Consider the following 72,089-nt stretch of genomic DNA (forward strand, 5'->3'; position numbering starts at 1 on the left):
CCCCCCACGTGTTTTCCATGACTTTTGTCCTCATTGCTTCAAGCTTCTAAAATCCTCCATGCCCAGCTCCTCTTTTCTTTTCTGCCTTCCAGGAAGACAGAAATCATAGGTCACTTTCTGTTTCACTTTGGGGTTCCTTACCCCTGAGCCACCGATCACACATCAAAGATGACATCTTCGTCTCTTGCTGACCTTGTTTTTGTTTTTATGAGTCCTTCCTGTCATATAAGCTGGCCTCCATCCGTTATAGCAGAGGCTGGCCTTGAATTCCTGGTCTTCCTGTCTCCCTCTCCCAAGGCTGGAATTACAGGCATGTGCACCCCTCAGCCTCCAGTGTAGGAGCATGTGCGTATGAGCATGCATGTACCATGTTGAACAGGTGGAGATCAGAGGATGGTTTTGGGAACTCGGTTCTCCTGCTGTGAGGGTTCCTGGGGTTAGAGTCAGGTTGTCAGCTTCGCCTTTAACCACTGATCCATTTTGCTGTGGTGTGTGTGTGTGTGTGTGTGTGTGTGTGTGTGTGTGTGTGTGTGTATACTTCGCCTTTAACCACTGATCCATTTTGCTGTGGTGTGTGTGTGTGTGTGTGTGTGTGTGTGTGTGTGTGTGTGTGTCACACACACACACACACACACACACACACACGTAAGACTTTCAGTAGTTAAGAGCATTGACCGTTCATCCAGAGGACCTGCATTCAATTCCCAGTACCCACATGGCAGCTCACAACTGCCTGTAACTCCAGTTCCAGGGGATCCAATTTCCTAACATAGACATACATGTAGGGCAAAAATAATAATAAATTGTTAGGGGGAGAGAGAGAGAGAGAGACAGAGAGAGACAGAGACAGAGACAGAGAGAGACAGAGAGATCCCAGAGCCTTGAGCATGCTACCAAGCACCCTACCTCTGTACTTTTTCCAGCCCTCCCTTGTCTTGGATCTGTGTGCTTACGTTGTCAAGGCTGTTAGCCCTTGGATGCCTGGGGAAAAGTAATAAGCAACAGGCCTCATAGATCCTAGAGACCACCAGGCATGGTGGCTCTCTACTTGATCCCTAATACTCAGGAGGCAGAAGCAGGTGGATCTCTATGACTTGGAGGGTTCTGGTCTACATAGGGAGTTCCAGGGCAGCCAATAGTGAGACTCTGTCTCAAAACAAAATGAAACAAAACCAACAAAAAGCCAGAAAGGATCCTAGAGTCTACTATTACTGTTTAGTAATGGAAGGGGCAGGTTGGAGGCCCGTTTATCCATACTGTCTGGCCACAAGTGTTGGGGATTTGATATTTTTCTAGGACTTGGCAATATTTACACAGAGATAATGAGATATCTGGGGGAACAGGACTCATGTGAAATGCAAAATTCCTTTATGTTTTGCACTCATTTTGCACGCATAGCATAAAGGCAATTTATTGAAACTTTTTTTTTTCTCTGTGTAGTCCTGGCTGTCCTGGAACTCTCTCTGTAGACCAGGCTGGCCTGGAACTCAGAGATATGCCTGCCTCTGCCTCTGAGTGCTCAGCTTAGAGGTATGCACCACCACTGCTTAACTCACGTTTGTTTCTAATTTCTGCATTCATGAGAACCAGAGATGCGGCTCAGTTGTAGAACCCTTGGCACCTAGCATGGGGGAAGCCCTGGGTTGGGTCCCTAGCACTTGAAAAACTAGATATAATATTGCACATCTGTAATCCAAGCATTCAGGAGGTAGAGACCAGTTCAGAAGTTCAAAAGTCAAGCTTAGTTACGTTTTGAGTTATGAGTCCAGCCTGGTCTACACAGGACTTTGGCTCACAAAACCAAACCAAAACAAAACAAAAACACAAAGGAGAAAAGAAAAAAAAAAAAAAAACCATGTTCTTGAAACAGTGAATCTCCAGAAAATAAAATGACTGCTATCTCATTCACTCAAGCAGACACTCTGTCATAATGAGGAATTTAAATGCTATAAAAAAAATCAATTTTTTCCTACCTTTGTTTAACAGTAGAAAGCATGGCATGGCAGCCCTGTGCTCAGAGGAGGAGGGTGGCCTCCCCAGAACATGGGTCAGCACCGACACCACGGCTTTCAGTCCCCAAAGCTGGGTTCTTGTTTTTCCCAGCAGTAGGGATTGGAGCCAGGGTCTTGCGCAGGCTGGACAAGTGTTGTACCGCTGAGCACTGTGAAGCTGTTTCAACTGAGGGTTACATCAGGAAGGTTCCTTTCTTTTCTTCCTTTCTGCATTAGCATGGGATCCAGACCCTTCCATCTTAGCCAAGTGCTCTCCCACTGAGGTATTTTCCCGGCTCATTTTCTTCCTTCTCTCCATCCCTTCCCTTCTCCTTCCTCCCTCCTTTCTCCTCCTTCTGTCTTTTTCTTTCTGAATCATGGTTTCATTTACCCCAGGCTGATCTCAAACCCCAGTTTGTGGCCTTCTAAAGATGACTACAATCTGATTTCTGATCCTGTGTGGATGACAGCTGTGTACCATCGTGCCAGGGTTATGAGGTACTGGGGATCAAACCCAGGGCTTTGTGCACAAGAGGCAAATCACTCTGCCCACGGAGCGATAGCCTCAGCACCCTACCCCTTTTCAATGCTTTAATTTGTTTTTGTTGTTTGATCTTTTGAGACAGGGTCTCATAGAGCTCAGGGTAGCCTTGAACTCACTACGTAGCCAAAGCGGACCTCAAACTCTAGTCTCCTGCAGGTCTTGCAAAGAGCTCCAGGGATGAGCTTTTTGGTGACATCGCTACCTTTGAGTCACCCATTATCCTTTAAGCAACCGATTTCCCCTGCTCTGGAAGCATTACTCACTATTTTATGAGGTAGATTGGGGCAGAATCATTTCTCTTTTCTATCACCAGTACCCTTTCTGGATTGAACAGAGGTTTGCTGGCTTCCCTCCAGGAAATGCCACACGTCCCATCCACATTATCACAATCACAGGGATTTCATTCTTTTTCATGGGTGAATAGTATTCCATTCAAAAGTACCACATCTTATTTATCCATTGGGAGACATTTAGGTTGGTTTCATTGACTACTGTGAACAGCATGGGAATAAACAAGGTGAAGAAAATTATTTTTTATTTCCTATGTCTATACAACCAGTGGAAAGATTGTGGGATGCTTTTGTTAATTTTTGGCTTTTAAAAATGTTTCTGGGGCTATCGGGAGGCACTGTAGTCATGTGTGCATACCCACATGCACACACACACACACACACACACACACACACACACACACACACACACATCCATAATTAAAAATAATTTTTGGTTGGGCGGTCTTTCGAGATAGGACTTCTCTGTGTATCCCTGGCTGTCATGGAATTCCCTCTGTAGACCAGGCTGGCCTCAAGCTAAGACATTCTCCAGCCTCTCCCTCCTGAGAGTTGGGATTAAAGTTGTGCACCACCACCACCTGGCTAACTGAAAATAAATCTTAAAAAAATAATTTTTTCCCCAGGGGTGTTAAAGATGCTGCTTAGTTGGTAGGGTGACTGTCTAGAATTCAGGAGGCCCTGGGTTTCAATCAGGTTCCGACAGATAGTGGTTAACTAACTATAATCCTAACATAGGGATGCAGAGGCAGGAGCACCAGAATTTCAAGGTCATCTTTTGCAGCACAGAGACTTTGTGAAAACTCTGGGCTACATGAGATCCTGTCTTAAAAAATATTAGTATTGGGGCTGGAGAGATGGCTCAGTGGTTAAGAGCACTGGCTGTTCTTCCAGAGGACCCGGGTTCAATTCCTAGCACCCACATGGCAGCTCACAACTGTCTGTAACTCCAGTTCCAGGGAATCTGACACCTTCGTACGAATGCACATAAAGTAAATTTAAATTATTTTAAAAAATAATTAAAAAAATATTAATCAGGTGTATTTTCTTAAATTTCTGCAGCTAGTCTCCTGAATCTCTAGCCCCCTTCACTTCCGGTTCATGGTGACAGGCATTTCATAAACTGTGTCTCACTGAGTGCTGCACAGTGCTGCTGGAGAGAGTCCCTCCATCAATGGGGTAGAAATTTTTGGTTTATCATGTGTTTTCCTAGTTTTTACTTTCAATATAGAACTTTTTTTTTTTTTTTTTTTTTTTTTTTTTTGGTTTTTCGAGACAGGGTTTCTCTGTGTAGCTTTGCGCCTGTCCTGGAACTCACTTGGTAGCCCAGGCTGGCCTCGAACTCACAGAGATCCGCCTGGCTCTGCCTCCCGAGTGCTGGGATTAAAGGCGTGCGCCACCACCGCCCGGCTTCAATATAGAACTTTTGACTGCGTTAGTCACGTATGATGGACATTACACCGCCATGCTCTTCTGTGAGACGTTCCTCATACCGCTGCCCAGTTCCTCCAACCATCTGTCTCTCTCTGCCCGCAGGTCTTAGCCCCATGAAGGGTGCATTGAGGAGGGCTTACTTAGGCTACGGGCATCTCATTACCCTTTATGGACATGCTTGCTGGGAAGGAATGTCAGAAGGGGACCAGGAGGTCCTTTATCTCTCGAGGACTTTGAATAAACTGTGTTGTGTGCTGTGTGCTTACAGGTGGAATTGTCTACTTTGACATCATGTTCAAATCTCAGATTCCGGTGTGAATGAGATTTCATATTTTGAGATTAGTGAGGTTCAACTTGCATAAGTAATGGAGGGAGGGGCTGCTGTGTAGATATTTTTTTAACATCTCCAGAGTCAAGGAATGCTTTCTGGGAGAAGTACAAACAGGCATTAGGGAATCGGAAAAGGAAGGATTCTTAGGTAGTGCGGACAAGATACAAAATGTGTGCACCACAGCCTAAGTTAGTGCTAACAGTGATTACAGCAACCACTTATGTGGCTTCCCCCACTGTAACGGGACTTTTCAAGTGTACAGCCATGGTAATATGTAACATATGATTATTTAGTCACTTTCGAGTTACTAATTTAGGTTGGGCGGCGGCGGCGGCGGCAGCAGGAGAATACAGATTCCAAACCCATCTGGGCTACACAGTGAGATGCGGTCTCACCTTCCAGGCTCAATTTTGTTTCTTTTTCTTAATTATTTTGGTTTCTTTGTTTTCTTTGAAGCCAAGGCTGACCTCTGGGCATGGTGGTCCAACCCTTTAATCCCACCCATTCACAGATAGAGGCAGAAGCAGGTAGATCTCTGTGAGTTCAAGGCCAGCCTGTTCTACTTACCTAATTTTAGGTCAGCCTGGGCTGCATAGTGAGACTTCCTCTCCCCTGTCTCAAAAATAAACAATAATAATAATAAAAAAAGAAACAACCCTAAACGACGATGCCAAATTTTGATGTTACAAACTTTCCTGCTTGTCATACACACCCCTCCATGACAGTGATAGGTAATTTGTGAATTATAAAAATAGATCTATAGCATAAGAGAAAGGATTTCAACCCTGAGCTGGCCCCCAAATTAGGAGTCTGTTGATGAGAGAAGTTCATTCCCTTATGATATACAAATATATATTTTCTTTCTTTGTGGTTAAAAACATTTGTCGCGGTAACAGAAACTCTGAGCCCTTTGGGTTTTGGCTAATTGTCGATACCCCCATAGAAAGGGTTCCCCAGCTGTGAAATGCCACTGCTAGTCTGATTTTTGTGCTGTTTGTCAATTAAACAGAACAAAATAAAACCAAAAAGAAACCCAGGTTCATTTTCTGAATTCGTTTTGACAGAAAGTCTGTGATTTTTAACGCCTTGGCTGTTTTTCAGGGCCTCGTGTATATTCAGATGGGCCGAAACTCACTACTGAGTTGAGGGTGACTTTGAATTTCTGATCTCCATACCTTTACTACCCAGTGCTGGGATTACAGACATGCACCCACTACTCCTGGTTTATGTAGTGCTGGGGATCTGACCCAGGCTTCCTGCGTGCTAGGTAAGCATCCCACCAACTGAGGCGGCTTCTCCCAGGTCTCCTGCCCTCAGAACGGAATGACAGGCAAGCCTCACTTAGCTTCTTGAACTGACTTCTTTGTTTTGAGACCCGGGACTCAACTATGAAGCTGTAGCTGGCCTGGAACTTACTGTCGGCTGGAACTTAAGGCTGGCTTCGAACTCAAAGACCTGCCTGGCTCTGTCTTCAGAGAACTGGGAGGTTCAAAGTGTATACTACTATGCCTGGTCCTTGAACTGATTTTAAAGTTCTCAGGTGGCGGGGAGGCCCTGCTAGTGTTTGGGAAAGCAGGAAAGCCTGTGGGAAGAGCCACGGATTGGGAGATTTCTCAGTTCAAATTTTAGTATGTTGGTAGCTTCGTTATTTTTGTTTTGTAGAAGAGCCTGTACTCCGAATCCCTAGGAGTTCAAACTGGAGATAGGCACAAAGGGGCAGGCCGCATCTCGTTCTCTCCATTCCCAATCCAAACTGGAAGAACCTTAACTAAAAGGGAAAGGACAGAGCAGGTGAGGGACAGGGGTGGGTTAGGAGTGACGCAGACCTCACAATGTGAGTTCAAAGACTGCCTCTGGTTCTTCTGGAATGGTAAAATAGGCCTCACTGCCCCCGTGAAAACCCTGCTATTCCATCTGTTTTTCTGGAAGTCCTGACGACTCAAGAAAGAAAGGCATTGTTTTTGATTCACTTTATTTTCAAAGAAAATCAATACTTTTTATAAGTTGGTGCTTCTTAACAATATTCTCTTTAGAGGGCTGGTTCCATATGTGCGGCTACTTAAGTATTGTGTATTAGTAAAAATAAATAATGTACAGGTCATTCTTTCAAGCCAAATCAAGCTTTAGATTTCATTTAAGCAAACAACCTGTTCAGTAACCAATCACCCTTTTCTTCCACACCGGCTAGCTTCATTTTTTTTTTTTTTTTAAGGTGGTGTGTATTGCAGTTGATGACCAGCTAAGCTCCAGATATTTACTTCCATCTGTTAAAAGTTCAACTTCTGCCTCTTACTTGTTTTCTCCTTCTACCTGCCTGGACTTCATCTTTTTTTTCTCTCCCCTCTCCTCCTTTGGGTTAACCCTGTTTGGGGCCTAATAGTTTTAACAGCATCATGCTTTCCTTCTTTCCGGACTGTTTCCAAACGTCTCTGCAAGGAGAGTTTCAAGAAAATTTGGGTGTCTGTGCTTAATACTCTCAACAAGCTTCAAGTTTTATCTTCTGTTTTCGTTAACAGCAGCACAGCTCTTATAGTTCTGTCATTATTTGAACTCGCAAAAATTAAAAAAAAATTGGTTGTGTGTACACTTCTACAATACGTAGGCACATTTTTTTAAAATTTCAAAGCCCTGTTATCCTTTCTTTTTTCTTTTGAGTCTATGTCATATCTGTCCTGAAACAGCAGCCACAAAGGCCTTGCTTACTAACCTGCTTCACGGTTAAACTTGCACAGTTAAACCCCACCCCCAGGCGGGGACGCAGTGGGTTCCGGGGTGTCCGCAAGCTCCTTGGGGTTCACGGACCAGATAGCGCTTGGGTGGGAGCCGGGCGAACCCTCCATCCCTGCACCCACCGGAGCCGCACACTCCGCCACCGCACGCTCCTCCCACCGAAGCGGGAGCCAGAACCAGATGTAAACATGGAGTACACACGGGGACGCGGGTTGGGGCTGCGGAGACCGAACCCCGGTCCTGGGCTCAGGTCACAGCGCTTTAGAGAGTGCGTCAAGGGACCTGGACCGGCAGCGAGCTCCGAGGGGACCAGCCTAAGGCCGGAGGGTCCCGGCGAGCCAAAGCCGGGGGCGGAGCTAGCGCGGAGGGGCGGGGCTGGTGCGGGGGCGGAGCTTTCACACGCACCTCCCCCGGCCGCTTCCCCCGCCCCCCCAGGCTCCTGCGTCTCAGGCTGCCACTCGAGGGGGGTTTATTTGTTTACAAGCAGATGACGTCAGCTCCTCCCTCGCTCCCCGGCCTCCGGCCCCGCCCCCTGGCGGCCCTTCTTCCCGCCCCCTCCGGCTCCGAGCCTGCCGACGTCACAATGGTGCGATGTCCGGATTGGCTGTCGTCGGCCGTCACGCTCCGGCTACGCCACTTCCTGTCGGCGGCGCTATAAAATGAGCTGCACGGCGGCGGCGGCTCTTCGCCCCTCGGAGCTGGAAATGCAACTCTCGGGATCCTCGGAGGCTACCGAGCTGGAGGCGGAGGCGGCTGGGGAGGTGCGAGCGATGTGACCAGGCCGCCATCCATCGCTCGTCCCCCATCTCTCTTTCTCTCTCTCTCTCTCCCGCCGCCTCCTCCTGGCTTGAAAATAACTTTTTTTTTACTCTAAAAGAAAGAAAGGAAAAAAAAAAATCCCCTCGAACCATAGCCGTCCGCGCCTCGCGCCCTCGCTTCCTTCTCGGCCGTCGGGTCTAGGCGGGAGCCCGGGGTGGCCGCTCCGCCGAGCCCCGGGCCGCCCCGGGCCACCCCCAACCACCCCATCCCCTCGTCCGCCGCCCCCATGCATCCCTTCTACACCCGGGCCGCCACCATGATAGGCGAGATCGCCGCCGCGGTGTCCTTCATCTCCAAGTTCCTCCGCACCAAGGGGCTCACGAGCGAGCGGCAGCTGCAGACCTTCAGCCAGAGCCTGCAGGAACTGCTGGCAGGTGAGCGGGGCGCGGGGCTCCGCCGCGGGGCCGACCCTAACGGGCGCGTCCCGGTCGGGGCCGGGGCCGGGGCCGGGGCCGGGGGGGGGGGGAGTGCGAGCCCCGACACGCACAACAAAGGGATCCGGAGCGGGGCGACGCGGAACTGCGCCCCGACGGCTCTGCCGCCCGCTTGCGGGGGGGATACAAAAGAGCCGGGGGGTCGGTCGGTCGGTCGGTCCAGCGTCCCGTCGCTGCGACCGTTGCGGGGGGACAAGACCCTCCGGGTGGCTCGTCGGCTCCTGGTCGTCCCCCCCGCCCCCCCCGCACCGACGTGCTCGGGTCCCCGCACCTCCTGGGCTGCTTGCCCCATTCATCATCGGCTTGGTCACCGGTACAATGAGCACCCCGGTCCAGATCGTGGTTTAAGGTTTCTTGTTGGTTTTTTTTTTGTTTGTTTTTTCCCTTCGAGGTTCACAGGCCACCACCGTGGCGTTGTCTTGCACACCCCCCCCCCCCACACACACACACCCCACCTCCCTGCAATGCCATAAAAGTCCATTGTGTGCGACCCTGGTGGGGTGGGGAAAGTAAACAGGTTCCTGCCCGGGTCGCCTGTGCCATAGGGCGAGCTGGGCAGCCCGGGGTTGCTCACAGGATTCCTGTTTTGGCGGCTCCACTGGTCCTAAGTCCCGGGACAGTGTTCGCCACACTGCTCTTTTCTCCATCCTGTCTCCAGATCCCAAAATGCAATCCTGGACATGTGTAAAAGTTGGTGGTTTTCCGTTTTCGGAGGCTAGCAGGAGGAGGGAAGTGTTGTGTACGTAACTACCGACCTGAGCATTGTTTCTCTCCTCTCTCCCTGCACAGAACATTACAAACATCACTGGTTCCCAGAAAAGCCGTGCAAGGGATCAGGTTACCGCTGCATCCGCATCAACCATAAGATGGACCCTCTGATTGGACAGGCAGCCCAGCGGATTGGACTGAGCAGTCAAGAGTTGTTCAGGCTTCTCCCAAGCGAACTCACACTCTGGGTGGACCCCTACGAAGTGTCCTACCGGATTGGAGAGGACGGCTCCATCTGTGTGCTGTACGAGGCCTCGCCAGCAGGAGGCAGCACTCCGAACACCAGCGGGAACGTGCAAATGGTAGACAGCAGGATCAGCTGTAAGGAGGAACTTCTCTTGGGCAGAACAAGCCCTTCCAAAAACTACAATATGATGACTGTATCAGGTTAAGACACAGTCTATGGATGGATCATCTTATAATGGATGGATAAATTTGATTTTTTGCTTTGGGTGGGCTCCTCTTGGGGATGGATTATGGAATTTAAACCATGTCACAGCTGTGAAGATCTGGCACAAGATAGAGTGGTAATAATTCTTTTTTTTTTTTTTTTTTTAAGTGACAGTGCCATAGTTTGGACAGTACCTTTCAGTGATTTAAATAGCCTGTGAGTCCAAGTAAAAGGATCACTTTATTTGCTAGGGAGCGAAGTCACAGGGTGGTTTCAGTTTCTCCCAGACCTTATACCCAGTTTGTCCCATCAGTCCCTGTAAGGAAAAAATCTGTATTTCGAAGAACCCTCCTCCTCTGCAGTCAGTCTTGCAGGGGAATTTGCACTATTACACTTGAAAGTTATCCGTAACTTTTTTTTGGCAGCTCACTAGGGAAGTTCAATGTTGTAAGCATGGTAGTACTGGAACTCTTACATGGAGACTTTTTCCTAGCACTTAAATGTATAAATGTACATAAAGACAAACTAGTACGCATGACCCGGGGAAAATGGTCAGACCTTGTATTGTGTTTTTGGCTTTGAAAAGTAGCAAGTGACCAGAATCTGCCGTGGCAACAGGCTTTTAAAAGACCCTTTGAAAAAAAAAAAAAAAGACACTGTCTCAACTGTGGTTGTTAGCACCAGCCAGCTCTCTGTACATTTGCTAGCTTGTAGTTTTCTAAGACGGACTAAACTTCTTATTTTTAGAAAGTGGAGGTCTGGTTTGTAACTTTCCTTGTACTTACTTGGGTAAAAGTCTTTTCCACAAACCACCATCTATTTTGTGAACCTTGTTAGACATCTTTTCTTCGGTAAATTATGAACTGGTGTAAATTTGTACAGTTCATGTATATTGATTGTGGCAAAGTTGTACAGATTTCTATATTTTGGATGAGAAATTTTTCTTCTCTCTATAATAAATTGTTTCTTATCTTGGCATTTTAAACACTCTCTTGTCATGATTATAGAGGTCCAGCTAAAAGGCATTTTTCTCAGAGGTCTTAACGTTTGTAAGCTACGTGAGTGGCGCTTGCACACTGGTCACGCAGAAAAACACACTGGGTGAGGGATATGAAGGTGACGTGTGTCCCATCAGGTGTCAGAAGGAACAGGAGTGAGGCTGTGAGGCTTTTATTTTTTTCAACACAAGTGAAAAACATGGACACGTGCAGGAGCTTAATGATCTCCTGAGAGGAGGGTGAGACAAAGGTGCCCTCTTCCAAAAGTGACGCTGCCCAAAGGATCCCGAGCCTCTGCTTCTGGGGAAGCGAAGATGGAAATGGTCCTCCCTGGCCCACCTTTGACAATTATTGGGCCCCGTGGATTCGGTCCATTAGGAAATGCTGGGGCAGGTGACCTATAGTCTTAAAGGACAGGCTAAGTCGCAGCACAGAGATCTGTTGCTTAATGCTTTCATCACCTGCAAGATTTCAGACAAACCCCTAAGCTGGAATTCAACGACAGGTATGTAGATGGACTTCTCTCCAGTGGAGAGAAGCACTGGGTTCTGGAGGCCCTGTGTTTTCATAGCAAGGGAAATGGAGGGGTGCAGTACAGGTTGGTAACCATACCTGAGGGACAGAGATCGGCTGCTGCTAATTTGGGGGTTGTGGAGGATTTAAAAAAAAATTTATGGTAGAAATTGAAAGCAGAAATTTGAGTTCTGCTTTACAGTTAAATGAACTGGGGTGGGGGAGGGACCGTAATACCTGTGAACATGTTAACATGGGGAATAAATTAATGCAATTTAAATTGCTTAAAGTGAGTCATGCTCTTAAGTCAGTAGTTCCAAACAAATTTGAAGGTTTTGTTTTTTATAATCATAAGATTACATTTTTCTGATATTCTTATCAATGATCCAGAAATACACCACTAAACATGCCAGGTATTTAAGAATACAAATGATATTCATACACTTGAAAGCAGGGCATTTGTGAGAATGGATTTTGTTTCTGAGATGGTCTTGTGTGTAGCCCAGGCTGGCCTCCAATCTAGGTCTTCCTGCTTCAGCCTGCAAGAATGCAGGGATCACAGATGTATGCCACCCCCCCTCCCCCCACTCCATACTAGGAGTTCAGATTCTTTGTGTTTCTACAAAATAATGGGTCTCATTATGACATTTTCTTCATACATATATTTCATCTAGTGCTTTTTCTAAAAGGCCCCTCGTTATCAACTTGGATTTGAACACTATACGACATTGTAGTTTAAAGTGGGTCTCATCCTGCTGCTGCTGCTGCTGGCCAGTATGTCTGTCATTTGGTAACTCCTCGGGAACTGCTTAACTGGTAAGGCTTTGAACCCGGCCGGACTCTTCAGACCTAAGGCAAACAGGACGACCCTGCAGACAGTTCAGGTCTATCCTGAGGACCTAAAATGTCTTCATCCTAAATGAAATACGGAGAACTGTTTTTGATGTTGCTATCAGACTTCTTGCTACTTGAAAAATTAGAAGACACGAACAAACTGCGTTTTAGAAGTCAGGTGGGGTCTGGCCCTGTGAGGCATGCAAATCTCAGACCCAGCATCCAGCTGCTTCCTGTGGCTCTGCCCTTCCATTCCCCAGACAATTGAGCAGAGCCCGTGTCTGCCACACAGTAGCTGCTTGATAGTTCCTGCTCACCGCTTCTGGCCAGTGTTTGGCTTTAGCTGTTTTGACAAAAAACACTTAAGTGTCTGTTCTGTTTGTATTTGCGGGTCATTTATACCAGGTTTTTTTAAATTTTTTTTTTTCCTTTTAAGAGTGGTATAGTTTAAAAGGTTTTACACTGCCTGAATTTTTAAAAGGTCATTCATTGGAGATCCTCTTAAGAAAAGATGACTGTTAAAATGAATTCATAGTTTAGGTTTACATTAAGTTTGCACAATGTTATTTTACACGTTTTAAGCCTTTTCTCCCAAAATTGAAGTTCTGTCTTGCTTTGTGATCCTACAAGCCTTGACATGTTAGATGTTTTGTTTTGAGACAGGGTGTCTTGTAGCTCAAGGCTGGCCTTGAACTTGCTAGGTAGCCAAGGAAGACCTGGAATTCCTGACCCTCCAGTCTCTACCAGAGATGACAATTACGCATCTTGAAGCCTGGTTTGACGTGGATCACAGGCAAAGCTGTCCTAGGATGTGACTGTCCCTTATGTCATGTTTACCTTGGAGATATTTCTGTAATTACAGGCTGGAAAGGCCACTGGAAAGTGGCTTTTCGTTGGAATTGCATAGGAGGATTCTTTATGTCACTGTAACTCACACTTGGCAGGTCACTTTGTTTTTTGAGAGAAGGCCCCACTCTGTATCCTTTACTGGCCTGGAGCTCAATATGTAGACCAGGCTGGCCTGGAACTCAGAGATCTGTCTGCCTCTGCCTCCCAAATGAAGGGCATGTGCCACCACACCTGGTTATTAATTTTGGTTTTGTGTGGGCGTTGAGTATTATGGGATTGAGCTTCAGATCCCAAGGAAGGAAACAGTGGTCCTGATGTCCATGTTTAATGATTAAAGGTTTCCGGTTCTGCCTCAACTTTAGAACTAAATACCCGAGCTGCTACACTCTCCCCTGTGGTGCGTTAACATTTTTGAGACTTCTTCCTCTTTACAAATTTAACAACCTGCATTTTGCATGTGAAAGTTCAAAGAAACTTCCTCGGTGCCTTTCGATTTCAGGTGATGTTGTTTTTTGTAAGCTTAGTGGATTGAACTGGCCAATAGTTTAGGAAGCATCCGCACCTGAAACTGCAAAGATTTAATTACCTGACTGCATGCAGAGCCCAGATGCATCTGTCTTCCCAGTGAAAGCTTTCCATGTGGACTCTGTCAATTTACCCCATTTATTTTTGTGTTTGAAACGTAACCGGATTCAAAAATCTCTTAGAATAAAACGGCTTGTTACACATTCAACTGAGCTGCGTCACAGGCTTGCAGCTAGGATTTGAGACTTGGGTAAGCCAGAGACATCCACGTTAGTAGTAATTTCTGGTTGTATCTTTAGTTTATACTTAGGTGAAAAATATTGCTAAGGTGTTGCATTTTGTTTTTGAGGGGATCCTAAGTAAGTCTGTCTGTTAGCAGTGAGGGCTGATACCATTTTTTTTTCAAACCATTTGTGGAATAATAACGCCAGTGTTTTGACGGCAGTTTTAGCTTGGCTTACTAACTTACTTTATTGCTAAGGTTGTGAAACAGGAATTAAATTTTTTTTAAAAAAAAAGATAAATTGCTTTTTTTTTTAATGCTTCCAGTCAATCTTCTTAGATAATTTTAAGGAACGTTAGGAAGTTCGATTTCTGATATCCATGAGCCTTTGTGCTACCTGTTACAGTTACCCAAGTGTTCATTTGGGAACTTGTGTGGTCATGGGGAATACTGATGTCAAAGAGTGGTTTGAATCACCTACGGGACATGTAAAAGTTGAGTGACATTTCCTTGCCGTGGCCAGAGGTGTGTCTTGAGGTGTGCACAACAATCTTAGCAGTCTGGCAGTCTGTAGGGAGTACAATTCACGAAGCAGAGGCAAAATCTGCACTGTTTAAATGTGTAGTTTAAAGTCACATTACAAGTCATGGGCCTTTATGGACGCCAACCCTGAGAAAGCAGACCATATATCTTTTGTTCTTTGGTATTTTGAAAAAGTACTTTTTAAAAGCTCTTTATGAAAAACTAGTTAACAATTAACATCATCTCTTATGCCCTTAGATAGTTAAGGGCTATTTGTGACCCTATTCTTGGTAGTACAGGGATGATTAATTATAGATCAGACTTACAATGTCAGAATAAGGACCATCAAGCAGGAAGGAACAGTTGAGTGAGCCGGGTTCCTGTCTTTGGAGACCAGCCTCAAATTGACATTGACAGAAGACACTCACTGGGGCTTTGTCTTTAGTGAGTCTTTAGATGGCTGCCTCCTAACTTAGGTCATTCTTGAGAATATTTTTGTAATTTTCATGTGGGGGGCTGGGTGTGGTAGTATACACCCAGTCACAGCACTGGGAGGCAGAGGCAGGCGGGTCTCTGAATTGAGGCCAGCCTGCTTTACATAGCCAGTTCTAGGTCAACAAGGACTGTACAGTGAGACCTTGTTTCAAAACCACAGAAACCAAACCTGTGTCAAAATCTCCGTTAGCAAACATAAACTGAACATTTTAGTGATGGGTCTGTCATCAGCATATTCTTCAGATCATTTTTCTAGATTCTTAGCAAAAGCAGATAAGTGTTCACTTTCCCACGAACAACTTTGTATGCTGACGTTTGTCCCTTTAAGTGGCAAGTCATTCAGTGAGCTGTTGGAACAATACGATGGGAGTCACCTCACATAATTTTAGCTTATTTGCATACGTCATTGTTGATATATTAAAAAAAAAAAATCAGTCATTGTTCAGTCAACAGATACCCAGAATGGTTACTGCCAATTCAAAGTCTATCCGTCTATTCAATGTATCGCAAAGACTGTCAGGGTAAGAAACATTGGTAGGAAAACTGACATAATGACATCATAGAGCGGTCACACGAGGACCAGAAGAAGTCTGTGTACCTTTTCCCCTTTGATCTAAGCCATGCCTACATTTTTGAACAGAAAAATGATGAGCAAATGGACTAATTGAGAAGATTCCATAAATGGACATAAGGCTCAATTGGTTGGACATGACAGTTACACCATGAACTGGATGGGATTTATTTTATGGTTCTCATTCACGGCAATTTTGTGCCCTTAGGTCAACAAACTAAATGAATTTGTACTCCTATAGACTATGACCAATGCACACACTGTTGTTTGCTCTGTCACCAACTGGGTCAGACTGATGGGTAGGCCAGTAATTTTTATTTTTCATTTTCTGGGTAGAAAACCAAGAGAACTTAATTAGCCCCATTGCCCAAAAAGCTAGTAAACAGCCAGTATGTAATTTGAAATCAGACCTTTCTGACCCCGGATATTGTCTGGTATGGCTGACTTGTCCTGTTGCACATGGGTAGACTGTGTGATAGAACTTCTCATGGCTGGTTGGCCATCTCTGGTCATTCTTCAGGAGCTAAAACTGTTGACAACCAGGCCTCTCCTTCTTGGACAGTTGGCATTTGGTGGAAAGGATACCAGTGTTGGGTACCCATGAGTAGTTGGTACCAGCCTCTGGCTTGGAGCTGTCTCTTAACCTCTCCAAGTCATTCTATATACAAAAATGAGGATGCCTGTTGTCCAGGCCAAATAAACAAGAGAAACCCATGGAGCAGGATGCTGTAAGTACAATGTTTGAAGTTTGAGTTCTTTATCATGGATGCCAATTAAATATAGCAAGTTCGGTTTTCCCATCAAATGGTCCATTATAACATGATTGTGCTTAGAGTTTCTCAAAGCCCACTTAGACAGGACCTGAAAGAAATGGACTTGTGTTTTCAAAGTAATAGAAGGAAGAAAATGAGTTGCTCCCCTTTTTGGAAGACTGGACCTCCATCCAGATAGCCCAGGCCTTGATCTTCATTTCACAGACTTTTCTAAGCTAGATTTTTATCGAGGCTCAGAGCTAATTTTTCAGTTAAAAAGGTGAGACGCTTTCAGATCCTCTGGCTAAATTGGATGCATGTTAAGTGGAGAGATGGAGTCCTTCTACCCAGCATGTGTAACAGTGTAATCCCTGTGGAAGCAGTTTGCATCCATGCTTGGTCCTCAATGGTCCTCGCCATGTGGAGGGAGGAAGGAGGAAGTTGATGGTTTCCAGGCTTTGCAATCCTTCCAGACATTCGTGTTCGACTGCATTTTTTTTTTTTTTTTTTTTTTTTTTTTTTTTTTTACAGACAGAACAGTGGCTCTCAATCGCTGAAAGCAGCCTTTTTGCTAATTGAACTGCTTGGGGTTGGGTGTCTTCTCATGTAACCAAGTGCAATGTTGGCCTGAGTCACCGCTGGTGTCACCGATTTCTCCTGGTCAGTCATGAATGAGTCACTGACTGTGGGCTCTTCTGGACTCAACTCCAGTGCCTCCTGCTCAGTGAAGAGAGCCTCACTGAGGACTCGTATGTCAGGTCTGTGTGTCAGCACCACACATGTGCAGGCATTGAGTAGATAGCTCAGCCAAGTTTGTGTTGATTTATTTTGCAATAATGTAGGGGAAAAGGCCTCACTCCCCACCTGCCTAAATAAAGCCTTTTACTTAGTAGGCCGGTAAGCAGCCAGTGAGTTAATAGCTTTTTACTTTTATTTCTTAGATTTTGTGACGGGGTCTTACTGCTGCCCTAACTGCCCTTGAATTCACCTTAGCCCAGGCAGGCCTCGAACTCAGATCTTCCTCAGCCTCCTGAACATCTGGGGTTATAGGTTTTGTCATCAGGCCTGAGAAGGGTTTTTGTTTGTTTGTTTGATCATTTTGTTTGGTTTTTTGAGACGGGATCTCACTGTGTAGCTCTGGTTTGCCTGGAACTCACTGTGTAGACCAGGCTTGCCTCTGCCTCCCGAGTGCTGGGATAAAGGCACCAACCACACTTGGCTGTGGGGCCCGTTTTAAGAGAGCACTAAGAGATTAAGAGGCTCCTTCCTTTGCCCTTTCAGAATGTTGCCTCTGCCTTTAAGGGGAAACAAAATTATTTAAGTTGTACCTTCTTGTTTTTAATCGTTAAATTTCCTACTTATTTGTGTTGTGTATTGGTGTGTTTGTGGCACACATGTAGAGGTCAGAGGACAGCTTTGGGGAGTCCTTTCTCTCTCCACCATGTGGGTTCCAGGGTCTTCAGGCGTGGTGGCAGGAGCCTTTACCTCCAGAGCCAGCTCACCGGGTTGTGTTGCTTCTTAAAGCCCCTGTATGGCTCCAGGGTTATGAATCGGCTGTATCCTATGGTGGGTAAGACAGAGGTACAGACTATGGGTTTGGAAGTAAATAGAAAAAAGTTAGCTGGCCAGTGTTATTAGATGTTGTCCTTTGAAATAGCAGTTGTGGTTAAAGAATTAAGGATGGGCCACTTAATATAAAACAAGATGCATATCACGTTTCTCCTAACCCCCAGATTCTTGGTTTTTCCCCCATTACTCTGTAAGTTTGTGAATTCTAAGTCTTCTGGATATTTTCAGATTTGTAAGATATAACTGGCATATTATTCTCCTATGACTTGGACCTTTTGCATTCATTGAAAATATATTGAGTCCCTAAGTGCCGAGTATTATACTAAACACTAGGGATATTCAAATAGTCACTCTCCCTGCTTTCAGACCAAGGATGGCCAGGCTTGGTAGTGCACACCTTTAATCCTAGCACTCTGGAGGCAGAGGCAGGTGGATGGATCTGTGTGAGTTCAAGGTCTATGAAGCAAGTTCCAGGACAACCAGAGCTGTATAACAGAAGAGACCCTGTCTCAACCAAACAAAAAGTCAGGACCAAGAAAGCTATGCCAAGAGGGAGCTAGGTCGGGAGCAGAGGAGGAGGAGGGAGAAGAGAGATGTCTGCCGAATCGCAGAATCTGTACCTGAGCTGCCACATGCTGAGGGAAAACCGTCCAGGGGACACAGTCACCTGTGTCGACACGACCGTCCCAGAAAGCTTTCCTGGAGGTTGGACGCTGGAACCACAGTCTGAAAGCTATAGGTGCTTCTGGGGAAGAAAGCAAGCAATAGGAACCAGCAGAACCTGATGGAAGATGCTGGCAAATAGGGAAGATAAGTGAAGAAAAATTGAAGGAGCCAGGCCCATTGTGGGGCTGGCATGGCTGGAGCAATCATATCATTTGACTGATACATTTATTAACCAAACCAGGACTCTCAGGAGTCAAAGAGGGCTGTTAGTAATTAAAGACTACACGCATTGGCCAGGGCCTATGGCCACTCTCCTTTTGTAGGCTGTAGGCCGTGTCCACAGTATTAACTTTTAAGAGCTGATAATCAACATCATGTTGCCTTCCTGAGAACGTGTCAAGGGCATACCACACCTTAGCAGGTCCGGAATGGACCCAGAAATAATTCCAAGGGGGGCTTTCTGGGGACAGTGAAGGGGTCTGATTTGTCCTGGGGCAGGTCATGACTATCAAACATTTTTAAGGTTTATCGGGAGAAAAGATGGTTCTTAGCTTTAACTGCTAGATCGATCAGTTGTTTTAAAATCACCGTCCTGCCTTGGGAAACAGCATAACCTGGGTGCCTGATGCTGACAGATGGTTGTGATCCACCACGTTGGGTTCTGGGAACCGAACCTGGGTCCTATGTGAGAGCAACTGATAACTTCCAACTCCTAAGGCATCTCTCTCTCTAGCTCCAATCAAGGTGGTTAATTTTAAGTAGGCGCTTTTTGGTTTGTTTGTTTTCGAGAAAGGGTCTCATGGACCCCTCTGTATAGCTGAGGATGGCCTTGAACTTCAGCACTGATCTTCTGCCTCGTGATTTCCCAGTGCTAGGATTTCAGGCATGCGCCACTGTGCTAGGATACAACCCAGCACTTCCTGCATTCCAGGCAAGCACTCAACCTTTGAAATAACCATACTCTAAAATCCTATTTCTTAGTGCTAAGTATCTAACTTTTTAAGGTATGGGATACTTTTCTTTGAAGTGAGAAATCTATATAGATACATGTATAGAACTCAGAGAGTTTTGCACACTCACATAATCCACACCCTTATCAAAAGAGTGAGCATCTCTACCCTTCTTCCCTCTGGGAGACTTACAACATGACTGTGGAGTCAAGCCTCAAACTGGAAAGGAGCCGTTTACTGCTTGTCAAACTTTATTTTTTTTTTGCTTCTGAAACATGTGGCAATTCCCCCCACCCCCCCCCACCCCAAACACAAACTAAATCTCTGCCAGAAGAAACTCTGGCCTTTCAACTAGTCATGATTTAGTGGCCACGCATGTGGCGGCCCCTCCCAGGTTCGCTGTGTCTCAGACCTCTAGAGGAGTCCTAGGCTCTGACTCACGACCCCCTTCTCTGACTCACGGGCTTACTAACGATTGCTTATTTATTAGTCGGCTGAAACCTAAGTGTCTTGGTCAACCCCCAAAGACTGTGATGTTGCCACATTTTCATAGTGCTTCTACACACACACACACACACACACACACACACCCCTCTTTTGTCGGGCTATTTTTAGTTTTCCTTTTGTAGACACCATTTCGTGAAGCCCAGGCTGGCCTCACTGTGGAGTGGAGGAGACCTTAAACTTGGGTTGGACCACCACACCAAGTTTATGCGGTGCTGGCCTTTGAGCGCACCAGGCAGGATCCCTACCAGCTGAGCTCTCTCCAAAGCCTCCTCACTGCTCCCCCACACACACTTGTGAGCTTCTGCTTGCTACATCCATGATGAGGCGGTGGTGTCAGGCCTGTGCATGTGTGTAGTAGCTATGTCCTTGCTTGGAGGATTTCCCCTCGTGTCAAAATTCTCACCACCGGTTGCTAGAGCCCTCAGAATACCGACTCAAGTCACCGCCTTGAACGGTTGTGAAACTGACTCAGTGCCCGGCTTGTGTGGTGACACGGGTCCTTGAAGATCCGTGACACAGATACAGACTTGCCCTGAAAGCACTTGGTAAGAGTGGGATCTACTGAGGGGCCCCCTGGAAAGGCCACGGCTCCCCGGTGATGGGAAAGCTACCATGCTGCTCAGTTGGAGCCCACTCCAGATCTTGATTGACTTTTTCCTAACAGGGTGGACACTGTTGGCCTGCCACAGCATGGGTGGCCTGTGACGTTGGGGAGTTCATTACAGACACGTTTTTCTCAATGCAATAATACGAATATTTTCAGTACTGGTGCCCGCCCCACCCCCACACCTCCTGCAGCTCCATTTTTAGAAAGAACGGCAGGTCAGTTCAGATGGGGGCGGGGGATGGTTCAAGTTGGGTTTCACTAGTGAGAGAGAGCCCAGCCAATAATCTGATCCCGGGGCTGGAGTGAATGAAGTCTTGGTAGACATGAGTACTTGCAAGAAGGCCTGGGTTCAGTTCCTGACACCCGCAGTGTAGCTAACAACCACCTAAAACACCAGTTCCAAGGCATTTAACCTCTGAGGACACCAGGGACACGTGTGATGCCTATACATGCGTGCAGGCAAAACATTCATATACAAGCCGGGCGGTGGTGGCGCAGCCCTTTAATCCCAGCACTCGGGAGGCAGAGGCAGGCGGATCTCTGTGAGTTCGAGGTCAGCCTGGGCTACAGATTGAGTTCCAGGACAGGCACCAAAACTATACGGAGAAACCCTGTCTCGAAAATGAAAACAAAATCATATACATAAAAATTAAAACAACAACAGCACCTGGTTCCATCTGGAGAATCCCCAGCTCTGGCTACATGCTGGTAGATTTAACCCTTAGTATTTATTCCTTTTGCCTTTTCTCTTTCTGTTTTGTTTTCTAAGATTTATTTTTATCATTTTTAATTATGGGTGTGGGCCTGGGTACATGAGTGCCTGTGCTAGAGGATTTTGGATCCCTTGGAGTTAGAGTGAGAGATGTGAACCTCCTGATGTGGGTGCTTGGAATCAAACTCAGTTTCTCTGTAAGAGCAGCAAATGCTTTTAACCACTAAGCATCTCTCCGGACCATGGTCTTGGTTTGGGTGTTTTTTTTCCCCTCTCTTTGAGACTAAGCTCAAGCTGGCCTCAGAATCACTATACAGCTGAGGCTGACCTTGAACTAACGATCCGGCCTCCATCTCCCTAGTTCTGAGGTTCTCTGTGTGTACCACTAACCCCAGCTTGTGTGGAGCCCTGCAGACTGAGTGAACCCTAGTCAAGCATTCCACCAACTGACTTTCATTCCTAGTCCTTGTTTTTTAAAAATAAATTTCACATATTCAGCACAGGAAGTGGTGGTGTGATTTTTAAAAACATGCTTATTGTGTGTGCGTGTATGTGTTTGTGCCCATGCGAGCGTGTTTGACCCCGAATGTGTGCGTCTGTCAGTGGTAACCTGCAGGAATCAGTTCTCTCTTTCCATGCCATGTGGGGTCTGGGATGTGAACTCAGGCTATCAGTCTTGGTGGCAGATCCCTTAGTCTCTGAGCCCTCTCGACAACCCTGTGTGCTGTTTGTTTCCTTCTGGCCTACCTCGAGTCTCTCACTCTACACATTCCGGGTGCAGAGCCTTCCTGCTCTGTGGCTGCCAGGAATGTGCTGATGCACGTCTGCCTTCCCTCCATGACTCCTTACGGGCGGGCAAGACAAGGTAGTTGGTCATTCAAGTCGCTTGTCCAGAATCGTCATTTAACCCCACCCCCACCCCCAGGCAGTCACCAGCTAACCCTGATCACCTGAAGCATCGCTTTGCTCTCCCCACCCCTCCCTGTGTCACAATCAGGGCCTGGCTAGAGCCCAGGATGGCCTTGAACTAGCGACACTCCTGCTTGAGCTCCCTTAGTGCTGAGATTACAGGTGTGAACCACCACGCCTGTCTACAATCGTGTGATTCTTTAAAAAAAAAAAATGTGTGTGCTCTGTGTGTGTGCAATGTATGTGAAATGTATGTGTGTGCAATATATGTGTGTATGTGTAATGTATATGTGTATGTTTGCGTGTAGTGTGTGTGTGTGTGTGTGTGTGTGTGTGTGTGTGTGTGTGTGTGATGTGTGTGGGGGAGCATGGATGTGCCTCAGTGCGCATGTGCAGGTCAGAGGACAACTTAGCGGAAGAGAGTCCCCTTTGACCTTCCGAGGCGTGGTCCCCCTTGTAGACTAGCCCCGGAGTTTCCCCCAGTTCTCCTGTCCCCGCTTGGGAGTGCTTTGTAGAGTGGATCCAACTATGTAAGTCCGGTTCTGGGAATCGAACCTAGGTCATTGGGCTTGTACAGCAAGCTATGCTTCCAGAGGCTGAGCCGTCTCTCCTGCACAGGTGCTGCATTGCTGGTGTCTGATTACTTATTCGATAGGAAGACGTTAACGTCAAGGGACTTACTAGTCTTCTAATGACGCCAAAATTAGATTAAAAGATGGTACATTTTAAAATGCCTATCAAGGGCCCAGCATTTCTTCTTTTTAAAAAAATCTTATTTATTTTTAGTCCTTTGAAGATAAGAAAACAAAGCAAAACAAAAACCCCTCTGCTTTCAGAGAGGAAAGTGAAGCAGCAAGGAAAACAGATGTGGTATCAGGAAGTGAGGGGGCTGAGGAACGAGGCTGATGTATTAGTTCTGGGACAATGACATATGAAGTTGTACAGCACCGTGTGTGGTCCACACGTTAAAAGGACAGAGGGAATTGTTGTTGGGGCAGGTTGCTATTTTAAGTAAATTGGTCAGGGGTGGCCTCCCTGAGGGTCACATTTGAGCAGACTGCTTGGAGACCAAAGGAGCAGCTCTGGAGATAATCTGGGGAAAGAATATTCTGTTCAAGGAACTGAGTGAATTCCGGGCTCACCTCTCTCCAAATACGGTATTGTGATTCGGCGTCTGGACTTTCTTCGTGATATTGTCAGCTAACCTGCCTCATGCCCACGTTCCCTCCTGATTGTTGGGTTTTGCCGGAGTCAACACATCTTTGATTACTGGAAAGCCTTAACTGTGATTTTTCCGCCCCCCCCCCCCCAAAAGCCTTCCTTCCACTTTAGAGAAAATTGCAAATCAAAACAGACAGGCTGATAAGACGACGTGAACTTTAAGAAGGAATTCTGATTTCTTTAAAGTCTACATCTACAATAAACATGCAATGAGATTTCCTGCCCGGGATAATGATGATACAGGCAAGGGTTGGAAACAGTGTCTTGGTGACTGGAAAAGTCAGTTGTCCAAGAAGCCTGTTCTAACAGGATCAGAGATTACAGTAAAGGGCCTTGTTATCACTTCGAGACCTTGGCCTTTGTGGATGAGATGAGATAAAAGCAAGGGCATATTCATATTGCTTTCCTCAAACAACAAATAAATAATCCCAGAGCACTTGTTTTGTTTTCCTGTTATTGGTGGCTGGGAGTGTGTATGTGTGTAGTGTGTGTGTGTGTGTGTGTGTATGTGGGTGGGTGGTGTGCGCGCGCACATGCGAGTGTGTATGCAGGCCACCGCATGTGTGGAGGTCAAAAGAGATTCGTGGAATCTCCTTCCACCTCCTATAGGTTCCAAAGATCAAACTCAGGTTATCAGGTGTCTTTCTCCTCAGAGCTATCTCTTCAGTCCCCATGAGACACCTTTTTGTTACTAGCAGGCATCTGGCCTATTCTTGCATTAGAGATAGTTTCTAGTGTTAAGATTTGTATCTCTCTTTCTCTCTGTGTGTGTGTGTGTGTGTGTGTGGTGTGTTGTTTTATTCTTGTTTTGTTTTTTCCCCATAGAGTTAGAATTTTTATTCTAATTTTTTTTAAGATCTATTTTTATTTATGTGTATGCACACGTGTATCTATACCATGTGTACAGGTTACACTGAATGGGCCAGAAAAGACACTCTGCTTCCCTGGAGCTGGAGTTACGGGGAGCTGTGAACTGCCGGATCTGGCTGTGGGAAATCAAAACCAACCTTGGGTCCTCTGGAAGAGCTTCAAGCATTCTTCACCCTTCAGCCATCTCTCCAGCCACCAACCAATTTGTTTTGTTTTTGTTTTCAAAACAGGGTCCCACATCTCCCAGGCTGTTCTTGAATTCACTAAGTAACCAAGGACATCCTTGAGCTTCTTCTGATGGTCCTGTCTCCACCCCGCCAAATGCTAGGGTTAACAATCATATGCAACCCTGCCAGTGTATGGTGTACTGGGGATCAGACCCAGGGCCCCTCGTGCATGCTAGGCAAGCACTCTGGCAGCTGACCTACATCCCCAGACTAGTTTGGTTTTTGTTATTTGTTTGAGAAAGAGTCTTTCTACATAGCCCTGGATGTCCTGGAAAAACTCACTATGTAGACCGAGCTGGCCTTGAACACACAGAGATCTTCCTGCCTCTGCCTCTGGCGTGTTGGGATTAGAGGTGTGGACCACCATGCCTAGTTCCTGTATTTTGTTTTTGAAGTCGTGTTATGTAGCCCAGGCCTCCTGCGCCTCCTGCCTCGGTTTCCCAAGAGCTGCAACTTCAGGCATGAATCACCATGCCCAGTTTGGGCCTGAAGATTTTAAAGTGTTTCCCTGATTCATTCACCCTGTGCTTTCTCAAGTATATTTCATCAAGATTTCACCTGGTCATACCCACAAGCCCAAGAAGTAAGATTCACTGTTCCTAGTCACACTTGCTGGATTAGTTCCATCTAGGTGGTCTTCCTTTCACTATGTACTTCTTGGCATGTTGAGGTTGAGGTTAAAACACTGAGTCTCCCCTGCCACTGTTGAGAATCCGAGCAAGGCTGAAATGGAGGCAGAAATAGTTTCTGGATTTTACAAAAGGATCCCTTTTTTTTTTCCTTTGTTATTGGAAATAGTTTTTTTTTTTCATACAATATATTTCGATTGTAGTTTCCTCTTTTGATTTCTAATTATGGCTTCCCCTCCCCTCACTCCTCCCGGTTCCTCCCAACTTCCCTTTCCATCTGGATCCACATCAAAAGGATCACTTTGAAAAGTTCATAAATCTGAACAGATAATTCAGGCCGTTTGACTAAAAATGATGAGATGGGGTTGTGGAGATTGAGAGAAGGAAAGAAAGATGGAGAGATACACTGAAAACCAACAGTCATCTAGGATTTCATGCAGAATCAGTAATTTTACCCACGACAAACATTTCCCCAAGGTGACAGGAGAGCTGTGTTTATTTAGGGGCGTGGGTATTCGAGTATATTCTCAATCCCCAAACCTGTTTTTGTAAATACTGTGTAATTATCTAAAAATTCTCTTCAACACCAGTATGTGTGTTTGCCTAATGATAATAAGCCCACAACCAAAATTCCCCAATGTTAAATTTGGCAACACGAGAAAAATAACCATGTTAATTTGAAACCCAGCACCATGGATACCCATGGCGAGTATAGCCTTGCGAATCTGCTAATATTTGTTTCTGTGCTCTACGCTATGTCTCCCAGAAGATTTCTCAGGTGCATCATTGTGTCTCACAGTTCATTCTCTTTATCAAAATCCTGGCTTGAATCCTCTGGCTATGAGACGTGTGCGTGTTCGCCTTTTGTTTCCGTGAGAAATGTCCTGCCTTCCTTTCTGAGTGAGAATCTGTTTTCCTTCTTCCCGCCCGCTCATCCTAAACCTCTCTACTTAGGTAGAAAAATCCTCCGCTGTGTAGAATGAAATCAAAACACCTAAATGTGTGGTCGGGCAGAGTTATTTTTAAATTGAAATCTAGCATAACACTGTGCTACACAATCAAGTTGCGGTAAAGCTAATTGAAATGGAATTGCTTAGTTGGCTGTTCCACAGTTCAAGGTTTTAGGGTGTTTGAGTGAAAATATTATTGAAGGATCTGAAGTGCCAGTTGCTGCCTAGATACATGTTTGTAATTTTCAACAATAAATTTTCACTAGAAATTTATTTTGAGGGAACAAAATTCAGACACTTGTCTTGGGGGGGGTTGAAATGTGTTTGTTGGAGAGTAGGGGAGTCAAGTTGCATTGAAAGACTATGGTTCAGAAAGTAGGGGTACCAGCTGCCAAGCCTGGTGACCTGAGTTCAATCCCAGGTACCCACACAGTGGAAGGAGGGAACTGACTCCAAAGTTTTCATCTGACCTCCACATGCCCACTGTGGGGTGTACAAACACACACACACACACACACAGTTCTTAAAGGAGGAGTAAAGAAAATTTAAGAAGTGGTGCCTAAGAACATTTTTGTTTGTCTTGAAATCCTTACAAGTAAGGATAGTGGCTTTGAAGCCGGGCAGTGGTGGCGCACACCATTAATCTCAGCACCCAGGAGGAGGCAGAGACAGGCAGATCTCCGAGTTTGAGGCCAGTCTAATCTGCAGAGTGGGTTCCAGGAAAGCCACCACTTTTTTTACATGTATACATATAATATAGAACACATACACATACATGTTATTTGTTTTTACTCTCTGGCTCTTTTGGGGACCCACCACCCAGCTCCCAAATAAAGCACACGGAGGCTTATTCTTTCCTATAAATGCCTGGCTTTAACTTGGCTTGTTTCTAGCCAGCTTTTCTTAAATTATCCTGTCTCTCTTTTACCTCTGGCCTTTTCCCTTTCTCTATTTCTGTACACCTTTCATTATTTCCTACTCTGTGGCTGGCTGGGTAGCTGGGTGCCTGGCCCCTGATGTCGCCCTCTTCTCCTCCTTTTCTTGCTCCTCCATCTTCTCCCCAGATTTCTCCTCCTATTTATTCTGTCTGCCAGCCCCGCCTATCCTTTCTCCTGCCTTGCTATTGGCCGTTCAGCTCTTTATTGGGCCAATCAGGTGTTTTAGGCAGGCACAGTAACACAGCTTCACAGAGTTAAACAAACGCAACACAAAAGAATGCAGCACATCTTTGCATCATTAAACAAATGTTCCACAGCACAAACAAATGGCGCACATCTTAAAATAATACTCCACAACACATACATTACCTATTCTGATACCTGACCATCAATGTGATAAAAGAGAAAGCTGCAGAGAAAGAAAAAGAAATATTTCCCTTTTTCCATGCATCTGTCACATCTCTGTATGTGAACATACACACTCTCATCCTTTTTATTTAAGTGTATAATAGAAAGTTCATGAATCTAGGGAGTAGCTTTTTCATCAGTTATCTTTGTGTAGAGCAGTGCTTCTCAACCTGTGGACCCCGACCCCTTTGGGGGCCTAATGACCCTTTCACAGGGGTCACCTCAGACCATCGGAAAAACAGGTATTTACATTACGATTCATAACGGTAGCAAAATTGCAGCTATGAAGTAGCAACAAATAATTTTATGGTTGGGGGTCACCAGTACCATGAGGAGCTGTATTCAAGGGTCACAGCTTTAGGAAGGTTGAGAATCATCGATGTAGAGGGTTCTCATTGCTCACTGGGCCTGAGTTGTCTCTTCCCACTGGAAACGGACTAAAGGGAGGCGACTTGATGAGGCGTCACAGGGGTGAGGCTCTTAAAGACAGATTTTAAAAAGCACCAAGGGGTGGGGTGGTGTCACATGACTGATATCCTAGCAGTTGAGTGGTAGAAGCAGGACAATCAGGAGTTAAAAGCCAGCCTTGACTACATAGCAAGTTCAAGGCTAGCCTGGGCTACATGAGGCCCTTCCTCACAAACAAAACAAAACAACTGATCCCTCTGGATAAAACAGTCAGTGGAACCATACTTGGAGGGAAGTCATGAGATGTGAAAATCCCACCTTTAACTTTGGATCAAAGGCCATTTTATTTTATTGTCTCTCTGCCCCTCCCACCCCACTGTGTTCGTGTGCATGTGTGTGTGTGTGTGTGTGTGTGTGTGTGTGTGTGTGTGTGTGTGCGCGCGCCACAGGGCACATGTGGAGAAGTGGACCAGAAACAACTTTTGATGGTTCTGTCTTCCATGAGGTGAATCCTAGCGACCAAACTCAGGTCATGGGGCCTGATGGCAACCATCACCCCCTAAACCATTCCACCAGCTCCGTTTATTTTTAAGGCAGGATCTCGATGTGTAGCCCAGGATGGCCTTGAATTCCCGATCTCCCTGTCCCTGTGGTCCAAGTGCTGGGATTATAAGTGTGTTCCACGTCTACCTGCACCGCGACGTGGGATGAGAACACGGATGTCTGTTTCCCAGTGTCTCAGTACCCGATACCAAGAAGCTTCCACACCAGCTACTGTTCTCATCCACTTCTACCTGTGGTACTCAAGTCGGTCATGATGTTCTATCTTGACACCTTCTCAATGCCTCTTCCGTTTCAGTCTTGGCTGCTGCTTCTGGGTTTCAGTCATATTGTTTTCTATTTTTAATCTCTACCCTACTTTCCCCCCCTTCTCCCACCTGAGATGAGGTTTTGCTATGCCAGCTTGGCTGGGCTGGATGTGACAATACAGAACAGGACGGCCTCCAGGTGACCTCTTGGATGCTCGGATTATGGCCCAACCTCACCACACCAGTGTGTGTGTGTGTGTGTGTGTGTGTGTGTGTGTGTGTATGTAGAGCCCAGAGACTGTTTGCGCTTTATGACAGTTTTCCAGGCAGGATCTACACTGACCCACTCTTAGATCTGGCTTGACCAGCTGGCCAGCAAGCCCCAGCACATCTCCTGCCTCTCAGGCCCTGGCGGCCAAAGCTGTGGATTTTCTGAGACATGTGAATTCAAGTCCTCATGCTTACAGAGCATGCCCTTTACTGATGGCACTACCTGGCCAGCGCCTTCCCTTGCTTCTCTGCCTCTCCCTCTCTCCCCGAATGCTGCCTCCCTCGAGGATCCAAGGATCTCAGGGAACTAGGGAGCTGATTATCCTGGAGATGGCAGGGCCTTTCTCTGAGTGATTGATGGTGAAAAGATACTTTCTGTGAAGCAGCCATCCTGCAAAGCTCTCAGAACACCGTCTCAGGGGCCGGTTGCTGAGAGTCTCGACAGGGACCGCTCTGTGGAGGAAATGGGAGATGAACACAGACTGCAACCTCTGGTTATACATGGAGAATGATATTTTGTTTAGTGGTTTCCCTATCATGAGCCCTGTTTCTGGGTGTAGATATAATTCTTTCTCCTTAACATAAACTTTGGAAGTTCAATATGAGGAGGAATAAATGGCTGTAGGCTTGTGGAACTTGTCTGATTGAAAAAGGTAAGTTTTTGTCCTATAGTGATTGTTTGGGTGGGCATTCCACCTCAGCTCCTGGCACCCTGGCATCCATATACTGAAAGAATCTGGAATGTTCTGGTGGAAGATCCACCTCAACTCCCCTCCCCCATCTCTTTCCCCAAACCCGCCCCTTCAAAGCCCACCAAACACAGCTCCTCCCCCAGAGAGGCTCAAGACCACTCCCACAGGGTATTTAAGCTGCATCCCAGAAAACAGACATGTGGTTTTCCGGTCTCTCATCCCTGTCTCCTCTCTGGGGGCCAGGGAATCACCTGGGAACCTGGGAACTTTACCCATTAAACCTGGGCTTTTTCTAATTTGGCCCGATTTGGTCTGATTTGGATTACTGTGTCAGCAGGGAGGCCCATCGGGATGCAAAGAACTTATCAGTGTTAAGATAAACAAAGCATCTTTCTATTGTAAAAAGAATTTTTTAAAAAAAAATCCAGGCAGCAAGTTGTGCATCCATTTTACCTGTCTGTACTGGGTTCCTGAACTCTGCAGAATGGAGACTTAGTCGGTTGAGTGTATACTCCATTAAATACTTCAAGTTGTTTGTTGTGCTTTTATTTCTCCAAGTTTCATCTGTGAAGACGAATTCTCAGTTCCTGTTCTAAGATCTGTTTTCCTTGGTTGTTGTCTTCATCAAAACAAAACAACTTCGAAACAACGAGTGGGATAAATCACTGGAAGTGAAAAGCAGATGCAGACAGAACCTATAGTTGGGGCTGACTGGATGGTATGGAGGGTGAAGATGCTGTGGGGTCCCCACGCAAACCGGTGACATGCGTTCCATCCTCAGGAACTACTTAAAGGTCAAAGGCGAGAACTAACTCTACAGAGTTGTCTCCTGATCTCCACATGTCCACACATGCACCTTAGCATGTAAAACCTCCTCCCTATCACAACACACACACACACACACACACACACACACACACACACACACACACACAGACAGAGAAGGAGCTACACATATGTACATATAATAATAAATGATTTAAATGAAAAACTGTAATGTTGTAATACAATAATAACATCTCATGTTTCTTTTCTTTCTTTTTTTTTTTTTTTTTTTTTTTTTTTTGCATTCAGCCACAAGTCATTTCTTGCTGACAGTTATTTTAGAGGCCAGGGAAATAAATTTCTCTTAGCCAAGCATGGTGGCTCACTTTTGAAATCCCAGCACCCTGGAGACTGAGACAGGAGGACTGTTGAGGCACAAAACCTAACTGGTCTTAATAATAAAAACCCAGAGTTAGATATAGGGGTAAATGCTGAAAGATCAGAGAGACAAAGGAGCAAGCCACAGCCACTTCTTACCTCTACCAAATTCTCAGACTGAAACGAGCTGAACTCCAGTCTCCTCATACCTTATACTCCTCTCTCCACCCAGCTATATCACTTTCTGTTTCCTCCTTCTGTTTCCTCCTTCCTAGTGCTGGGATTAAAGGTGTGTGCCACCACTGCCTGGCCTCTATAGCTAACTAGTGGCTAGCTCCACACTCTGATCTTCAGGCAAGCTTTATTTGTTAGATCACAAACAAAATATCAACACATGTTGTTGGTTATTTTTTCTACTCTTTTGCTCTTTGATCTTTTGTGGGGGGTGGGGGACACCACCCAGCTCCCAAATAAATCACATATGGAGGCTTATTATTTCTTATAAATGCCTGGCCTTAGCTTGGCTTATTTCTTGCCAGCGTTTCTTAACTAATTATCTCCATTTATCTCTTACCTCTGGGCTTTTTCCTCTTCTTGCTTTCACTCTTACTCTGTGGCTGTGTGGCTGGCTATGTGGCTGTGTGGCTGGCTCCTAGCATCCTCCTCTCCTTATTCTTTTGCTCCTTCTTCTCTTTTTCTATTTATTCTTTCTGCCTGCCAGCCCCGCCTATCCTTTCTCCTGCTTTGCTATTGGCCGTTCAGTTCTTTATTAGACCATCAGGTGTTTTAGACAGGCACAGTAACACAGCTTCACAGAGTTAAACAAATGCAACATAAAAGAATGCAACACATCTTTGCATCATTACACAAATGTTACACAGCATAAACAAATGGAACACATCTTAAAAAAATATTCCACCACAGAGGACTGTCTATTCAGTAAACCACATAGTAAGACCCTGCCTCAAATAAATAAATAAAATAATAAACAAATAAATAAACCTGTCCATCATTGATTCTATTTTATTGTTCGTGCTTTTGAATTCCATACTTTTTCTTTGTCAGTGGCTTTCCAGGTTCTAAATGGCACACACACACACACACACACACACACACACACTTGCACACGCACACAGACACATCACAATACTTGCACATGCAGACACAGAGACATACTCACACACACTCTTGTACACAGAGACACACAGTTACAGACACACACTTGCACATACATACACACACACTCGCATACACACAGACACACACACCCCTCTTCCCTATCACAGTGCCTCAAGACAGAGTATCAAGTACAGAATGCAGCATGTCTGTGGCGTGAAGGAAAAGAAGGGAGTCCTGAGGGTCTCCTCCTCCTCCTGTCATGTCAGGCTGCACATACCCACACTGTCCTTGTCCCTTCTTAGAGGAAGCTTGGCCCCCAAAGAGGAGCTTTGAGAATTAAAGCAGCAAGCCCTTCCCCTTAACTCACATACTCCACATGCTTCCTCTCAAGCAGACCCTTGTCTCCTCTTCACGCAGAGCAGAACTGGGTTCATCTTTCTTAAATCCCTTTCTGGGTTTCTTCATTTTCTTTTTTTTTACATTTCCTTATTGCTTTTTAAAAACTGTTTTTATTTTGAGTTTAGTTCAAAGGAAAATACAGCAGCTGATGTCTTCTCTCTTGTGCTAAAGACATGGGCACAGTGATTTTTCTGAAGATCAAGAGGAAAAGGCTTTTCAACTAGTGATGTGTTCAGCAGAGAATTTAAAATTTGGAATGATCCGGTCTGAGAAGACGCGGAACGTCTATCCTCCCTCTCCTATTCACCCTTCCCCTCCTGGCCTCTATCCCAGACTGGCTCTTTATCTGTAGCCCAGGCTGGCTGCAGACTCAAACCTCCTGCCTCAGCTTCCTCCACAGTGCTGGAAAGTACCTGACCTTTTCCTTTGAAACATGCAGAAGCTCTTGATTGTCTGGTTTCCAAGCCGGATTCTGCTGAGCTCTGATGAGAATTTAAGGGTATTGGAAAAGAACTTAAACCATTTGGAGTTTATAATCTGAGGCAGGAAGGAGGCTTATAAACCATAATAAGACAGTGTAGTGTATCATGAAAAAATGTCCTGGCACACACATGACCTTACCAGGGAAGGAAGCCAGGGGAACTTCCATAAGGAAAATGGCATTTAGGCACTCTGTGGCAGGTTGCCAGATGCCAACAGGGAAAAGAAAGTGACACCAAGACAGTAAAATGAAGAAACCCTGCAAATGTGTATAGAGCATTCCACTTCCTGCAGAGCTTAAGATCTGCAGACGGGATGGAGAGACCGCTCAATGGTGAAGGAACACTTCTCCTGCAGAAGACCCAATTTTGGTTCCCAGCACCCACTTTGGGCAGCTCACAACTGCCTGTAACTCCAATGCCAGGAGGCCAGGGGAGTCTGATGACTCTGGCCTTTGCTGACACCTCCATTTAAATGCACACACACACACACACACACACACACACACACACACACACACGCACATAATTAAAAATAATAAATCTTTTTCAAAAGATGCACAGATAAATCTGGCCTTCTCCAAAATACATGAAGTTCAAAGACAGTGGTCCCCCAAGGGCGGGATACACATATATGAAAGAGTATACTTGGCACTGTGAATAACGCAGAAGGTGGCTTTGGACCAGGGGGAGAAGCTGTAACTGTGTGAGCAGTTGGGGGGTTGTTTGGAAACTTTCAGGGGAGTCTGGATAGTGAATGAGTAATCCTTCGAATGAGAGAAATAAGATGGGCCGTTACTCAGTGAACACACAGTGTGTGCAGAGTCCTGGATTCCATTCTCGGCACCAATGCATGTAAACACATCCATGATTGCCGTAGGCTTTGTAATCGGGGGTCATCAAACATAAACCTGCCACAGTTTTCCAGAGACAGTTTATTTAGTGGTTGTGTGTGGTGGCATTGTGTTCCCCAAAATATTGTATATCCTAATAAGCTTATCTGGGGTCAGAGACAGAACAGCCACAATATTAAACATAGAAGTTAGGCAGTGGTAGCACACGCCTTTAATCCTAGCATTCCAGAGGCAGAAATCCATCTGTTCAAGGATACAGCCAAGCATGGTGACTCATCACGCCTTTAATCCCAGAAAGCGAGCCTTTAATCCCAGTGAGTGATGGTAGAAAGCAGAAAGGTTTATAAGGTGTGAGGACCAGAAACTAGAAGCTTTTAGCTGGTTAAGCTTTCAGGCTTTCAAGCAGCACAGTTCAGCTGAGATCCATTGGGATGAGGACTCAGAGGCCTCCAGTCTGAGGAAACAAGATCAGCTGAGAAGTTGGCCAGGTGAGGTTAGCTGTGGCTTGTTCTGTCTCTCTGATCTTCCAGTGTTCACCCCAATAACTGGCCTCAGGCTTATTTTTATTAATAAGACCTTCTAGGATTCCTGCTACAGTTGTGCTAAGCAGTAGTTCTTTCTCCCTTAAACCAAAGTGTCAAGGAGTCCGGGTTCTGCTTCCTTTTCTCCCTCAGCAACTTCTTAATGTTTTCTTCACCTGCTGCCACGGGCGCCGACCACTTCCCCTTTCTTACTAAAGCTCTCTCTCTCTCTCCCAACCTGTTCTGTGGATGTTCTGGTGCTAATTTAAAAGCCATAAAAAAAACCAACCTTCCAGCCATTCTTTCCAACATCCGTCCTGTATCAGGAAGCCAAGAGCAAAGCATGAAGGTCTGACAGTGGTATGTTAACAAAACTTTTCCTGAGGAACCCACATGTCTACTCACCTCAGACAGGGGTGAACCCAAACCATGAGTTTCAGTGTGCTTCCAAGAATATGGGTGAGGAGCTGCAGAAATGACAGCTGCGTCTCCAAAGACCATGACAGCAAGGGTGACAGCCCACAAAGCTGGGAACCTGGAGCACGCTGCACAGCCTGCAGGCATCTCGACATGCTGGAGAGTGACCTTTCCAAGTGACTCTGGTCTAAACCTCCTCCAGGCTGCTCTGCTGCTTTTCCACTTCTTCCGGGCGGCGGGTCTGGTCTCAGGGTCATCCTGGGGGCTTGTCTCTGCAGCTCAGCTTTCTCTGTCCAGGAGGGAGTTTCGCTTCTATTGTTTACTGTGGCAAGGAGGGGCCTAGGGAATCTAGTCAGTTTCAGGGACTTCCTGAAGCTCTATTGAGTTGTTTACCTTCAGGCTTAAGGAACTTTCCTGCAGGATGGACTTCAGTCTGGGAGGAAACTTCACATCGGAGTGCTGCTTCCCATGGCACAGTGAGTCGTGGATCAGGGGGCTTTGGAAGTTTCTGCTTGCCACTCTGCTCAATTAGTTCTGTCCCTTGCCAAATGCTTAAATCTGCAGCAAGTTGCCCAGTTCCTCCATATCTGGATTTTTTTGTTTTGTTTTGTTTTCCGAGACAGGGTTTCTCTGTGTTGTTTTGGTGCCTATCCTGGATCTTGCTCTGTAGACCAGGCTGGCCTCAAACTCACAGAGATCCACCTGGCTCTGCCTCCAATGTGCTGGGACTAAAGGCACACACCACCACCACCCGGCTTGGTTTCTTTATATAACAGAAATAAGATGGTTCTCACCTTGCAGGATCATTGTGAGAATTAACTATGATAACCCACAGAATACTTGGGGCCATGGCTAGGATATAGTTGCACATGGTGCACATTTTCAATTCTTAAAAATATTTTTTTGCTAGTCATTTAGGACTTCCCCACTTCCTGATTATGTGTTTGACTTGGCAGGATTATAGTCTGTAATGGTTAGTTTCATCTACCCAACTGGGCCATGGGATACCCATGTATCTGGTCAAATACTATTTTTGAATGTGTCTGGATGTTGTTTATTTTCCATTTTCATGAAATGGAGCTTTTTTTTTATTTGAGTTGGTGGATTGAAGAGAGATGACCTCTCTAACAGAGTTGAGTCTATGTTATTTCATACACCAGGACATGCTGAATTCAGGTAAGATAAATGCGTTCTCTGACTGGCTACTTGAGCTGGGGTACAAACCTGCCTTTGATTTTCCCCATTCTGAGGCCTTCAGACTTGGATGGAACCCATCCCATCAGCTTTCCAGTTCCCAGTCCTGTGAACTACACCACCACAGGCTCTCTATTCTCTCCAGCTTGGTACCAGCATATCATGAGGCCCCAGGTCTCCATAATAGAGTGAGACTTATATATGTGCACACTTATTAGTCAGTTACAATATATATTGACAAGAATATGTACATTATACATTAGGATTAGTCAAGGTTCTCCAGAGTAATAGAAGGACCAAATGTATACATGATAGAGATTCAGTAAATCGGCTTACAGTATCATAGACTGGCTAGTCCCTCAGTCAGCAATATGGAAGTTGGAGACACCAGTAGATTCTCAGTCTAAAAAGCTTGAAGCCACAGACTGAGAGACCTCAGTGAACTCTGTGGGCAATGGCAGAGGCAGAAATGCACTCCAGATCAGGACAGGGAAGAATTGCACTCTCCAGCAGCTCCATGGGATGCTCCACTGTACTGTGGGTGGTTCTTCTCCAACCGGTTTGCCAACGGACATGCCAATCATCTCTGGATACTCCCTCAACAGACACAACCACAAGTGTGCTTTACTAATTTAGATATATCTCTTTCCAGTCAATTTGACAGCAAAGATGCCAGGATATGTATATATGTATAAACAGTACTTACAGGTAGTTTTTACACACACACACGTGTGTGTTCTATTTTGTGGTTTGTCCTAATTCTCCATGAAATCCCATGTTTGTCTTTATGCTCTGTCAGCTGAAAAAGCCAATCTCCTATCACATACTCAAAAGAAAACAAAACTAAACAAAAACCTGTTAGTTAAACTGATCATTTCAGCAAAGACACAGAATTCACATTAACGCCGCTCCGTTTTTCAAGACGAACTTATTGAGAAGCACATTTGTAAGTCTCCTCCACAAACCCAGGGACTTGAAGACTGGAGGGCTGGGTCCATGCTGTACACGTCTGTCCGTGCTCAGAGAAGTGGAGGAAGTTGCCAGGAAGGGGACCCAAGCAACCGGGGAGAGGGGTATTTTTTTGGTTCGCTCTTATAAAGGGAACAGTCTAGATGAGCACTGAGCTGGGACAGTACCTCCAGGTCAGGTATTTGGAAAAAGTTGGTAAGAGAAAGCCAGAACGAAGCATTTAGAAAGATGCTTTTAAGCCAGGAGTTCTCACTGGGGCCTGGCATTTTGCCGAGTCAGCATTTCATTTTGGGCGGAAGAGTCAGTGGAAATTAGGAGGTGTTTTTCTGCATAGGATTGATTGGCAAGGGTCAAGAAATTTTTATTGTTGTTGTTAAAGGTGGGTGTGGTGCTGATGCACGCCTGTATTCCAGCACTAGGGGCTGAAGCAAGAGGCTTGTGGATTCAAGGCCAGTCTGGGTTGCACTCGACGCTCCCCTAATAGAGGACAGTGTGTGTTTTCCACATATGGGGGCCTTACCCACTCACTAACTATTGTTCCCTGGGGTAACCAGGGTTACTCGGGAGTTTTTCATCTTAATAAGTGAATTTAAAAATGGAAGAAGGAAGTTAGAGGGCCATTTCCTTACAGTTTCAAGGGAAAACGACAGGGTAGGCAAGCTGGAAACCTTGGCAACTACTGTGAGGAAGTAGATGGTTAAGAGGTAGAGAGAGAGAGAGAAGTGGCGTTTGGGAAGGCCGGAGAACACCAGAGCTGAGCTGTGAGTGGTCTGAGAAAGAATTTGGAATTTTATAAAATTAGTTTAGAGACAAAAATCTTTTTAAAAATGTGTGTGTGTGTGTGTGTGTGTGTGTGTGTGTGTGTGTGTGTGTGGCACAAGTGTGGAATTCAGACGACAGCATGCTGGAGTCTATTCTCTTCTGCTATATGGATTCCTGGGATCAAACTCAGACTGTCCAGCTTAGCCCCAGGTGCTACAGATCCGTCTTGTGTCCTGTGGCAAATCTTTTCTAATAAACATTCAAATAAAGTCATACTAGAGCTGGAGTTGTGCTTTCGGGGGGGGGGGGGGACCCAGGATAAATGTTTCCCGAATAATCAAATGAACGTCACCGGGAATATAAGGTTTAGAAATAGAATAATTCTTAAGCTACGTTATGACCAGCTAAATGTAATGTCGAGCTTGAACCGTTTTTTTGAGCGTGTAGTTATGTAAGCTATGACTATAATAACAGTGGTAAAAATAGCCCGGGTAATAACACTATCTAGCATCTGTTGACAGTTTTAAATGTGCTGGGAACTATTGTGGAATTTTTTAAAATCCCAGTAGCACGGTTAGGACTCATAGCTCCTCGATGAGGCAGATGCTGTGACGTGTGTATATCAGAAAAGTGTCTGTGAACTAGTAAAAAGACCCTCCCACTGATAACAGCAGCTCGTGTTGTGTTTCTTCCCCCCTGTGTACCACAGACCATTTCTGCTGCTTTTTTTTTTTTTTTTTAAAGATCCATCTTTTATCTGGTTTTATGTTATAGGCTGGAGGGACAGAAGGACAGAGACAGGAGGAAGAGATGTGAAGGAAGCAGAGAGAGAGAGAGACAGTGACAGAGAGAAAGCAAACATCTCCAGGAAACCATCATCCCTAACTGATGGCGCTTTGAGTTTTTCCTCCTTAAAACTCAGAAAGAAAACATGAGTACTGTTCCATCAGGTAAACATAGGCTGTCTCACTGAGTTTACCCAGGTTGAAACTGGTGTAGAATTCAGGATTCTGGAGGATACACTGGGTTTCTGTCTGCTCTATCTTCCTGTGACCAGAGCATTCATTATATTGCTTGTTTGATCACCCCCCTTCCCAATCATCACATGGGCACAGGACCGGGTGCCATTTTGCGTAGTTCCCAGGAACACTCACTGGGTTGCGGGAAAAGCAGCGTGATTGAGAGTCTCAGGCAAGGGTCAGGAACAGAATTCCTTCCACATGGGAGGTGATGGTGAAATGGTTCATTAGTTCTGTGAAACTTGACTTCTACTCAAAAACCGGGAAACCCAGGCTGGGATGTAGATCAGTTTAGAGTCCTTGCCCAGCATCCAGGAAGATCTGTGTTTGATCCTTGGCACCACATAAACCAGGCACGGAGCCTCAGGTCTGTGATCCCAGCACTCGGGAGATAGAAGCCGGAGGATCAGAAGTTCAAAGTCACTGTCGGCTATGTAGGGAACTGACTCTAGCCTGGGGCTTTCCCAACTCAAAGCAAAACCCATGAACGCTATAGAAATGAGTGCGGGTCCTATAATTCCCAGCACCTGTGCGTCAGACACTCGCAACATTTTAAGAAAGGAATTGGACGTCATTTTCTTACTCACTCTTCTCCACTCCTTTGCACATACTGGCGGCTCCACCTGTCTGCCTGAGCCTGCAGTGATCACCCGCTTTTCAACCATTGGAATGCGAGAACCGCCGAGTTCCACGTCTTAAAAATTAGGCGCCAACAAATCCTGAATAATCAGAGAACGCACTCGGCGGATTAAGTGAAATCCAAAGTAGAACTGAAGACGTGCCACAGACGATTGATCTCCTTTCGTGGATGATTTGAGGACTAAAGCTTACTTGACTTAAGCACAATAGCAGGTCACGACTTTACGATGAGCTCCGTGAAGACCTTTTCTGGTGCACCTGACATGTTTCTTTGACGCTTTCCTTTTTCCTTTTCTTCTTCTTTTTTTTTTTTGGTTTTTCGAGACAGAGTTTCTCTGTGTAGCTTTGGTGCCTTTCCTGGAAACTCACTTGGTAGCCCAGGCTGGCCTCGAACTCACAGAGATCCACCTGGCTCTGCCTCCGAAGTGCTGGGATTAAAGGCGTGCACCACCACCGCCCGGCAGATGATTAGTTTTCTTTTTTTGTTGTTGTTTTTGTTTTTTGTTGAGACATGGTTTCTCTGTGTAGCTTTGGAGCCTGTCCTGGATTTTCGCTCTGTAGACCAAGCTGGCCTCGAACTCACAGAGATCTACCTGCCTCTGCCTCCTGAGTGCTGGGATTAAAGGCATGTGCCAACGCCGCCTGGAGCTCCTCCGTTTTAGTAACTACTGGTTTCTGTTGCATTTGTTGACATATTTATTTATTAAAGAAGCTTGCCATGGCTTCTGTTTCCTAACACCAGGTTGTGGGGAGTTACCCTTGTTACCTGGTCACATGTGTCAGATTGGGAATATACGCCCCATCTCCCGATTCTTAGGTTGATATTTGACTCTAGTATCCAATCGTGAGTTCCTCAAGAGAAGAAATCTCTCTCCTTATTTACTTCCATGAGGTCCCATCAGTATCTTCTACAGTGTGGCATGCAACAAGAAGGTCGTGCTCAGTATGTGAGCCCATGTTATAGCAGGACTAGCTATGAGACATACTAGGTCCCATTGAGGAAGTCATCTCTCTCTCTCTCTCTCTCTCTCTCTCTCTCTCTCTCTCTCTCTCTCTCTCTCTTTCTCCCTCCCTCCCTCTCTCTCTCCCATACACTCTTATCTCCTCTCTCTTTTTTCTCTCTCCTCTCTCTACCTCCCTCTTTCTCTCCCCACCCCCATCATGTGCACATGCGTGCTTTGTGTATGTGTGGTGCAGGCACATGTTTTTATGGGTGCGTACATCTGTTCATGCAGAGGCCACAGGTAGCTAGCTGTCAGGCATTTTTCTTCATGTGGCTTTTTATGGTACTAGGGATCAAATTCAGGTCCACGTGGTCATGAGGCAGGTACTTCAAGGAATGAGTCAGCTCCCCAGCTCCCTTTTAAATGTTTTTCGCCGTGCAGGCAGTATACATGTGGACGTGTGATTTTGTGTGTGTGTGTCAGTGTGAGGTGGAGGCTAAAACTTGGACTATGTGGCCCCATGTTTCCTCACCTTCTGTGCGAGTTCCTTCTTGCAAATCTTTTTGTCTGCGCTGGAGAGTCACTTTATGAAATGTGAAGCCGACGTTCCCCATGAATAATTCAGGTTTTGACATCTGACCACCTTGTATTGGAACTCTGAATGTCAAACACTCCTTTCTCCCTCTTGGTCAAGGATTTCAGCTGTGCGTGCTTCGTAATGACGATCACTTCTGCCTCTCTTCTCCTGACTCTGAGGAGGGAGTGTGACAAGTGACGGGGCGGAGCGTGTTCGGGATCAGAGAGCTTAGCTGTCACTTCTGCTGGAGGGGCAATTCCATGGCAGCCAGAAATAGCAGCGGAGTCCCTTTTCTTCCCTGGGGTTTTCAATTCTGCAGTTTATGCCATTGAAGAGAAAAGCAGCCTCAGGCCGGAGAGCAAGGTGGATTTTCTGAGTAATGTCAGGCCACACGTTGGTTGTTGTTGGTAGACACCGCTTACTTCCAAAACCTTAAGGGTTACAACTGTGCACAGAGGTGGTTTCTCAACCCGTGAGTTGCGACCCCCGGGACAAGCCTCTGTCTCCAAAAAAAAAAATTGCATTATGATTCATAACCGTAGCAAAATTAGTTATGAAGTAGCAATAAAAATAATTGTATGGTTGGGGGTCACCACACCATGAGGAACTGTATTAAAGGGTCACAGCCTTAGGAAGGTTGAGAACCACTGGTGTGCAGGGACAGAGCTGCCTTAGAAGGTCTCTGTTCTCTGAAGGCTTCTCCGTTGCTTAGGCAGCCATGGCACAGTCCTGAGTTAATGTGACATTACCCCCCCACCCCACCCCACCCCCGCCCCCCAGGAACCGTGTTCCTCAAAACATCAGGCTTTCCCCCCTGCAGAGATGGAAGGGGTGGGTGAAGGGCAGAGTTTGGTGAGGAAAATCGGAAGGGAGGAGGTGTTGGTGTAATGACTGGGGGGAGGGGGAACCACGGAGTTTCCAAACAGTGGCGGTGCACACTTGACCACTGGCAAACTAACTCAAAAACACAAAAAAAAAAAACCCCAAAATAACAACAAAACCATAAACTGGACATTTGTCCTCATTTCAGCAGCACAGGCGATGGTCCCTGTGGATGCTGCTTCCTCGGTTTCGAAGGCAGATTCAGAGTAAATACAATGACTGACAGTTGCTCCGCCCCCCTCCTGCCCCTCCTCCTCCCCGCAATTCCCCCGCAAACGTGCTGCGGGGTACCCAGTGCGCTGTATTTGAGTTTCCTCGGCCCCTCTCTTCTTATGCCTGTTTTCTCCTTAGTCGTAAAGAGAACCGTGAAGGCCTCAGAGATTTCTTACGAGAAATTGCTTTAGAAGTCTACGATGTCAGCCGGGGTGGGAGGCGGGTGGGCTGTAATCCCAAGATCCCTGGAGGGTAAACAGAGGAATTTTCAAAATAAATCTCGAACCAAGTTTTCAGGGCAGATGTGAAGAAGTTAGGCGGTAACTAGGGAGTCCAGTTGGGGGCTTTCAAAGCCAGCGACTTAAGGTTTCTTCACAAAAAACGTCATCGTCTGGGAAGAATAGCCTTTGAATTTTGTCTCCTTTTCCTGTGTGTGTGTGTGTGTGTGTGTGTGTGTGTGTGTGTGTGTGTGTGTGTGTGTGTGTGTGTGCGTGTGTGCGTGTGTGTGCGCGCGCGCGCGCACTTAAGTAATTCAATAGACAAAAAGATAAATAGGTATTTTTCCCAGCCTTCCTTGGTGTCCCTGCCTCCCCCACCCACTTGGCAATCCCATGAGCAACCTTTGCTTTGGGTGGCCAGGGCGGCTCAGCCTGTGTGAGACAATAGATCTCCAAGGTAGAGACAGAGGAGTTGCTCTGCGTCCTTGCCTTTTTTTTTTTTAAATCGGGATTAACTGTTACACCAATAAGCAAAACACGGAGGTGGCGTTTTTTTCCATCGCGGGCCTTTGCTGCTCCTGGGTGCCAGATGGCATTATATCCATGAAGAAGAAAAAAAAAAAAACGCTCCGAGTTATAATGTTGACCAGGCACTGTTACTTCCACTCCATCACACTGTTTGGGGCTCTCTTTGATGTACAAACCCTCCTAAGATAATGAAATGCGTTGGCAGCTGGCTAATGGCTGGGAAAGTGCAAACCCTGGATTGAACCCTTCCCATCCCACTATTCAGCAGCTAGGTAGTCAGGCCTGAGCTGCAGAAGGGGCAAAGAGGCTGGTTGCCAAGCAGGCCCTGAACTCCTGGGCAAGCTGCCGCCCCGTGGGTCCCCCTCCCCCCCACAGAAGTGGTCTGTGCCTGTTGGAGCAGATGAGAAATAAATCCGTCAGGGCCGAGCACAGGCTTATTTTGAGTGGGCTGCAGGAATTTACATAAGAGCGTCGTGCTTACAGGTAAACAAAGCCAACCTCAGACTGCTGATGTGGGGAGGCGAGAACTGTTGGCTTTCCTGTGTGTACAAAGTAAAGCCTCAGCTTCATGCAAAAGTGGGGAGGGGGGATTGTGTCTAAGTTTAACTCTGTGGCTGCTAGTCTTTTCAGTGGCCTGGTTCACTGGGCAAGTAGAGCATGGGTAATTGAAGGGGGCGGGCATTCTCTACCCCTTCTCCCTGGCTGTGGTGGGCCAGCCTTTGGGAGTCTCGACCTCCACAACTCCGTGAGAGTAGCATTTGGACTGCTGTACCCTTAGGTTTTACAACTCAATGCCAACTGCCCTGGAATTGCTGGGCCCCAATGAGGTTCCATCTTTTGGACTCTCCTTTGCCTTAATGTAAACAACAACAAAAAATCCTGTTTATAAGGTCTTGACATTTGTACTTTTTTGAGACAGGGTTTCTCTGTGCAGCCCTGGCTGTCCTGGATCTCACTCTGTAGACCAGGCTGGCCTCGAACTCAGAGAGATCTTCCTGGTTCTGCTTCCCCAGTGTTGGGATTGAAGGTGTGGGCCACCACCACCTGGCATACATTTGCACTTTTTGCTGTTTTGGGGTGGGGACTTGCTGTGTAGCTCAGACTGGCCTGGAATTCGCCATCCTCCTGCCTCAGTCTTTGGAGCACTGTAATTTCAGGCCTGCACCACCGTGCCTAGCTCTGGTCATTTCCCATGTTCCTAGAATATAAGCCTGAATTCTGCAGGGGTCAGCACGCTACAGGTCAGCCCCGTGGGTTGACAGCCAGCTGGAGCTCAGAAGCTTTTAAACTAGTTTTAAATGATAGGAAAATATTTAAAAAGATATTATGTGGGGGGTGGGGAGACAGCTCAATAAAGTGCTCCCCAGGCACAGTGAGACCCCAGTCCAATTCCTAGTGCCCCAGTTGAACAATGGGTGGGGAACCTGGTGTTTTTAATGCAGATGCTGAGGAGGCTGGAAGAGGCAGATTGATGGGCTCTCTGGCCAACTAGCGTGCTGAATCAGCCAGCCCCAGGTCCAACGGAGAAAGACCTATCCTTAAAAAACAAACAGGATGGTTCCTGAGGAAAGACAATGGAGGGTGACCTCTTAGTACCCTCACACAGTGCACAGCACACACACACACACACACACACACACACACACACACACACACACACACACACACACAGCATATTTTATAACCTATGGTAATTGAGGTTTAGGAAGGTTAGTGTCTCTAAGTAAGACTGTTGGAAGGCCCACATCCATCCATGGATGGATGGCCCAGCGCTGCATTGGCAGCCACAGAGGTTTCAGAGCCCAACTGTGCGGCACACACAGCGTGTATTAAACACATGCCCCCTTCCAGAGAAAGCATGCTCCCCTTGAAGTTTCCTGTGGGACTTGATTTTTCTCCCTAGCCCCACAAGCCCAGTGTTTTTTTTTTTTTTTTATCACTTTATCTGGAAAAAAAAATCATGGTATTGGTTAACCCACTTTCCTTTTCATCTAGCTGAAAATGCAACCAATTTTTGCAATACTTCCTAAAGCTTCCTTTCTGAACCCTGTCATCATCTGCAGTCAACCTACATGTTGGCCTTTAAACAAATGCTTGGGGTATGAAATGCATGAAGGGCGTCGTTTCTGCCTGAGTGGAAACTAAAGTGGATGGACGGAATCTGATGATAAAACTTCTTCTGGTGACATTTTTTCCTTTCCAGTCTCCATCTGCCAATCCCCAGGACTGGCCTCTCAGCCCAAGGTTGCAAATTGATCTGGACAGAAATGAATCTGACCTAACTTTTTAGAACCTGAATTCCACCCTGAATCTGCTTCTTTTGTCAAGTCCAAAGAGTTTCAAGCTGTTGGATGGTTTTTGTTTGTTTGTTTTGGAGACAATACTCTCACTATCTAGACAAGACTGGCCTCAAAGTCACAGAAATTGAATTGCCTCTGCCTCCCGAGTGCTGGAACTGAAGGCCCATGACACCATGTGAGGCTTTGGTTTGGTGTTTTTGAAACAGGGGCTTGATGTGTAGATCGGAGTGGGCTTGAACTCATAACCTTCTTGCCTCAGCCTCTCGATGAATGCTGCCTCTGCAAGGGGGCATGTCATGTCCAACTGACAGCAGGTTTTTTAAAATAAGTCACTGATCGCCTTTCTGGTTCCTCTCCCTCACCCTTGCCAGGTCTATGCGTGCGAGGTCTGTAATGTCTTACCTTAGGGTGTCACGATGGTCTCTGTATTAGTCAGGGTTCTCTAGAATCACAGAACTTATAGAATGAATCTCTCTCTATATATGTATATACATATATTAATTTATATTATGAATCTATGTATATGAATTATATATATGAATTTATATATCTATGAATTTATTGGAATGACTTAATAACACAACAATGGCTAGCTATAAATGGAAAGTCCAAGAGTCCAGTAGTTCCTCAGTCCCACGAGGTTGGATATCTCAGCTGGTCTTCTGTATATGCTGGAATCCGAAGAAGTCGGCTCCAATGCCAGTGAAGGAACGGACGTGCTGACAAGGTGAGGGCAAGCAGGCAAGGGACAAACTCTGTTGTCCTTCCATCAGGAGGTGTGGCCCAGATTAATGGTGTGTCTTCCAGCCTCCAGATCTGGATCGAAGGCATGTTGTCTTCTTGCCTTGTGGTCCGGATCACAAGTGTGCCCTCCGTTTCGGGATCATAGTTCATTCCGGATACAGTCAGGTTGACAACTGAGGATAGCGATAGCCATCACAGTCTCTGAGCTCCAGCTAGTTTTTCATAGTAATTACAGCTCCTTGGGGATGATCAAGCCAAGAGGATGCAAAATTCAAATGTGCCTGGGTTAGAGAGTGAATTCAAAGCCAGCCTGGAGATCCTCATAAGACCCTGATGAAAACAACTACTTCCCCCTCCTCCTCCTCTTCTTTTCTTCTTCGATGCTTCATGAAAAATAAGTTCAATAAGATAAAAGTGAGACTACTGATAACGAAAAAGATTTAAATTAGACCATGTATAACTTAGTCAAAGAATTAAAATTGATTTAGTCCCCGATAATTTTCCCAGGACAGTTGGTAAATAATAGATTTTAAAAATCGTGTGGATAAAACCAACACCATAAACAAACAAACAAACAAATAAATGTATTGGGCCAAATCGATGGATCTCCTTCTATAGGGAGATGGTGGTTTTCCTGAAAGAGTAACAAACTTTTTAGTCCACTTACACAGACATTAGTCCATTCTTCCTCAGCTCTCTCTGGATCAGCTTCTCTCTGAGTCTCCCACACATGAGTCTGTGTCTGGACTCAGTTTCGTTCAATGGTAGGCTTGCCTAGTATGTGCATGCTCAGTCACTGTGCTTTTAAAGTAATGTTAGGAGAAAAATTTTGGACAAATTGAAGAGTAATTTCATTGAGCAAAGAACAATTTACAAGTCCCACAGCCCTCAAACTGAAGCAGGTTCAGACAGCTCACTCGAGCAGCAGCGTCTGTGGCTGGTTACGGGTCCTGTCTTCCTTATATGAACACGGGCCAGCCCAGGGGCAGCCTGTGATTGGCTGAAGCTCAGAGGCTATGATTAGCTGAGATTCGGCTGTTTGTTACAAAAACCGTATTGGGGGGGGGGGGATTTCGGTTAATTCCCAAGTTAGGTTGCAATTTGTTTTGCAAAGACTGACGGAAGAAGGTGCCTAGAGCCAAACTGAGTTTACTCTAACCAGTTTATGATAACCAGTTAGGTAAGCCCCTCACCTTCCTGGTACAATTATTTCTCATTATGTTAGTTGTTTGCTCACTGTTATGAGAATTCTTTCCCTGGGGAGATGTAAACAATGCCACCTCCCTCCATAAGGTCCCAGCCACAAACCAACTGAGTTTATTGGGTTTCCTTACAAGGCATGGGTGAGGGATTGCTAGCCGGAGCATGGGTGATCCTAAAGCAGCCGCATTGGAATGTCTCAGGCCAGCATGGACGACGGTGCCCCAGTGGCCACATAGATGGAGCCCCCTTCTCCTACTCATCTGCCTCTTGTATACTCTAGGTCATCCCCTAGACAACTCCAACCCAGGCTGTTTTGGGGACTTTTTCTCTTTTTTGGGGGGGCCGTTATCCAGTTCCCAAGTCAGTCACACACTGAGGCTTATTCTTCATTATGAATGCCCGGCCTTAGCTTAGCTTAGTTCCCAGCCAGCTTTCCTTACCGAACTTATCCTCTGGGCTTTTCCAGTTCTCTCACTTCTGTATCTTACTGTTACTCCGAGGCTTGCTGTGTGTATAGCTGAGTGGCTGGCCCCCGGAATCCTCCTCCTTCTCTGGCTGCTAGCTCTCTCCTCCTCTCCCAGATTTCTTCTATTTATTCTCTCTGCCTGCCAGCCCCGCCTATCCTTTCTCCTGCCTCGCTATTGGCCATTCAGCTCTTTATCAGACCATCAGGTGTTTTAGACAGGCAAAGTAACACAGCTTCATAGAGTTAAACAAATGCAACATAAACAAAAGTAACACACCTTAAAATAATATTCTACTACACCAGGCTACTACCTTTAAGGAAAATTTGCATTAAAATGACTGGGAGGTGTGGTCACAGTATCAGGTGAGGGTTCAATGCCCCTCCTTCTATGCTCCTCCTGTGATGGCATGTCAACAGTCCACAGGTCAGCTTCTCAGGGACACTTACTAGTAGGCACAGCAGACAGTGATGAAGCAGGGGTGGTTTAGCTCATCAACACTCAGGTTCACAGAACTTTAGCGTTCGCTAGTTGTAAGCATTTCCTTATTTATTGGAGACCCTGCCCAGCTAAGGTCTCCCAGACCGTCCTTAAACTTTTTTTAACATCTCTGTAAACTTCTGTGTGCTGGGATTAAGTTGTGTGACACCACAGTCAGTGACTAGATTGGATTGCTTTTTCTGAGTTTTTCATTAGCATATATTAATTTTGCATAATAATGGCTTTCATTATGATGTTTTCATATATCATATATATATGTTTTTGGTCATGTTTATTCTTTGTTACCCTGGCTTGTCTCCCTCTCACTCTTGCTGTCTGAATTTAGTTAGGGTCACTTACAGGAGCTCGGATTGGGGGTTATTTACATAAGCACGGCCAGTTTGCCAGTGGCTACACCACCAAAGAAAATGTCTATACCTCCTGCGGCAATCATTGCCTACCTGCACATGTTGATCCCCAGGAGAAGTCGGGGTCTTGTGAGGCCCTCCCCTCTCCACACCAGGATGTTGACAGGCTTCTTCTTGGGCAAGGTAGTCACAGCTGCTGAGAGTTCAAGAGTACAAAGTCCCTGTCATACCGGGAAGACGGTGCTCCACAGTGCCCCACCCCTTCCTCTGGCTCTTCTGTTGTCTGTGACATCTTCTGGGGTGTTTCCTGAGCCTTGGTGTGGGGTCAGATTGTTGTTCTAGTTAGGGATGCATGTTCAACAGTCATGTATCCTCAGCATTTTGACCAGTTCTGACAAACCACATTTTTCTTTCTTTTTAATTTCTCTTACATTTATGTGTTTGTTAATTTTATTTATTTAATGTGTGTGTGTGTGTGTGTGTGTGTGTGTGTGTGTGTGTGTGTGTGTTCACGCTTGTATATATGTGAGTGCACATGCCATGGTGTGTTCGGAGGCCGGAAGACGACTTGTAAGAGTTGGCTCCCTCCTTCCACTATGCGGCTTTGGGACTAGAACTCAGGTCTTTGGCCTTGGTGGCAAACTCTTTACCAGTTGGGCCATCTTGCTGGCCATCCCATAAACCAGATTTTTAATAAATCGTCGACAAGCTTCACAACATACACATTTGAGTCTTAATCACCTATTCTAATTTTTTTTAACATCTTGGACTGATTTGATGTATGGATATGTATAAATAGATATGTATTCCTCTTGTTTAGTGTTTAGCTTTTAATAATAATCACATTTATTTTACTTTCAATTTCATATTTTGTTCTCACTTTGAGCCTCTTATCATTTTCTCTTCATCCCTCTTGAAGATAGTTTTTGTTAGCATCTTCTATTTCGTCCGCTGTCTGTAAATAAAAAAAAAGAAAAGAAGTTTAGTCTTGAAAACCTCAACACTCCTGTGGCTCCAGTCTGATGGGTTTCGGACACCTATTGGGAAGTAAAAATGGCAAAGATGGCCGGGCGGTGGTGGCACACGCCTTTAATCCCAGCACTCGGGAGGCAGAGGCAGGTGGATCTCTGTGAGTTCGAGGCCAGCCTGGTCTCCAAAGCGAATTCCAGGAAAGGCGCAAAGCTACACAGAGAAACCCTGTCTCGAAAAAACCAAAAAAAAAAAAAAAAAAAAGGCAAAGATGGTTTTTAATTGACTAGTTAATTAATTTATTAATTCGGAATACTCTGAGTGCCGGAGAAGTAAGTGCCTTGCTACGGGGACCCCTCTGTTTCTTTCCTCTCTTCCTCTCTTCCCCAAAGAATAAGCTCCATTATTGGTCCTGTCCTTTGCTCTGTCCTCTAGATCCTTGGAGGAAATTCACAAGGAGCTTTCAAAGCCCGCTTTCCCCTTTGATGATGGCTGGAGATTTCAATTTGCATTCTCCTGTGGTTCTTAAGAGAGCAGCCTTAACCTTACGCTGTGCTTTACCACAGAGTTTAAAGAAAGAAAGGGGGACCAATGCCTTGTATATCGCTTGTTTATGGTTTATTTTCAGTTTAACAGCAGGACCTTTCTTTGTCCATGTTTTGATTCGTGTGTGTGTGTGTGTGTGTGTGTGTGTGTGTGTGTGTGTGTAAAACTGTCTTTTGTGCGCAAGTCATAGTCCACAAAGGCCAAAATTTTGTCTAGTTTGATTCCATGCTCTGTTTACAAAATAATACGCATGGTAAAGACCCAGTGAATAGTTTTGATTGACCTTGGTGTCTTTGTCTTTAAACATACCTTTTGGTGACTGCTAGGTGGTCGGCACCAGTGGTCTGGCCCCTTGCCTTTACAGCATGTCTGAAACAGATCATCCTTGCACAGGTTTGAGCCTGTCACAGTGTACCCATCAGGACTTCTTGTTGCCGAGAGAACTTGGTCCGGACTCTTCAAGCTGCTTTGCATATTCTTCTAGAATATCTGGGGCCCTGATCGTTAATCACTAGAGTGATCTGTATCCTCCCCCACACAGCCAGGTAGTTTCTGTCCTTCCTGGACGGGGCCCAACTATCCTAGCTACCGACCTTTGTTCGGTCTGTCTGCTCTCCAGCTGCAGGCTGATCCACTTGTCTCCATGCCCGCTCCCTTCCTCCCCCTTACAGTCTTTGCCAGCTTGTCTCCTACAGGCACTTAGCAGTGTCATTATCTCCCATCTCCCAGATCTCCCATGATCCCTCCTTCCTTTCTGTCTCTTATTCTCCTTCCAATATGGCTTAGGTACTAAATAGTGCATCCTTCACCAGACGCTTGTTTTTGAGGTCATTTGACTAAGGGCCATCACCTCCACTTTAAACTTTCTAAGTAACCTGGATTGCTTCACTCTACCTGCCCCCGACCCTGGTATGTCCTGTACCCCACACAGGATACACACTGAGTAGTGGCATCAGTGATGGTAAAAATCCTGTCCCTGCCTCTTACCACATTTACCTCAGAGGCTGTCCGAGTCTCCTCTTTGAACTCATCTCTCTCTTTCCTCCAATCCTGTCCCACTTGCCAATTCTCTATAGATGTTAGCTACGTCAGGAGAATGATCAGGTCACTATTTAGGGATGACTATTAACACAGACTCTCTAAGAGGAAGTAACAAGGTTTTGTAAAAGCCAAAATCTTGGTTAAATCTCAAAAGAATATATTGTGGGTTTTTTGTTTTGTTTTGTTTTTATGACGCTAGAGGCTGGGTCAGAGAACCATCAGAAATAGTAGCTCTTTCCTTGTACCTTAATCATAGCCACTCAGTTCACAAGGTGTGAGGGTGTTAATTAAGGGGCCTGGGACGAACAGAGTGGAACTTCAGGCTGTAGTGCTGGTGAAGTGATAATGTAGTGATTTTTTTTTTCTTTTCACAATGATTGGTTTTCTTTTACACACCTAACTTGATAATCCTGTTAATAAAGCCTAACAAATAACGATATCCAGGAAATGGGACAAAATAATGATTAACGAATCTGTGTTTATATTGCCAACTGAACCCAACCCACAGGCATAAACCCTCATGGAAAAGTTTGGGCTTTGTGTACTCAGGTCTACTCTTAACATGCAGTTTGACCGACACTACAAGTTCATTGCCCTAAATTCTATTAAAAAAACACAGTAAATTGCCCTTCAGCCAGCTCTGCCAAGGTTCCACTTTAACTAGGGGATAGTCTATTAAAACAAAGCAACAAACAGACAACAATAAAAAACAACCACCACCACCAACAACAACAGCAACAACCAGTACTTAAAAAGTGTCTTCACACCATTAGCTCTAGACTCCAATGGAAGGTTTTGGAAATGTCCTGGAGTCTGTGTGTAAATTTGAAGTGGCAGGAAAAGACAGGAATGGATAAGAAAACCCTTGGTTATCGGGTGTCCTGGAGCTGCCAAGGGGGTTGGCGGTAACAGTGCGGTCTTGGAAGGCTGTGTTCTGAGTATTTCCTCACCTTAACCGTCAGAGTGGCAGTGGACGTGAGCAAGACAGCAAAACTTACCTTTGTCTCTTCCATTGCTGAGGAAGGTGAGAAGGTGCTTAAGAAAGGTCATCCCTCTGTAGGCAGAACAAGGGAGGTGCTCTCCAGAACGCCGAGGGTTCCGAGATCAAAGTCAGTCAGCTGGATCACACACGCCCAGTGTGTTCATTATTTCTGAGATGGAAGAGACTTCCTGAAGGTAAGAGCGCACATGTCTCTTCTTCTTAAAGTTAATGACCAAAAAGGGAAAAAAAAAGGTCAAACTCCACATCTGGAAGTGGCTGAGGTTTCTGAATCGGAGGAGATGTTCTCAGTGGGGAGCCAGGGACTATTTGCAGCATAGAAAGACTGAGAATTGTCAGGGGCGGGAGATTTTTCTAACACGTCTTTATTTTTATTTGTTTGTTTGTTTATTTGTAAACCTCTGTGATGGTCTCTACTCCTCATCATGAGTACCAGGAAAATGCCCTTTAAGGTGGAGGATGGGGTGGTAAAGGAGAGAGAGAGACGTTCCCCCAGAAGAACGCTAGGGTACCAAGAGAAGGGTCAGTGGGTTTTTAGATAGCAAACCCAGCGAGAACCCACCAGACCAGGTCTTGTCATTTAAAGAAGCTCTTCGGTGGTGGTAGCTGTATCACAGATGTGCTGAGAAAGGCCCATTGTCTCTGTGGATCCAGTCTCTTCTTGTCAAAATAAATTGGTTGAACTCACGATGTTTAAGGTTATATCCTAATTTACACTCTATTATTCAGTGGCTTTTAAACAATCTGAACTTTTTTTTTTTAACTGATCAGAATTAAATATAGTTGCTTGAAGGAAAGTAAAAAGTGGACTGTCCAGTCTTCTTATTAAAAAAGATGTATTGACTTATGTGTATGAGTGTGGGCCTCAGTGAGTTTATGTGCACCAAGTGTGTGTAGGTGCCTGCAGAGGTCAGAGGTCATCGGATGCCCTGGAGCTGGAATTATGGTAGTTGTAAGCCACCTGATGTGGGTGCTGGGAACCAAACCTGGGTCCTCTGAATCCACACCCAGGGCTCTTCTGTGCAGCCCCCATTTGACGTTTAAGGTGGTTGGTACTTGGCGTGGGAGACATCATGGGTCATCAGGTACAAGCCTAATGCAAAAAGCTTCTTCTGTAGATTTTAAAAAAGGTCTGTTTATTTCTATTTTATGTGGATGAGGATTTTGCCTGAATACGAGTGTGTGTGTCCTACACGAGTGCCTGGTGCCCACAGAAGTAGAAGAGGGCATTGGGTTTCCTGGCATTGAAGTTACAGATAGTGTGGGTGCTTGGGACTGAACGTGGGGGCTCAAACCGAATGTTCAAGAGTACCGAGTACTCTTAACTGCTGAGCTATCTCTCTAGCCCTAAACCCACACATTCCCAGGTGGGTTTGAACCACCAACCTTTGGGCTAAAGGGAGGATGTGTTACCAAATGGCACTCACTGTAAAGTCGGAAGTTCCGTAAAAGGGTCTGCGATTCAGCTCAGCTGCCTCCCCTTTACTGTTTCCTCTGCTCAGGAGTCGCTGAGAGTCAGAGAAAGGGTGTGTTTCAGGAGCTCTTCGGGGTCAGTGTCCAGCTGGGAGTCGGGAGACTCAGTTGTAAAGACAGCTCCGGTTGCAAACTTAACACAGCTCCTTCTGTCTGAACTCAGAACTGGGGATCTGCCCACCGTTTTGTGCTGGCCTCGGTGACACTACAATCTCATGAGTGTCCTGAAGTGACAAGGCCCTTAGAGTTCATTTCTTGGATGCTCAGCATCACATGGCCTTTCTTTGAGGTGAATTGGTCAGAACACGGCAGAAGCTATGTCCACAGAAAAACAACACGTGACTTCGACTTTCCTGTGGACTGATGCTGCTAACCGGAAATTACCTTTATAAGGAAGTTCCTGTGTATGGAAACAGAGCTCAGTGTTTTGTGTTAGACATGATGTTAAGTTTCCACATGTATGCATCTGACACTGGGCATTACATAAACACCAAAGTATCTCTTCAAGCTTCCTGCATGATTTTAGCAATCGTGTGACAGGTACAGTGTACCCAGGTAGCTCAAGACCTGTCTTTGTGAATAACCCTAAGATCTGTCTGTCTCTGAATATCTCTTAGAAATCCCTGTGCACATTAGCACCAAGCATAGACATAGAGCATCCTTCCACTGTATGGTGAATTCTGAAGTTTATGAATTATTAGCCTATGTTACCAAATAGAAATACATATGTCTATACATATACATATATATGTATATATATATTCCAGTCTCTCAGGGTTTTTAGAGTTTCATAATGATCTCATGATTTTCTCCAGGCAGACTTTGTCTGGACTTGAGGCAGTAGTACAGACCTCCAGGAGGGGTGTGGTTTTTGGAAATTCCTTCCCCAACCCAAGCATTCCTCTTATCGTGAGTTTCGAATGGTTGACTCATCGGAGTGACAGCTGTCTTTGAAATACTCTCCTAAAATGAATCGTATTTAATTTAGCTGATTGTAGTATTGTAATCACAAATTGTTCTGAGTAGCGCATGTTCTGCCAGTAGGCACTATTGCGTTTCCAGCCAATAAGAGCTCTTCCCTACTTTCTGAGTTGAGTCTGTTTGCAATGTGTGCTGTTTTCTTTGACCTATGGTCTACATTGCCACTCACACATGTTATTTTCATGGCTGACAGAAAAGGAAAGGTGAGAAAAAAGCAATAGACAAAGAAAGAAAAACATGTACACATTTACAAGGTATCCTGAAAGTCTTAGCAAGAGAATATGAAGACAGATCTCAAACCAGGAGGAAAGATGTGTAAAAGACATACAAGATCAAGAACTATTGTCTAAATATATGAAGAACTCTTAAGATTGGACAATGAGTAAACAATCTACTATTAAGGGTGAGCAACAGACTTAAGCAGACACAACACCAAAGAGATAGAGATGGAAAATAACCATTCCTAAAATCATGGCATCAATGAATTGCAAATTAAACTAAGAGTGAATTTAGTTTAACTGCATACCTTTTAGCCTGAATCAAATCTCAAATACTGACAGCATTAAATGTTGATCAAATTGTAGAGCCCCAGAAACTCATTCATTGTCAGTAGGGATGCTGAACAGTAGCTGTCTGGAAGGGTTTAACTATTCCTACAAAGCTAAACACATGATTTTCTTTTTTGGTTTTCTGAGTCAGGGTTTCTTTGGATGTCCTGGAACTAGCTCTGTTGACTAGGCTGGCCACAAATTCACAAAGATCCCGCCTGCCTCTGCTTCCCGAGTGTTGAGATTAAAGGTGTGTGCCACCAGTGTCCAGCCACATGACTTTCATGTGATTCAGCCATCATGATCTTTTCATATCTATACAATAGAATTGAAAAACTATTTATGTATAAAATATTCATGAAAATATTTATAGCAGCTTATTCATAATTGCCAAAATTTAGATGTATTCCAGTTGTTTTTTAGTAGAGGAGTAGGTAGGCTATGGTGTGGGTAGAGTAGAATATAGCTTAGTATTACAATCAGAAGTTCTATCAAGCCATAACAGGCATGGAGAATACCTCAATGTATATGAATAAATGAAAGAAGTCAGTCTGAAAAGATTATATAGTATAGGATTCTAATTGTTTGACACTTGGACATGGCAGGCATCTGGGGACAGTAAAAACTCAATGGTTGTCAGAGATTAGGTGATAAAAATGACGGGATAGCCAGAGCACAGAGTGTTCTTCCATTCTCTGGGATACCATAAAGGCAGACGCGTATTACCCATTAGCCCAAACCTATGGCAACTCCGTCACTAGAAGTGAACCCTAGTGCCGACGGTGGGTGATGAATAGCAATGACGTGTCAAGGTGGATTCATCAGTTAATAACCTGTGTTCTAGCTCTGGTGTGGGACCATGAGGAAGCCTATGTGTATGTGTGGGTGTGGGTGGTAAGCAGGGGATCCTCTGGACTTCATATTTGGTCTTACTGTCTTGCTATGATCTTGTAACTGAAAGAAAACCTACTTGGTTTGTGTGTGTGTGTGTGTGTGTGTGTGTGTGTGTGTGTGTGTGTGTGTGTGTGAGAGAGAGAGAGAGAGAGAGAGAGAGACAGACAGACAGACAGACAGACAGACAAAGATGCATGTGAGTGTGCAGGTGTGTATCCTCATGCATGTGCATATAGAAGCAAGAGGAAGACATCAGCTGTCCTCCTCTGTCATGCTTCTCTTATAGAACCTAAAGCACACCTTTGAGCCTCTGGAATTCATCTGTCCTCAAATCTCAACCCTGGAGCTACAGACATTTTCAGCCATGCCGGGCTTTTTCTTTCTTTATTTTTAATACGAAGTCTGGGGATTTGAACTCATATCCTCATATGTGCTCTTACTAATGAGCTGTCTTCACAGCCCTTACATCCAGCTTTACAATGTAAGCTTAATTTCTTAATATTCTCAAGGTTCCTTCGTATGCAGATTCTTTGCTCTCACAAATGGTGTCATTGCCACAGCTGGGGAGGACCAACACTCAGCTCTGTGGAAGAGAGGGAAAACAAAACCATGAAGGCAAGGCACAGTAATTCGTGGGGCTCTTGCAGTGTGAGCCTCATCAGGCTATTTGGCTAGCAAGCCAGCTTTCCTGAACTCAGTGAGTATTTTCCCTCCCCTCCCCTTGTTTCTAGAAGACCAGAGAAGGAGATTGGAGAAGAATGCATCTCATTGGAGGTTCTAAATGGGCTTTGCCTGGAGATGGGCTCCCTCCCTTTTCTTGGAAGCCGCCTTATTGGGAGGGCACTCAATAAAAGCTGCAGCTGTTTACCAGTCCAGCTGCCTCAGCAGCGAGAGAGCCCAGCCCCCTGCTGTGACCATCCTTTGCTCCTTGATGGCAAAAACGCAGGGAGGCTGTACTGCGTGACTTTGGCTAATAATTATGGTAATGTCCGACGTATAATGACTGTACTGCTTGTTCTAGGCAGAACTCCATGTGTTATACATGGATTGTCTCAATCCTCAGAAGAATGACTGTGACTGTCATTAAGTATATGACAGGCATTGCTCTCAGAGCCTCAGTGTCACGGTATTGATTTAATCAGGGCAAGAACTTGTTGGAATGCTACCATTATTTGCCTGTTTCACAGACCAAGAAAAGGAGGCTTAGAGACCTTGAGATGTTTACCTAGTGCCACATGGCTGCCAAGCTGTGTTGCCTGCCATTAAACTCAAGGTGCTTTAGACTGTAACTGTCCTCTACTAATCATGCAAAAACTAAACTAGTGTAATTGCATTTATCTCCAGCTGTCTTAGTTAGGGTTTACTATTGCTGTGAACAGACATCATGACCACAGCAACTCTGATAAAGGAAACATTGAATTGAGGATGGCTTGCTTACAGTTTCCGAGGTTCAGTCCATGATGATCATGAAGGGGAGTATGGCTGCGTGCAGGTAGATGTGGTGCTGGAGCCGAGAGTGCTACATCTCGCAAACAACAGGAAGTCAACTGACACACTGGGCATATAAAACCTCAAAGCCCCGCCCCCATTGTGGCACACTTCCTCCAACAAGGCCACACCCACTCCAACAAAGCCACACCTCCTAATAGTGCCACTCCCTATGAGATTATGGAATTATGGGATTATGGGGGCCAATTACATTCAAAGTACTACACCAAAAAAAAAAAAAAAAAAACAAAGCAAACAAACAAAAAAACCAAAAAAACAAAAACCAAAGTACCACACCAACATAATTGCTAAAAATACAATATGTGTAGAAATTTACTGAAGGCCACTACAAATGCATGTCTTTCCCCCCGCCAAGTCCATAATGTACCTTATGTTCTTGGGTAATGGAAACCAGTACAATCAATTAAACTCTTAATCATTTTGAGTGACTATGGTCGTCAAAGCTTAGGAAAGAAAGACATGATCGCAAGAGAGGTGGGGTGAGTATCCAAAGACACTTACAGGTTGCTGTAACTTTGGAGATTTTGAATGGTCCAGTAATCCACTCACCAGTGTGCAGACACCTTCCTTGGTCAGCCCCTGGGTCATTTCTCTGGGCCAGGCTTCTAGAAATCACTTTCAAAACTGACACATCAGTTTCTTAGTATGCAATGAAAATTGTTAGTGGTAGGGGAGCCAGGTCTTTAGGTCAGAGTATTCTTTTCCTGTTTTCAGAAAGTCAAATTATAATTATAGTGAAGCATGGGATCAGACCCAGGGAGTTTTTTTCTTCGGGGGGGGGGGGTGGCGGGGGGGCGGCGGTGCTAATCTGTAAAGGTCTCTGGTATCAGATGCATTCCATTTCATGGCAGAAGGGAATGTCTCAGCCAGAGCAGCTAGAATGAATCTTGGAGCTTGAGTCACAAATTGGCCAGTACAGGCTCTGCCCTGGATAGAACTTGTCCCTATGAATTATTTAGGTATGAGTGACAGAGAAATCCAAAGCAAGATAGATGTTCATGTCTGATTCAAGTGTTAGGTCTGGTTGATGACAGCATTCAAAGTAGGCACGGTGTGTTCCTTTGTGCGCGTGGTCCACGCTCCCTTTATATCTTGTTTCTTCGCCTGGGGTAGTCCAAGATAGTGTTGGAAAGAGGCTGGAAGATGAGTTAGGAAGCAGAAGAGCAGGAGCTGGGGCTAGAGCTCAGTCAGGAAAGTACTTGCTTTTGAACCGTGAAGACTTGAGTTGAACCTCTAAAATTCAAGTGAAAACCTTGAGCTGTGACTCACAGATGTAATCTTAGCAATGGAGACATGGAGATGTGGATCTCAGTGGCTTTCTGACCAGCCAGCTTGGCCTAACTCAACATCCCCTAAGTCAGTGAAAGGCCCTCTCTTGAAAAAAATAATAACGTGGATAGCTCTCAAGGAACAACATCAAACATTGTCCTCTGAGCACATGTATACACACACACACACACACACACAATTTTAAGGCAGGACCCTGGAAGCTGCCACATGACACTACAGGATGCAATACCAGGGCTTCCTGCAAGGGAGTCTGGTAAACGAAGCTTCTACTGTGCACAGCCAAGGGCTGGGCCAGAAATCTGGGTCTGCATCAGCATGGGACAAACAGAGAACAGTTATGTAGGGAGAGGTAGAGTTTCACCATTCAGGACTTATCTCCCAATAAGAAGATATGTTAGAATGTTAGAAATGGATGTATTGAAGGAGAATATTGAAGGAAACGTGATTTGTTTGTCTTAGACGCAGGGGGGCCAGCCCTTCGCGTTGCTGTTCTATGCTTTTCCCTGGCATTTGACGTATGCCTAAGGAATACAGAATATGTAACTCGGGCATTTATGTAAGAAAGATGGGTGTGATTGTGCGTTTGGAGACAGCGATGCACAAGAAACTGTTTAAGCTTTGTGTTGCTCTCGTTTTATATGTATGCATGTGTGTGTACACATGTTCATGTGTGTGTGCCTGTGTAGGCTAAACATTTAATTACTCTGCTCAGTAGTTGGACTTTCTTGTCATCCTCCAGCCCACAAATAATGACATGGAGACATACTATTAATTATGAAAGCTTGACCTTAGTTTAGGCTTGTCCCACTAGCTTTTCTTTCTTTCTTTCTTTTTTTCTTTTCTTTTTTTCTTTTCTTTTTTTGGTTTTTCGAGATGGGGTCTCTCTCTGTGTAGTTTTGCTGTCTGTCCTGGATCTCGCTCCGTAGACCAGGCTGGTCTCTAACTCACAGAGATCCACCTGGCTCTGCCTCCCAAGTGCTGGGATTAAAGACGTGCCACCACCGTCTGGTGCCCACTAGCTCTTATAACTTAAATTAACTTGTTTCTGTTCATTTACGTTCTGCTGTGTGTCTTTTTACCTCCTTTTCATTCTGTATGTCTGACTCCCGCCGTGTCTCACTGGCGCTTCTCTGCCTCTCTTCTTCCCAGAGTTCTTCTCTCTCTCCAGAAATCCCGCCTATTCCCTCCTACCCCGCTCTTGGCCATTCAGCTCTTTATTAAACCAATCAGAAGGCGCCTTAGGCAGAGACGCATCTTTACAGCGTATAAAAAGATTACCCTACATATATGTACATGTGTGTTTATGTGTGTGTGTTCGTGTGTGTGTGTGTGTGTGTGTGTGTGTGTGTGTGTGTGTGTGTGTGTGTGTTTTCAGTGAATTTTCTTGCTGCCTAGGTAGGGAATTGAATGTGGTTTCTAATCATTGCTGTGGGATGTCTTTCTGTACACTGTGAATATGTGTTGCTCTGATTGGTTGATAAATAAAGCTGCATTGGCCTGTGGCAGGGCAGCTTAGAGGCAGGCAGGAAATCTAAGCAGATATATGGAGAGAAGAAAGGAGAGGAGAGAGAGGCGCCAGCCTGCTGCCTAAGGAGCAACAAGATGCCGGCAGACCAGTAACACCACAGCCACGTGGCAACACATAAATTAATGAAAATGGGTTGAGTTAAATTGAAAGAACTAGCTAGCAAGAAGCCTGACCCATGGGCCATATAGTTTGTAAGTAATATAAGCTTCTGTGTGTTTACTTGTGACCAAGTGGCTGTGGGACATGGGTAGGAGAGATTTGTTCCACCTGGGGCCAGGCAGGACTGGAGAAAATTCCAGCTACAAATCATCATAGAGGAGAGATTAAGTAGATTGCTTTTTGGTGCTGCTTTTAGAATCTGGGTGCTGTCATTTTTTTAATGAAGCCTACTGATGCACCTAATACTTTTTTCATTGAAAATATTTTATATGATGTATTCTGATCATGGTTCCCTCCCTCTTCTCCTCCCACGTCCTCCCCACCTCCCCACCCATCCAAGTCCTAACCTTTACCACTTCCCTTGTTATTAAACGGACGCTGCAGTCTTGGATTCTGGGAATGTTTAAACCCAACATGGAACTTATCAGGCACGTTAGGCCTGGAGGAGAAAAGGGAAGAATGTGGGATCATTGTGTGCTCTCCGCATGGCCTGGCGAGATGGTGGCAGCGTCTTTGTTTTTTTTTTTTTTTTTTTTTTTTTTATAAACATGATAATATAGCTGTGAGCATATTTCCAGGCAGCTTGTTTATATGTTCCCCCAAGACTTAACTTTCTTAGATGTCTAAATCCTCTGAGGGGAGGGAGGGAACGCCAATAAAATTTTATAATCAGATGTTGTCCAGCTTTCCCAGGCAAGCTCAATGTACCTTCTGTTGGGTGTGTGGGGCCCGAGAAGCAACAGGGAGTGGTATTTTTTTTTTAAACAAAACTTGAATGAGTGTATTTAGAATGGAGTAGCAGAGATTTGGAAACCCAAAATATTTATATGAGGAAAAAGTGATTTTAAAAAAAAAGGCACGATGGAGCGGTCATAATGTGTTAAGTCGGTTACACATGGTGACACGCAACACCGTAAACACAGGTATACGGACGAGTTAAGTGTTTCCAGAAGCCTGGGCTCACACCCTGTCTATTTCGGGAAGGAATTCCCATTGGATTTTGCTGATCTTGCACTTTGTTCTTGTTGGGAGGTGTGTCTGTAAAGGGGTAAGAATGTGGTTCTGTAGCGAAGCGCTAACCTAGCCTGTACCGGGTCCTGGGTTCTACCCAAGCACTTCAAAAACAACCAAAAAAGAGCTCAGTGTTTATTGGAAAAGCAATTTGTCTAAAAATGCTGTATAAAGGTATATTTCAGAGAATTGTTGCCTTTTGTCTTTTCTATTTTCAGGTAGTTGTCTTTTCTTTCTTTCTTTCTTTCTTAGTTTCTTTTTGTTTGGTTTTGTTTTTCAAGACAAGGTTTCTCTGTGTATCCCTGGCGGTCCTGGATCTCACTCTGTAGACCAGGCTGGCCTCGAACTCACAGAGATCTGCCTGCCTCTGCCTCCCAAGTGCTGGGATTAAAGGCGTGCACTACCACCGTCCAGCTTTAGTTAGTTTTCTAGCAGAAGGGCATTTGAGGACCTGTGAGAATCACATTGATTGTGTATGCAGTAACAATTTCTTTTTATTTAATTTTAATCTTTATCTTTCGTTTTTATCTGTATGTGTGTTTGCCGACGTGTGTGTGCCCATGAAGGTCAGAAGAAGGCATTGGATCCCCTTGAGCTGGAGTTATGGATACTCCATAAGGGTACTGGGAACTGAATCAGGGTCCGCTGCAAGAGCACTAACCTCTCTTAGCCACTGAGACATCTCTTTAGTCCCCTTCAAGTTGCCTTTTGAAAAGACAGTGTGTCAATATGTATTTGTCTTCATGGTGTGTGTGTGTGTGTGTGTGTGTGTGTGTGTGTGTGTGTGTGTGTGTGTGTACATGCACACATGTGTGTCTTTTGAATGCCTGAACTACTGTCAAAGACCAGATCCCGTGCTGCCATGAGGACCAGGCGGGCCAGACTTGGTTGTGCAGCACAGTAGTGGGAAAAGAAAAAGACAGCTCATGATTTAAAAAGTTCTTGGAGCTTTCCATGTCCTCTCATATTCATTCTTAATGAACACCTCTTGCTTACTTCCCATTCATTTATTTAAATTTTTTTATGTTATTGATTCCTTCATTTGTTTATGTAGGGATAGTGGCTTTCTCTCTGTTTGGAGTCACATTCTCTTGAAAATCTTATAGACTGTAGTCTCTATCTCCAAAGAATAATTCATAAGTCATAAGTATTCAGAGCATTAAGGATTCTGGGGTCTGCAGAAGTTCATCCTTGGGCCCCGGGTTAAGAGCTATGCTCTTGAAGGTGTTTCTTATCTTGAAAACTGACCACTTTTTTGTCTTATGTGGCACCTTCGACTGACAATTTGGTGTATGGCTTCTATGTCTACTGTTGATTCTTATAGATGTTGCTGTAACAAAGTGGACGAAACTGGGAAATGTGTCAAGTGTACAAGTTTGTTTGGAAGGTGTCAGGAAAGAACGTTGTTTGGTGGAGCCAAAATCTTACTTCAGGACACTGGCTTTCAATTGGTAATTGTGAATGTAGAACATTCTTATGATAGTTAGAAAACTGACTCTTTCCCCTATATGTCCACATCTCCATTCCTAGATCCTATAATCTGTGATTGATTATCATTGCATGGCAAAGGGGACTTTGAAAATATGATTAAGTTTAAGGACCGTGAGGCAGGGTGACCATGTGAGCTGAGCCCAATAATCTCAATATTTATGTTCAGAGAGCATTTACAGGCCACAGCAGAGGCAGGTGTAAAGGTAAATGCAGGGCCAGAGGTGCTCAACCACTTACTTTCTAGATGTAGAGAGTCCATAGACAGTGAAGGTATGGAGCTTCTAGAAGCTGAAAAAAGAAAGAAGGAGAGAAAGAGAGAGAGAGAGAGAGAGAGAGAGAGAGAGAGAGAGAGAGAGAGAGAGAGAGAGAGAGAGAAAGAAAGTAAAAAGATAGATTCTACTGTAGGCTGTCCTGAAAAAGCCAGGCCCAACTAATCCCTTCATTGTATTTTAACCTAGTTGCTAATCTTTTAAGTTTAGACCCCGTAAGATAAAAAATTTGTGCTGACAATATGGTAAGATAAGTGCAATTAATATTGCAATAGAAGTTATAGTTCTGTTTTCAAAAGCATAAAGTGATAAATGTATGTAGAATTTGAAAATCATTCTTGACTTTGAAAGGTGCTGGTGAAGGAGGGTTGGCTTCGGGTGGTTTTATGGTGTCTGCTTCTCCCTGCCTACAATTATGTGAGAGGACCGTCTCATGAGGGATTGCCTAGATCAGGTTGGCTTTCGGTTGTGTTTGTGGGAGAATACCTTAGTTATGTTAACTGAGGTCTGAAGATCTGCCCACTATGGGTGGCACCATTCCCTTGGCAGAGGAGCCTGACCTGTCTAAGAGTAGAGAAAGTAAGTTGAGTACTAGCACCTATACATTAGTTAATCTATCTCTCCTCCTCCTAACTGTGTATGTACTGTGATTAGATGGTTCAAATTCTTGCTTGCTTACTTCTGCACAATAATGGACTGTAACCCGGAATTATGAGCCAGAAAACCCCCTTTTTTTTCCTGTAAGCTGCCCTTTTAGGGAGTTTTATCACAACAACAAGAAAGGAAACTAACACAGAGGGCAACTAAGATAAAAGGGAATGATGATATCTAGATACAAAAATGAATAAGGAAATATCATCATCGTTTTGTGACAAAGTCCTACTTTGTATCCATGACTTGCCTGGCACTTTCTGTGTAGACCAGGCTGGCATTGAACTCACAGAGATCTGCCTGTCTCTGCCTCCTGGAATTAAAGGAGTGTGCCACCACACCCAGATGAAACCCATTACTTTAAAATAAGAAAAAAAATATTAATAAATAGAAAAAAGATGCCAGTGGATTCTCCAGTGGTTCTTGAGTTTAGAGTAAATATTTAAGAATATTTAAAATCTTTAAAAATATTTAAGAAGGTATAGGTAGGAAGTTTCCTGGAATCTTTTCCTCTGTGCTTTCACAGGTGAGTTCATACATCTCTTAATTTACTGCTTCCCGTTTTGCAGGCTCGTTTTGTGAAGCATCTCTCTCTCCACCTGCCACTTTCTTTATACTGTTTAAGTTCATTCCTGGACCCAAGTCATCCACAGTAGCTGATGCATGGCGTGATGTTGTTCAGTAAGGCTTTCTGGAATCAACACGAGGTATTTTTGTGTCACTTGGGTTTGTCTTGTTTAGGGTTCAAATAGCAAGTTTATTTGCAATGAGAATCTTTCACATAATAAAAATGTAGCTAATTTTTTCATAGCAACACTTTGAGCTATAACTATGAATATTCCACTCGGACCATATGGAAAAATATGCATGTCATTCACATACTAATTTTTTTCTCAATCTAAATTTATTAATGAATCTATTGTAAACATCTATCTATCTATCTATCTATCTATCTATCTATCTATCTATCTATCTATCTATTGACCAACCTACCTATCCATCAGTCCATCTATCTGTGGGAATATAGGTCAAAAAAGGATGGGGAAAGGTTACCTCTTTCTTAAAGCAGATTGTGTGTAAGGCATTCTGAACAGATAACTGTATATGTTGAGGATGGAAATGGTACTCTTTCCCTCAAGGGAGCCTTAAATATATTTCAGTTAGTTCATTTACATGAGTCATTTACATTGATTTCCAAGAAACATCCTAGGTTTTCAAATAATCCTTGACTTAACGAACTCCCTTTCCCTCTCTTTCTCTTATATATTATTCATTCAATTCATATTCAGTGTCTATTCTGGGAATGGTCTCGGCAAGGTATTATGAGAATCTCAGAGAAATGAAGTGCACACTCCTACCTCAAAGAAATGGCAGTCTTCCTGAGAGGCCGTAGTGTGAGCCTAAGGAAAGGTTAAATGACTATACAAGATGTGTTTACAAGACACCATGCATTGAAGGGCTAATGAAGGGTAATAATAGATAATTGTGAGTAATGCTAATGACGGAAGAGGCAGCTGTCGAGCACCTTTTGTACAGCAGGCCCCTTGCCTATGTTATCTTTGAAAATTCTCCACAAATTTTGAAAGGGATATTTTTATCCTCATTTAGGTAATTATAAAATGAATACTTGCTGCGTGACTGTTGAGTGAAGTGATGAAGACCCCCATTAGTTCCTGCCTTTGTGATTGCCGTCTCGTGCGAGTCAGATAGTTGCACTCTAGATTCTCCTGGAACATTCTAGAGCCTGTCCCATGGCATGCTTCACTCCAGATGCTGTGGGAGCTCCCAGGCCATGTAGAAGGAGTTATTATTCACCCTGAGATAGTCTTTATTTTCCTAGCTCTACGAACTACACAGATTTTTCTCCAAGGCTGTGGGTCTGAGGATTAGTTTCAATTTTTAAATATCATCCATGCATTGACAAAGACTTTCCCTGACCAAATTTTACCCAGGCTTGTTTGAGCCCTTATTGTTAATAGGACTCAATCTTTTGCTATGAGTCCAGCTTTAGCAAATAATCTCATGAAGTCAACTTATATTCAGAGTTGAATTTTCTCTCTCGAGGCAACTCTCTCCAATAATAATATTCCTTGCTCTTTAAATAAATTCCTTATGCATGTTTATTTTTCTTGAACAATATTTTTTTTTTCTCACATTTTCTTTGCTTGTTTTGGAGACAGGGTTTCATGGATCCCAGACTGGTCTTGAACTTTTATATAGTTGAGGATGACCATGAACTCCTGATCCTTCAGCCTCCACTTCCCCGGTGCTGGTATTATAAGTATATGCCACCATACCTGGTATGTGACTTGCTAGGGTTCAAATTCAGAACCTCAATGGACACTCTACCCACTGAGCTACAACTCCAGCCTTCAATTTGTTTGAAACAAGTCATCTCTACATGGACTCTCATAGTCAGTTAAGTGAGCTCATCCTTGCGGTACACTCCTGCGTTGTGGCATTTACTACATCAGAATTTAACACCACAACTGAAAATCTGTGCTTAATTAGTAAGACTCTTGGTGTGTGGTTGTTAAACTATGTCTCAATCAAAGGATGTAGGATCAAAAATGTTTAACATACAGGAACTGCCCAATATGTTCCATCTTGTCTCAGTATGCAAGCCTACATTACTTTCTTAGTTTATTTTGCAAACATGGGCTGAGAGTTGGTACTTTGCCTCTCTTCAACACAAAGATATTAGAAACCAAAGAAATTTGAGGGATGGGAAGAGGGAGAAGGAGAGAGAGATTTGTTGATTGTCACTGAGATAATTAATTAATTATGTATTAATGAATTAATGTATTTGGTATTGGAAGAGAAAATTGCAGAAGACAACCAACTCTTCCTATATCCTGCCCATGGAGATGCCAAACAGGCATAATGTTTGTTGCTCTGGTAATGAAGAGTTTGTTTGTCATTACTGCGGCAATCTTCATGGTTAGTTTAAGTGATTTAAAATCATCCAGGAGATTTCTGTGAGGTTTCACAAAGGAGGGAAGAACTGCCGTGAATGTGGCTGGAACTGGGTCGTGAACTGGGCTCTCAGCCTGAATTAAAAAGGAAAAGTTGAGCACCAGCGTTCCCCTCTTGGTGCGTCTTGGTCCACCTACATGGTAAGCAAGCAGCCCCATGCTTCTGATGTCATTGCTTCAAAGTGCAGCTGCCACCCCAACCATGGAGGAGTGAACCCTCAGACCGACATAAGCCCCTTTCCCTTAAGTAGCTTCTTGGCAGGTGCTTCATCAAAGCGAGAGAAAAGTAAGCCATGTACTGTGTGACTTGTGGAGATTTTTTTAAAAATATATTTTCTGTGCATTGGCATTGTGCCTGCATGTGTGAGGATGTCGGATCCCATGGACCTGGAGCTACAGACAGCCATGAGCCGCCACATGGGTGCTGGGAATTGAACTCAGGTCCTCCAGAAGAGCAGCCAGTGCCCTTAACCACTCAGTGACTTGTGGAGATTTTTGAATCATTCATTAATGAGATGTATTGGTCACTTTCACCCTTATGACAAAAATCCTCAGGAGCAGTAAGAGCAAGGGGGTCATTTTGGTACACCATTTCAAAGATTTCACTCAACGGTAACTGGCCCCGTCATTGTCCGTGGTAGACAAGAGGGAACATCTTGGTGGAAAGTACCCATCAGACCGAAGTTTCTTCCCTTATGGTGATTGGTAAACAGAAAGTGATAAGAAGAGGCCAGGGACCACATACAGCTTTCAAAAGCATGTCCCAATGACTTACTTCCCCTAAGCAATCTTGTCTGCTGTTAGTTCACTCAGCCATGAACCATCAATGGGTTACTCTACTGATAAAGCCAGTACCCTCGTGATCCATTCATTTCCCAAGAGCATCACCAGTGGGGACTAAACCTTCAGCACACGAACAGTTGGGGTCTTTATACATCTGAACCGTACAGCACTGGGGACAGCCCATTCGGTTGGTGCTGCTATGGCCACTATGGCGGTAGAGGAAGAGCATGCTAGATATGCTAGACATCAAAGCTGGAAAGAAGACTCCAAACTAGTGTGGAGTTCCTGCTTGTGAGATATGATTGGATGAAGGGTACAAGGAAGGCCATACCTGGAACAGACCAGGGAGATCGGTTCCAAAGAGCTATTGCCTCCATGCCAGCTTCCCTTGAACGCTTGAACAGAAGCAAGCTTGATTTGAAATTTCTTGGAAGACATTTCACCTAGAGACTGGCTGCCCGTCTGAGCCCACCTTCCTTCCTTTTCTATTTTCTTTCTTTCTTTCTTTCTTTCTTTCTTTCTTTCTTTCTTTCTTTCTTTCTTTCTTTCTTTTTTTTTTTGATGAGGGGCTTACTATATGGCCCATGCTGGTTTTGGATTTTTCATCTCCCTACCTCAGACTCCTAAGTGTGAGTATTCCAAGTGTTTGACCATACTCAGCCCTGAGGCTCTTTTTAAATGGTTTCTTTTTGATTGACCAGTATCAGTTCAGAAAAAAAGGCACAAGCTATGCATTTTTTATTTTTATTTTTATTTTTTTGCCAATTGGTTGTTTCTTTGATATTTGAGCAGAGGACATCGAATTCTGGAACACATATATGTAACTCTGAATAAAACATTGAGGAGGATTTTAAGTTTCATAACCCCTGATACACACACACACACACACACACACACACACACACACACACACACACACACACACATTGATATAGTGAGTCCCCACTGATGAATAAGCCTCTTGTCATTCCACAGTTCCATTAAAGACATTTTTTTTCCTTTTCATAGTTTGCTTCTGTATTTCATTTGCATTTCTTCTTGTCCCACACATCTTTTTTTTTTTCCTTCTTGTCCCACATAACATCTTCTGTTCTCCAGGAGAGCTCAAGAGTCAGAAGGAAAAGAGGATGAGAGCCGTAGAGTGTTGAGTAGAACCAGTCTCAGTCAGTCCAAGTGCCGAGACTCTCCCCACCAGAGTGAATCACAACGGTGGAGGGTGGGGGCGCACAGCGGCAGCAAGCAGCTTCGGATCCTACAGAGACTAGAGCTTGACCCTGGAATCTTGGCAGAGATGGAAGAAGGCGTGTGTAAGTCTTTCCTGGAGTTCCTGAGATGTCTGAACCACCCTGTGCCGACACACAACAGCTTAACAGCTGTCAGTTCAAATCCTAAGATTCTTCCCTTTGAGAGAAGATATAAAATGTTTGGGATATGGTAGCATCTAGGATTCGTGAATTCATCCAACACATTTGTTGAATGCTTGTTATGTATTATTGGCTTTTTTTTTTTCTGGGAAGTTTGGATAGAATTTGAGTCATTGCTCCATAGAGTATGGTTTGTAGTGGTGAAGACAGAGATATTCATCAGACAAACCAATGAGCACAATCATTTTTTTTTTAAACTTGTTTTGAGTACATTTATTTATGTGTGTATGGGCCACAGAACACATGTGGAAGGCAGAGAATAGGTTTCGGGAGTCAGTTCTTCCCTTCTAACATAGGGTCCTGAGGACAGAAGCCAGAGCATCAGGTTTGAAGCACATGCTGTCACCAGTGGAGCTATCCCTCTGTCTCCAAACACGACTTCTGGCAGTGTTCCCAAGGAAATAGACAGTAAGGGTTACGACTGTAAGAGGTGAAGGCAGGGTGGAAGCGGGACGTTCCCAATGGGGACCAGAGTGAAGAAAAGCAGATATAGTAAGCAAGAGTGACTTTTGCCTTTTCTTCCTCAGGACAGAATTCTGACATCAGAAGGAGGTCAGAGTCCTCCAGCCAGCTGGTGTTTTGTATCTAGGGAAACATAAGTCACCCAGATAACATCTCACTGTCTAAGGGCGTAGAGGGAGACTAGTCAGAAGTTCACCTTCTGTTTTCTTTGGTTGTATTTGCTATTTTACCTGTCAGGCTGTGTGCCCTCTGCTAGAAAAATCTTGTCATTAAAAGCAGTTGTGTTCATGGCCCTCATGGAAATGCTGAACAAAAGCTTTTGAAAAGCTTCTGTAAATAACTCATAGAAATGATACCATGATGACAGGGTTTAGGAAAAAAAAATGCCATGCCATGGGACAGTGTGTCTGAGTATTGTGGTGATATATAGTGTACCCTAATAAACTTGCCTGAGGATCAGAGGACAGAGCCAGCCACTAGATTAAACAGAGAGGCCAGGCAGTGGTGGCACAAACCTTTAATCCTCGCACTCGGGAAGCAGAGATCCATCTGGATCTCTGTGAGTTCAAAGCTACCCTGGGCTACATGAGATTCATCCAGTATAGGAGAGAAACAGAGCCAGGCAGTGGTGGCACACACCTTTAATCCCAGTACTTGAGATCTCGTACCTTTGCTTGGGAAACACACACACTTTTAATCCCAGGAAGTAATATGGCAGGGCAGAAAAAGGTATATAAGGTGTGAGGAAACAGGAACTCACTCTCTTTAGGCTGAGGATGTTGTAGAGGTAAGAGCTAGTGCCTGGCTGCTCTGCTTCTCTGATCTTTCAGCTTTCACTCTGATATCTGTCTCTGGGTTTTTTTTTTTTTTTTTTTTTATTAAAAGACCATCTAAGATTCGGACAACAGAGTATACTGAGTCAATGAATCTGTACTGGGGCTGCTCCTCTTCTGCTCCACCTCAGGTGGAGGAGGTTGGCAATGCACACAGACAAGCTTGAGTGCCACAGATTGGAGGTCGAGCAATCAAATGAGTAGAAGTCGGCGATGCTACTGAACAGAGGACAGTGTACACGATGCCCCCCAACAAAGGATGATATGGTCCTACCTTAGATGGTGAGTCAAGGCTCATGAACTTCCTTAATCTTCACACTCCTCTTCCATGTTCCTGGAGAATAGAGTGCATTTGGACCTTCTCGAGACTGCTAATCTCTTCTGGATCAATCATTGGTGTTCACATTCTTGCTCTGTCTCCAACTTACTAGATGTGTGTGGGAGACCCCCTGGGCAAGCTGTTTATTATTCTGTAACTACATTTCCTTGTGTACAATAGAGGTCATTGTAGACTCAATATCATAATTTTATTTTTAGAAGAATATGGGTGATGTATTTTACTATTAACAGTGTCTGGCATGTAATATCAATCAATAAACATTAATATTGTTTCTTTTATCCTACTATAACCTGTTTGGGGAGATTTTGATTGTCAAATATCAGAAAAGTTGGGAGAGATCACCCAAATTAGCCTCTCCTATACTTCAAATTCCTGTATTGAGGGCTGTATTGATTAGCCCTCCCATGGGAAATGGAGATGGATAGAATAGAAAGGAGATGCTCTTCCGAAAGAGCAGCATGATGACCCCAGAGAAAAGCCATGGACACATTTGACATTGGACTTAAATTAGAGCTGATAGTTCGAAGTCCTGAGACATCCTGATGCTCTGAGATGTGTATACGGCATTGTACTCTTGTTGGATGAAGTGGACTCCTGTGGCTTTGTTCAGACTTCATCACTGGCACCTGTAGAAGGCTTATTAGACAACTAAGAGACAAATCTCTAAAAGAGTAATAATGGCATGATCCATTACAACTTAGAGACAAATCTCTGAAGGAGTAATGATCAATTACTGGGCTGGAAAGAATATTTGAAACTGGCTGCATTTAGAAGTGGAGGCAACCACTGAAGGGTTCTTGTCAGTATCTTCTGAGGGCAACCAGTTGCTTGGCAAGCACCCCCTGTCCATAGTGGGTGTGTTTAGCACACAAAGCTCTCCTCACAAAGGGTAACAACACAAAGGGCAAAAATCCACGCAGTGAATTTTTCTGTAATTATCAAGTGCATCTACTTTTCTTATTGACAAATCAAGAGCCCATGTTTTAGAACACTATGCCTGTATGATAGTTTTTCTGTGATATTGCCACAGTTAGAAAGAAGACTCCAATGGTTTTGATGATTGCCTCAGATTCTTGATGTCTCCGAAGCTTATCAATATGGTGCTCCATTGTGGTCCCATGATCATATTTGAAATTACAAAACAGGAATTCTGATATAGGAAGTCTCTGAGGAAATTGAGCAGAGATAGGAAAAATAAATAGTCATTTGTTTATAATTAAGTTCATTCCTCTTTAACACATTGTATTAGAAGCTGCCAAATACAGCCTCAGCTTCCTGTTCTCCCATGACCTGGACTTAAAAACATTCCATTCATGCATGCCTTCCCTTGATAAAGTCCTGGCCGGGAGCTCCCAGCATGCACTGCCATCTCTCACCTCTCAGATGCTTGGCCATGTCCCCTTCCTAAATTAGTGTTAAGATGCATTGTTGTGTAGCTGTCCCCTCAGAATCAAGAGAGTCCCCTTCTGGGAAGAAGAAAGATGCTAGCAAGACGTAGGAAGTTAAATCTATGAGGCTCAGGGACGTCGTGAGATTGTCGAGACTCAGGGACTTCAAAAAGGAAGAAGATTCACCGTGCCCCTCCCCAAGTTTATATAAAGCAGTAAACAGTGGTTCCACTCTCCAGAGTGGTCAGGAAGCTCTCGAGATGTAGCTTTTGTGAGTTGTCAACCACGCTGAGGTGGGCTTTATGCTGATGAGGCTGCCTGGGAGTCCCCATGCATCAAGTCACTGGTTCCCCAAGTTGGACTTGAGTAGAGTAGTTTCATTCTTTTGTGGTTGTACTGTTTCTGAGGGTGAACAGACATCCTTAGTTCGTGGGTCTTCGGGGGGAAAAAAAAAGTGGCACAAAACACGCACCTCTGAATGTCTCTGCTCTTGTAATGTCCTTTAGGGAATTGATAACTCCAACCTAATTTCAGTGGCTTCCAGGTACCTAAGCCATTCCCTGTTCTCCAAGAGGAAGTGACAGTAGCAAAACAGAGACATTAAACTGGTCCAAGTCAGCTCTTTAAAGACTGTGCTGTGCTGTGATTACCTACAAGATCTCCTCAAGACTGGACTCCATGCCATCACGTGTGGGGGAGGGGCTCATGAGGCTTTGCCCTTTCCTGAGGAAG

The 72,089-nt window shown here is 44.8% G+C and overlaps 1 protein-coding gene across 1 annotated transcript; it reads left to right on the forward strand.

The window, feature by feature from the left end:
- The first annotated feature begins 7,985 nt into the window (after window positions 1-7,985).
- On the forward strand, window positions 7,986-10,717 carry Btg1 (BTG anti-proliferation factor 1). Its single transcript, XM_052753187.1, has 2 exons — window positions 7,986-8,513; window positions 9,363-10,717. Exons 1-2 carry the CDS (start codon window positions 8,366-8,368, stop codon window positions 9,731-9,733), a joined length of 519 nt encoding a protein of 172 aa, XP_052609147.1. The 5' UTR covers window positions 7,986-8,365; the 3' UTR covers window positions 9,734-10,717.
- Window positions 10,718-72,089: the final 61,372 nt, after the last annotated feature.

This window comes from Peromyscus californicus, unplaced genomic scaffold (assembly GCF_007827085.1).
Source record: "Peromyscus californicus insignis strain IS unplaced genomic scaffold, ASM782708v3 Scaffold_24__1_contigs__length_46423439, whole genome shotgun sequence".
NCBI lineage: Eukaryota > Metazoa > Chordata > Mammalia > Rodentia > Cricetidae > Peromyscus > Peromyscus californicus.

Coding starts and splice junctions, on each gene's coding strand:
- Btg1 (XM_052753187.1), top strand. CDS start 8,366: ATGCATCCCTTCTACACCCGGGCCGCCACCATGATAGGCGAGATCGCC. Junction 8,514..9,362: donor CCTGCAGGAACTGCTGGCAG/GTGAGCGGGGCG, acceptor CTCCCTGCACAG/AACATTACAAACATCACTGG.